Genomic DNA, 71940 nt, shown 5'->3' on the forward strand with positions numbered 1-71940 from the left:
CACTTTCGTCAGCCTTGTTTCTACATGCTTCCGACAGCTGTATGCTCTGATAACCCAATCAACGCTTTCTGCCCGACACCAACATCAACTTAAAATGTGAAAATATGTCACTGTTGTATTTACAGATTGTTGTGCTGCCCTCAGGTGGCCAAATGAGTCAATAATTGCAAGTTTACTTGTTTTATTCACTCAAGTCTTCTTCTTCTTGAATGTTATGATATTTGCACAAAGCATACTTTCATCTATTTTGTCAATTTATCCATGAAGTCTACTATAAGTGGCTTGTAATACTGAAAAAGTTTGGTTACGTAACTGTATTCAGTGAGCCTATATATAAAGTGCAGTGTACAGACGATGGGGATCTGCAGAGCTTTTCATATCTGGAGCCTCTTCTTTGCTTTCGCATGGTCCAAGTAAGAGGGATCAAAATGTAGCAGAAGTCTCTATCAGATAACAAGGCCTTAAGAGCTGAGGAGATTTCATGCACATGTGGTCTTCTCTGCAGGGTTAAAGCCTGAGGAATGGCACGACTGAAGCAAGTGGTAACCAACAGGGCGGAAAAGTGAAGCCAAGTGCCTTAAACATGCATTGTTTCTAATGGCCAGCAGAGGGCGACTATTGCTTGTAAAAAGAAGCCAAACTGTATTGAAGTCTAGGAGAAAATTACCATACTTCTCTCTTGATTAATTACTTTAGAAAATGATTATTATAACTTCTTCTTTAATACAGCATGATGATTATTTTGTAAATTATGGTTCCATTTGGAGTAAAATAGACGATAAAGTAGGCCTCCGTGTGTAGCTATCTTAGTATCAACAAGCCATAGAAGTCAAACGTGGTAGCAACTCTAAGGACTCAGCTGTTCATTTTGAATTATGGATGCACCCTGCCAATCAAGCTACAGTAGCTAGTGAACTTAAGAGTTCTCCTCCTCAGGCTCAGTGTCATGTAACTATGGTCACTTCTAGCTTCAAAAACCCAAGATTGTAATGGTCGAAATGTCAAAGTTGAGGCTTCAGAACAGTAGTCCAATAACCAATGGGTGACCTCACAGTCAGTTAGTCCACTTCTTTTATAAAGTCTCTGAGCTGAAGATAAGAATTACAGTGTCCAAGATTATTCAGCTATTCAAAGAATTTTAATTGATACAGTGTCATCTTTTTATTTAAGAAACTGGACAGCTCTTTCAGTCCCTCAAATAACTTGAACAAAATGTTCAGAAGTTGCTTCTTTGTAACTGCACTACCTTTCTCACTACTGTCTTCTCTGCATATGCACAACTGCAGGTCAGCACGTGTTAAGCACGTGTAAATAGCTCATGGGTTTTTGGGAATCAATCAAATCAGCAGAAGTTTCTCCATAATATGCGATTATATTTAAGATGCAATCTCACCACTACCTTACAAAAACACAAACCTACTTATAAGTCTGAGCTGTTCTCTGTCCACATGCTAATGTCTAATTGAGATGACATTGGAGAAAACAGCAGAACACGTTTGAGGTGGCAGGAAAAACACAGCAGGATGCCACGGAACTGTATATCCTATACTCTGTTGGTTTAGGTTTGGTGGGAGAATAAATGTTGAAGTCAGATTTAAAAATGAGTCTTGTGCACCTCTTTTCTCTGGAGCTTACATAAAGAGATGGTGACCACAACATCCCTCCCTTTCTCTCTACAGCTGTAGGACTCTCTCCCTCTCAGCCACAGCGCTCCAGCCTCACTACATCTCGAATGACTGCTGTCAGCATGGTCATTAAGTCTTTCAGTCTGGGTCTGTTTAAACAAGCTCCTCCGGCGGCCGGTGGCCACACAAAACCAATTCCCAGCCGCGGGACGATTTGCTTCTCTCTGCCCAAATTCATGCCTTGGTCCATTTAATGGGTGGTCAAACATACTTATTGTTAGGTAGAACAAACACTCCAAGACATGTTTTTGTTAGCTTCCCTGGTTGCTTGCAATGAAAGGGTACAAAAACTGCAACCACCTGTTTCTGTAGTCACCTAAGAGGAATGCAATATGCTGTCAATATGCGGCAGTTGTTTTTGTGAATTCAATCAGAAATTCAAACCCTTATATCTTTCCTCATTTAAATGAAAGGTCTGTAAGGCTGTACAGTGCTTAAAGTTAAATGCTAGCATCAGCATGCAGACAATACTAACAGGTAGCAGGTATAATGTTTGTCATGGAGTGTTAGCATGCAAACATTTGCTAATAAGCACAAATCAAGGTGTAGTCAAGGCAACCTGTTCCCTCCTTATTCCCTCTCTTATTCCCAATTAGTCACATATGGATGCATTGTTTAATACACTTTGTAGTCTCACACGTCTAATTAGTCACAGATTTAAACACCTCATATCGTTAACATTACAAATTCAACCAAATTACTTTGTTATGAAAAAGATCATGGTTTGGGTTAAATTAAGTGTATTTCTTATGTCAATTAACATATCCTATGTAAGCTAAGTAGGCAACAAAAATAATGTAAACAACATTAATTTTTGGATTCATACAACAAATGAACATCTGTCTTCTGAGTGATTGAGTTTGACCCATGCGTCCACCCTGTCCTGCTTTCATGCGTGGACTCTCTTGCTCTTTATACTACTTCCCCTGAATTCCAAAGAGCACCTGCTTTAAGTGTCTAATATTGGACGGGTTGCAAACAGATGGCTGTTACAGAGTGCTGGTATTTGATGACCTGGGAATGAGAATAGTCCGGCCAAGGCAGATAGGAAAGCCATTTATTTTGTTTTTTAGCTATTAAGACAGAAAATAAAATACTAGACAAATAAAAATTCTCACCTGATGGCGGGAAAAGTCAAGGGGTCACCAAAGTCAGAATGCGCCATCTCCTGAGGACCAAACAGTCATGATAATACATCTGATATTTGCTGAGATATCTCAGTCTTAACAAAGGTAGTAGACTTTGCCATCCCTAGTGCCATGCTGCTACTATGGCTAAAAACAGTTGAACACATTTTTTTTATATTTCTGAACTGCAGACTGAAATTAAGGCTATTTTTGCATCAAAAACATTGCAATGTCTTGTTCCTTGGCCACATTAAAAGTTATCCATGCCACCAAGTCTAGTGTTTAAATCAAGCCAGATTAATGTGGATGGTCCAGTTATAGAGACTTAAAGTATCCTCATAGGTCTAGACGGGACATACCTGTCTGTCTGAGTTCAAACGTATCACGTCATCAGGCCAAAGACATCAATGTCCTCTAATGACAAAACCGCCTGCCACTGCTAGACAGATTCTCTGAATACTTTCTATTTTGTGATTTGAGACATCTGTGTTTTTGTAGCTAGCCAGTCGCTCTGTTCCCATCCAACAGGCTGGTGAAGAGAAGAGGGTTTTTTTTCAAGGTACCGGAGATCTACATTGCCCATTCATTTGGATCTCTCCGTAAACACTGAAAACCGCTTTACCATCAGTAAGACGGTCTAGTTTGATCACACTCTTTCAAAAACAACACTGGATACCGTCTCCCTGCGATGATTACCTTTACAGCCTGAAATGTGGCTTTGAGGACAGAGACAGCTTTCAATGCTGCCTGTCATCTCTTTCTATTTCACCCCATGCTCAGTTACACGCACCCCTCTCCTCAAAGCCACACTTATGTTCTTGACCCCTTTTTTGGCCAAAACCAGGGCCACATAGAGCACCCCTCAGTGTTTTTGTGTTCACTGCTGCTCTCCAAACCCACATGAACTTGAGTTGAAAGGACAGTCTTAAATGCCAGATATATCTCAGGTGGATAACAAAAAAAGCAGATTTGACATTGCTGTTTTTGCTGAGTGCTGAAAGATCCATCCGTGTTCGCCACCCCCCCAGTAGCCCTGTGGATACCACTGTGGTTCCTAAAGTAACATCCTGCATCAAGAACCCTGTGGGAAATAAGGTGTTGAAATATCGTCTTATGTCTTGAGTCAGGTTATGCCCTTGTCATAACACTCTTACTGAGCTAAATGATTTCCTTTGGGCACTGCTGGGATTGCTACTGGGTGATTGTCGTGTCAAAAAGTAGCAGCAGGCATGTGTTTAAAATGCTCAAAAGGGCTTGCGGTTTCCACCCCTCTATTTATTTCCAAATGTGAGGAGTGTGAAGTACGGCCTCTACACGTGCCTCGAGGGTTGAGAACACTCAAAGAGTCCTCAGGCTCTCTTTGTGACATTTTAAGGGGGTATGAGTTTAAAGTTTTGAGTGCAAAATCCATTATGACGGTTAATCACCTCATTCCTATCTAAATGGTTTTAAAACCAGAGCTTTAAAGTAGGTCTTGTGTTACCATTCCCGCAAAACACTGGACATGTAAACCACCCATTGACCTGACTTTGCCAGAGCTCAGATCTCAAGGGCTGATAGTGGGATGGCTTTGTACCCGAAAACGACAAGGGTGGGCTATTCACCTCAACACAGCCTGTGCTCTACAGTAACGTGGATCTGACGCCGGACAAGGATCAGCGAGAACATTACTATGTAAGCAAAAGTTCCAACAATGTCAGGCCTCGCTGATATTTGAAGCAATGTGTGAGAAAACAGTAACCAAAGTTAAAGCAGACAGACTGCCTGGCATGCGCAACATTTAGGACACAGGATAGGCATAATGAGTCTGGCATTGTTTTCACCAGCATGCTGCATTCTGGGAGAGCATTGGGTCAGCAGTGCCAGTCTGTGAGAAAAGACAGCTCTGCTTTGCAATTTGTCTTAACCAAGCAGGCATGACAGAGCATGTGCAGTAGTTAAATGAGTTGGATCCATGTGGCCTGGACTTAGAGGACAGGGGTGAATGTCTTCAGCTTCAACAATAGGCTAGGTGTGATCACAAAACAGGTTGATGTTGTGACAGCTACGTGATAACGAAGCCCACAACACGACAGAGTTTCCGTGACAAAAGCAGATCCCTTTGGAAAGTCCATGAATGCTTGCCACAATGCATAATCTTGCTCATTTCAGCATGGCAGGGCTTTCTTCACAGTCAGCCACTGGCAAGAAGTCCCACGTCATATTGTCGACAGATGAGGCTTAGCGAATTTAGCTTCCCCACACTAAGCAGGTTGCTGAAAGAGAATTGTTTTTGGACTTAACAGACCCGAACGCGAACTTCTTGAACCGAGTGACACGGCCCAGCTCTGCCTGCCAACAGCAGCCAGTGTGGTAGTCTACCCCTGTTGTCGTTCGGCTCTCAAGGCCCCTCAAGTGTTGAGGCTCAAAGTTAATGAGTTGAATCTCTGCCCCCTGGCACAAGGCTAGCACTTCCTGCAGACTGAGAGGAGTCTCAGATTGGCCTGCCGTAGCTTTCAAGAACAAACTTGTTTGTATGCAGAACAACATGACCTATGTACCGGATGCTATTCTGCTCTCTGGGGAAGACTGATGCATGAAAATGAGATGATAGGAGAACACAAAAATTAGGGGCCAAGTCTTTCGCTGTTAAATTGCAGCATGATGATGATTTGATTGAGTTTTCTTGCTTGACTTAAACTAATGTCTTCCTGATAAATTGCAGCATTACTAATCAGGATGGATGACTGCAGAAGCACTGCCACTGATGCTTGAGATGCTTGTTAATGTGCTTGTGGTCAGAACTGCATGGAAACTTTCCCATCTGTAAATAATCTTACACTGTGCATTATATTTGTTGGATGAAGGTTGAATCACTCCATATAGACCCCTCACATCAGTAGTTCCCAGCAATCTTAGACTGGAGTGCTTTTACACCCCCTGCAAATTAGCTCAGGTAACCCTCAATAATTTAAATCAGTGAAGCTACTTTCTAAGTATGGCTGTACCATGTCTACCGAATCGGCATAGGAAACATCCCAATGAACAATGTTATCATCCACCATTATCAATAAAAGGATTTTCGTCATATTATCAATAGTGGCGTTCTTTCAGAAATGAGTGCATTCATAAAAGTTTGAACTAGTTCAGACACATTCTTTTTTGTTTTGGATTCATTCAAATTTGATTTTGGGGAAAGCCCTAGTGTGCACCTTCATTTACATTTGCAAAGGCAATTTGTGTACCTTTGATAGATAAGAATTGAATTAAGCGTAAAATTAATGCCACAACAAAAAATAAAGTGTCGACAGGGAGGGGAGGCTTCTGAATCACGATGTTGGGCTCAGTGGTTGATAACTGTCAGCCATCAGCTGAACCCTAATTCCAAATACTGCGGAGAACCCCTGGGGTCCTGGTTGGGAATCATTGATTTCTTATCAGCTTAAGCTAAAGGTTAACGCCTCAGTGTAGGATTCAGTACACAAGGTAACTTAACAGCATTCTCCTATATTGGGTCCTACTTACTTGCAGATTTTGGACATATATACACGTGTCTCCTCACTGTGTGAGGACAGGACATGTGCTGTTTGACCCCTGACGGTGGTTTATCGTGAGGATTCTTAGTCTTCATTTTTTAGTGTTATTTCGACCCACGCAGCCTGCCTCACATATCCCCAGATATATTATGATGCTTTCATCAAACGCCCAGTCTTATCTTTTTTGTTTTCCTAATAAAGAAAATGTGTTTTGTATTTACCCTTAACACACTTTGTGCAAGTATAAAAACAAAACCTTGCTTCAGTGTGGGCGCGATGATGTTTACCTCAGATTTACTGCTGCAATACAGTGTGTTCACTGCACACATGCTGTGCTCCTGTTGATGCCATATTGTGAAGCCCTGTAAGTCACTGTGGTGTTGATGTTGAGAGTGGAATTATGGTAAGAATGTGCAGTGATGTGCCTAAGCAGACTGTACTTGGCTGTACCGTCCTGGTGGTGGTCTGAGGCTGCTTAATAGTGGCGCTTTGGTTCTGGAAGAACACTGAGCTTGTGGATTGATGAAATATCCCGAAGATCCAGCATCTGAGGGCCTTGAATTCATTACACATGTCCCCTGTCTCCACAGTTTAACCCTGTGATCAAGTGCCGCCCCTTGATCACCCGTGGAGAGAAATACCACACAGAAGCCCTCTACCGTCTCCTGAGGGAGTTTTTTGTTGAGTGTGAGAGCTACAAGAGACACTTGAAAATAGATAAATTTAGCTAAAGGGAATTGTGAGGGGTCTGAGAGAGAGGCATCACGGCTGTTTGGAGCAGAGACAGAGACATCTGCTTCCCAATCTCGCCTGTGGTCTTTAGAGTTCATTACTGTTTGGGTTTAGTAAGCCAATAGATTGAGAAGGGATAAATAGATGTTGATTTGTCATTAGAAATGAGCCTGCTGTGATAAATTAACTGAAGTGGGATTGGTTATGTGGTCATGTCAAGGTCTCAGAAAGTTTACTAGTCTCACCAGACAGCAGGGCCTGATTTATTAGGACATCAGCAGTTAATGTTAAATTAACCCGATGAGGACTAAAAGGGTAGATTCCAGTAAATGTAGCACATTTAAGTCACAGGAGAATAAGTGCACCTGAAGACACCACCGTCTTTGTATGGCAAGCCCTTTTAACACCAATAAGTAAGGCTGACTAGTAGTAATTAATTTATTGATAGTAGAAATTAAATTGTAACTAGTCAAAATATGATTTGACCAGATAAAATGTTAACTTAAGATACCTGTTACACAATTTTAGCATGCTACAAATATATTATAACATGTAAAAATTACTTTTGACAAATGCTGATATACAGATATCTTGAATTTAAACACAGATATAAGTAATATAGCGTTAGTTATAGTAATATTAATAATATATCTTTTTGACCAAGAAAAATGAAGGATATTTCTACAATTGAATTTCTACAATAGGATTGTGACTAGTGGAAATGAATATCCCATTCAAATATCAACAATTGCATTTCCAATCAACAAACCCGCCTGGATCTGTGGGCATCACGTCATTAAAACTTTTAAATGACCATATTCATTTAGGATAAACATGTATATCATTGCAGATATATTCAATGTCCTTTTGACTACTGGAAAAAAAGGAATGGAATGTAGATATCTAAAATATAATTATTACTGGTATGAATATTGTTTTTATATTTGTATTTTAGATACCTGAAATGCAATGTAGATACAAACCAATCAGATATTTTTGACCATAAGAATTCAATTTTAGATTTTAAGAATTCTAATTATGATATATGTAATGTAAGAACAATCGTTCATATCTACAACAAGCAGTGCTGTTGGAAAAAATGGAATCATTGATATGAAAAGTTACTATTGTCACTAGACATGATTTGGTTAGTTGCAACCTGTCAAAATGACATTATGAATATGTTGACTTGGAATAACAAACACATCAAAATCTAATTATAAATATCTGGAATTGAGTTTAAATGGAAGTCAATGGTAAACATTAACTAGTTGTAATTAAGTTACAGCCATCTACACTTCTACTAGAAAAAAAATTAATTGTTGATATCAATAATTGACATTTTTACTAGTGAGAACTGGGTTTCTAGATAGATTTAATTAGACTTGCTACTAGTCAGACTTCAAACTAGAATTCAAACTAGTGAAAAATCAACTGTTGATATGTACAGTTGTTATTAAATGTTAGAAGTGCTTGCCACACTCTCTGACCTCCACTGGTTACACTGTAAGTGAGAAGCAAGCTATTGTGAGTTGTGACCTGTCAAAGCCCCTGGTTAAAGGAGAAATAAATTGCCTGACTCTGAGATCATGAGGAAGTTAGAAATGTGTTGCCCCATTAAAGGCAATAATCAATCCCTGTCAACAAAACCCATTCACCACAGCACCACAAACCTGCTGTTCCTCTATCATAGCCGGTAATAAGCACATCATATTTCAGCAACAGGCATGCGATCTGAAGTGACATGTTATTTTCTCTTTGCTCTTTTTTCCTGGATTGCAATCAATGTTTTTTTTCTGGATTTTGAAGAAATCACATGAACTAAACGATGAGGAACGTGCACGCCATGTGACACGCTCGTTACTTGAGCCAAGAACTTTCCATCCGTCCGTTTATGCAACATACGTTGTACATAGATGACTAACTGGAAAACAACCAACTTTTATTGCACTATAAATGTGGTCACCAACAATTGTAAATAATTACAATGATTCAATGAATGCAACAGTCTGGCAGCACATAATCTGCTCCCCGGACCCCCCGCTGGTTTCTGCAGTCTGCATTTAGCAGCGCTTCATCCTTGTGTTTCTCACTCAGTGGGAGACATCAATATACAGAGTTTAACATGAGAAGGTCAAGGGTTAGGAACTCAGTGGTGCGGGGCCTTCTCCAAAGATACTGTTAAAATAATAAGGCTGTGAGTGAGTGGCAGTTAGCAGTGGGAAAGCATACCAAGAGCATGTGAGTGCGAGGTGCGATCACTGTACGCTTGTGTCTCCTTCGTCTGCCAGACACCGCTGCACGACGGGGTACCGACATCAGAGAGAAGTTCAACAAATCCTCGGTTAGATTTACAGACATGCTACTGACGCCTAACCATTTCTGTGCTTTCTACAAGAATTCACAGCTTTTTTTGGCTAACTTGTTTTGACACATCTTGACCAAGTGTCCTTTTTGTTTCTTCCTCATTTGGGTTAAAAAAAAAAAAAAAAAAGCATATTCCCGGCAGTGTTTCCAGTAGTGATTAACATGTAACATCTCATAACAGTGCATGTGTTTTAGATAGAAACTGCCAAATAACTGCATGTACCGTATGTCAACTCATGTGTGTAGCGTTAACGAGTTATTGATTTTGTATATGTGGAGTATGTTGTGTCAACAGAATTATGCAGAGACGTGATTAAGCTCTGGCGCTAACAGACAGCTTGACAAGTCAAAACACAGATGGATGCAGATCTGCGCTGGTTGACTGCCAGCATTCATCAGAGACAGCATGCTGTTATAAGGAATTAATACCAACATAGCGGTGAGATTCATGGCGTGAGTAACAGTCTTTTGGGAAAAGTGCCTTCTCTCACTCTGCATGTGCCCAAGCCACAAGCATCCCTGAGTTACATAACGGTGCTTTTGTGTGGGCGTAGACTTCCATGTGTCTTTTTGCCTCAGGTCCTGATGGCCACACAGATGGACAATGAAATGAGGTTCCAATATCCTGATAGGATTAGCCAAGAGAGAATCAGTCATCTTCATAGGCTGATAGAGGGGAGACTTGATCTGTGTAAGTTCATTTCCAGGTTTTTGAAATGAAAAATGTGCTCTGAAGGGACTGTGGTCCAATGTCTGCCAGAGTCATGCTGTCTGTGTCTGATGCACAGAGATTATTCAGGCAGCGATGATGAGACTTACATCTACCAGCCAATGACAAACTAAAAAAATAGCTAGGAGTGTTAAATGGCCCATTTGTGTGACATCATGTTGTGAACTTTACCCACCCAGTGTAGCACAATTAAATTGTAAAATTGACTTATATAGCACTTTTCTAGTCTTTGCAACCGCTCAAATCGCTTTAGACTACAGACTGCGCTAATCAACCATTTACAAACACGTTCATTCACTAGTGGCCGAAGCTCTCCTAAACAGCGCCTCCTGCCACCATCAGGAATTCGTTCACACACAGATCAGGTGCAGTTTAGTATGTTGCCCAAGGATACTTCAACACCTTCAGATGAGTGGGCGACCGCTCACAGCCGCCCAAGCAGACTTTAGGGTTGCAACAGAATGAGAAGTGCGATAACAGTCTCAGAACACATAATGGTTTCAGAGTATCATGGTAAACGGCATGACATGGAAATGTTTTTTTCTTTACGCTCATAGTTTTTAAAATCTTCTTTTTATTTATTTCTATTTATCTATTTATTGTATATATTTGAGGAAAATGTTGGTTATGGGTGAAGTTTTGTAATTATATATGGCAGGATGCATAGGTGGTGGTGAAGGGAGTTCTTTTTCTGATGGAAGTGATGAGGGGCATCACTGTGAATGTTTTTTGTACAATGAGTTGGAGCAATAAGTTGACATGAATATTGTGGATCTCTTTAATCTCCTAAATAAATGAAGAAAAAATCAACAGATCTGTGAGTAAAGCTTTGATTCATTTCATATTGTGGAACAGTGGACACGTGTCCTGATACTTAAGTTTAAAAACTTTCTAGGAAATTTCCACTGCAACCTGATTCCATACAGAGACGGTTATGGGAAAAGGACCATTCAGAGATCCATTAAAATAAGCAGAATTTATTAAAAAGGTATGCTACATTATATACATTCACAGTACATGATCATCATGAAGTGGTCTTCTAATTAATCTGAAACCAAATCTTAATTTGAAAAGCTGAATGAACAGGAATGAAAAATGTCATCATGATTGGTGTGACGCAGCAAAAAAAGTGCTTGTTTAAAGTTCAAAGTGCATTTCCTGAGTAGTTTTTTTAGAATCGTGGCCACGAGTCTTCAGGACCAGGCGGAGAACCCGTGCCTTTCCTTCACCACCCATATGCTGTCAATCACCTTCCCATACTGGAACACACAGAAAAGTCTTTGTTATGACTCAGTGCAACACTCTTTGACCTTTAAATGTCTCTGACACCTTTGATGTGCTTGTGTGCTTCCATGTGTGCTCACCTGATCATCGGAGATCTGCTCCAGGTAAAGGTGGCTGCTGTTCACCACCTGCATGCGGGTGTAGCCGTAGTCTGTGCTGCGGAAAGCGCTCCACTCTTTGGGATTTGGATTAAACGTGTCGGTCCTCTCCCTGCAGCCCTGCAGAGGAATCAACAGTGATTGAACTGACGCTGTGGGTGATGAGCCTTTCTCCGCCGAGCCCTGTGTGACATTTACAACTGTGGCTGTGCCTCGGTGTGAGTCTGGCCACATTTTGATACGCCGATGACTAATCCCTCTGCGGTTGGATGACGAAGCATGCCCTGCACCGCTCACCACCACATCAGAAAACACTTAACCAGAGCAACAGCTGGTACTAAACTCATGTGGCATGCCAACTGCTGCACAGGAAGGACTGTGAACAATACATAACATTGTTTTTGTTGATGCCGCTGTCAATTTATGCATTGATCTGTGTGGAAAAATGTTAACAGTTGTGTGAAAGTACTTACAGCTGAGCCTGTGATGATGTGTACCGGAGCTTTTGGGTTCACATAAGGTTGCGCTTTGCTGCCATTGAACACCTAAAAAAAAATCTCTTTAACTGATCCAAAACAAAGACTTCAGATGTAAAAATGTGGTGAAATAAGAATGCAGGCGCTGACCTTGTCACCGTAGACGGGCCAAAGCCTCTCATATGTGTGCTCGTGTGCCCACAACTCCACATCCACTCCTTTGAAAGATATTTGATGATAGTCAGCAAACATCCATAGAAAAAAAAAGTCCAAAAAGCTCATTTTAACATATTTTTGCTGTGTGATCTAACAGTTCTCAGATCCTCTGCCCATTTAATTTTGAAATTTCTGAACAATCAACAAAAGCTTAAAAAAATCTGAGCAACAAAAATTTTCACCACAAGTTAAATAATCAAATGCAACAAACAAAAGTCTGAGAAATGTAATGCGGGGAAAATATTTTCAAATGGGCTTTGGGATGTCGGCCAAACCAAAGGCCTGCTTTTTTAATAAAGGATGTTTGGACGGCTCTGCTCTGCAACTGTTGGGACGTTAGTCTGTCTGAGCGTGCAAATTTGTGATCTTAAACACCCATTAGCAGCGCACAGCTGGTTGTCAAATATAGTCCATACCATAGCGGTAAAACAGATCCTCTAGACCGGGAGCTGGCGGTTTGGTGTCATTCCGTCCCAGTCGGACCTGAGATATAACAGAAAGGAATAATGTCAGCATGGCCGAAACACTACCTGCTACCTGAAACACTACCTGGTAGAGTCGTATCACGCTCGTGCCAGCCTCTACTCCATATATTGCCAAGTGCTGAGGGAAGTACGTCTAAGTGGAAACTATTTTGTCCAAATTACAGTGATTATGACAGCATACTCTATGTGCTTATGGGCTGCGATGTGGACTGGCCAGCCTGCAACACATGTGACAAGTCTGCTACCAGTGTTTAGGGGTAACACAGCAGAAAATTTATCCTACAAATACCTTTATGGTGAAATAATAAAACCATGAACAATACAGATGTGCTGCTGTCTAAAGAACACACTGTAAAATAAACCAAGAGTGCTTTGCAGACAGTTTACAAAGTGTTTTAAGGTAATGATATAATTCATTTTGCTTGGCCAAATCAAATAAAAATTAAGTTAGGTACATAGTCTTATTACCAAAACGTTTATAATTGTGCTTTACTAATGAAATGTCTGCCATCAGGAATGCAGCTAAGCCATTACAACGGGAGTTTTCACACTTGAGACCAAGCAGGAGTGTGAGTGCCTTTAACTTTACGTTGTAAAAAGTGAGATTTCCATGTCTTTTTTTCATCATAAAGCAGGTTTAGGGGCTATATAGGTACTGTGAAAGTATCATGGAGGAATGCACACAGCATGTCAGGACTTCTTAATGATGTCACAGCTGTACTATCTATAGGTAGAAAGAGCCATAACAGTCATTTCTTGACTGCAGAAGAACTGATAGCGGACTCAAAGATGGCAAAAATTCAGTCCTATGAGAACTGCTCACCTGGCATATACCGGTAAAACGTTTTTTGGCTTATGCGTTAACTTTTGCACTATATAGCCACTGTAAAGTATTCCCTAAAAAAGAGCATAATGACTTTTGTTCCATGTAGATGCTTCATGTAAAACTACACATCAGTGAAAGTTTGTTCACAAGAAATCTTTACAACAATACTTTTTATGGCAGCGTGAAGAAGTTTGCAGTATACATTTGAAAAGTGCATGAATAAATAGAGAGGATTCTTTGGTTTACTTACATAGGAGTCGAACTTGGTGCAGTCGTCCTGGTCGTCATCGGAGCAGTACATGGGCCTGTGTCCCATGGTGATGATCCATGGACGCACTGCTCGGTTCTCTGGCTTGTTGGCTTCCTAGGTTAGGAGAAGGACGTGGTGAAGACATGAATAGTAAATGTGTGCCAGATTGAGATATGAAGACAGTTTTACTGGAAGAGAATGATAAATCAGTAGATTTTAATAGAGGAAAAGAGAATGGACTTACAAATACACTAAAATGGAAAAAGAGAGTCAGGGAGCAGGTTTGAGAACAAAGAGAAGCACTTAGCCATCATCAACACACGTCACTAACCTCCAGGTCTTTCTTCAGCCACTCGTACTGCCTGAAGAGGAGCTCCTGGCCGAATTCAAGATAGAAATAAACCTCGGTTGAGAGCGAGATGATGTGCGCTGACCCCAGGTTCCAGCTGCGGACACACATCGTTAAAATGATACACAGCCTTGACCCAGTGCAGGAAGCATGCTGAAAGTCGGTGGATAAGTGAGAACAGGCCTCACTTTGAATGCCAGATAAGTGTGAAAAACACTCAACAAATCCAGGCAACGTTTTGTCTCTGACATTTTGCTGCCGAATGTTGTGCCAGGTCCACTTAAAACTCCCTGCTGTAATGTGAGTGCTTACGCACTCGTGCTGCAGCAGGGTTAATGGAAAAGCATGTGTTCTGTACATTTGTGCTGTATGTTATGGACTGAACAGTTTCCAGTAGCAGTCGTGGGATTTCAGATAGCCTCCCCTTGTTCCTAACCGGCTCTCAGCCAGCAGTTCCAGGGACTGATCAGTGGGCAGCTGGCCTGTGGTCGAGCAAGGTATTATCTTACTGTGTGAGAAAGGGAGGTCTGTCGTGGGCTATGAGTCACCTAGTTAGATGTATAGCTCCTTTGTGTAGTCCCTATATCCCTAAGATAGGAGAGGGCTCCTCTGCTGCCAATTCTTCTGGGCCGCCTTAAGGCTCATTAATTAATACTTAGTGAAATACAGTAGGAGGTTTGGTAAACCTTCACATGATACTTCACATGAGGCCAGTGTTGGAAAATATATGATTCCTTCTATCTGAGCTCTGTCTGTGCAGCGAGCCTCCACTTTCTATTACTGATCGCAACTGCTTATGGTTGAGCATGCCGAGGTCCATCACTGTCTGAACCAGACAACCCGCTGGCATGTTTTCTTTAAAAAGTTACCAATATTAGACTACTTGTCTATTTTGTTTTTCTGTAAAAACAGAAATTATGGTCAAATTTTCAAATTTCCAGCAGTCCCTGGAAGAATCTTGTGTTGTGAATGCTTCTGTCAGGAAATGTCAAGCTTAAAATAGCGTTATTTCTCCAAAATACCTTTATTCGACATGTCTTATTTATAACTGTGCCAAAAATAAACCGTTTGCAGGAGACAAATCTTGTAAAAATAACTATAAATTTTGCGCAACTCAGGAAAGCCATGAATGATTCAGCTGACACCAAGAATCATTAGACAAAAATTCTGTGAAACTTGGAGTGAACTGCAGGCTGTTTACACAGAGCAGAAAGGAGATGACAATAGAGGATGTAAGTGGAGGTTGCAAAAATGTGAATAGTTCAATATGTATAGCATGTGGATATTGTATATAGAGATTTGAGTTTACTCAATTTTTTATGTTAAATGAACTCCTTTGTGTGTTTTCCATTTATGATTTATGCCATCATACCTATGTTAAACTGCACAAAAGATGTTTTCCCTATTTCTAACCACGATTGTAATGTTTTCAAAGAGTTGCAGGACCTATACACTGCTGTGAAAATAGAATCCTGAGCGACTAAAATGTCACAGGAGCAGTACCACCCTGAAACAGCTTGTGGTTCAGAAGGTTAACTTAAGCAACTTAAGTCAAATATTGTATTATTCCATGAAGCTGACATATTCTCTTCACCCTTACCTGTACCACAGGCTCTCAGTCTGGCCTGGCATGCTGAAGCGATTCCTGTAGTTGGAGAAGTTACTGTGAACAAACAAGATAAGAAAAAAGTTACACTGACGCATTGATCATACAATCTGCGTTCTTTGGATTTCTAAGAAACAGTAATTAAGACCACAGACTCCTGCTGTCTCTTATTTTGTGGTGCCTACACAATACACTGAAGATAACTCTCAGCTATGATATATAATGGAGCAGCAGTAAAATAACTGCCCACTTTTGGTGCAATCCTTTTGTTTTTTGTCACTTTTCATTTCAACCTTGGACAAAACTCCAGGTGGTATATCATCAGATAAAGATGACCATCATACTGCGGTGGTGACATCTGCTTCAAGCTTGAAAAAAAAATGAGCTAGTTTTAGATATTCTGAGAAACCGTACAGTTTGCTGTCGCCAGGGTATCAGTGGCTGCCTCTCTAAATTAAAGGCTGCAGAAAAACATGGACGTAGCTTTTGTGACCTCACCCTATAGGTTTCTGATGGGGAGGTTTTGAAGCTTAGGATCATGGTCAGATAATCAAAATTTGGGCAACATGGGGGAGCCCGGGTGGAGCCGAGATGCTACAATCAAGAAGGAGCCACCATGGCTGAGCACTACACCTGTCAATCAAGAAAACAAGCCTCTAAATATACCCCTCTTGAAACCATGACATCTTTAAAGAGCAGTATAATTTGGGATCCAATGGCCATTAGAGGAATCACATGTTAAGTGGTTTCAGCTCTTAGCTGTGGTGGTTCCTTTTTGATCCAGATATAGTCAGATGCGTGCAGTTATCTATCACTGCTACCACAATCATTCACTTCTAGACTATTTGCATTGCACAAGACGACAGATTCATTAACACTTTAAGACGAGAAATGATCAGAAACACCAACCACGTACGCACCATTATCTGAGTTAAACTCTTCGAATATTACAATAGGTGCACCATGCAAAAGGGGAAAACTCTTTTCATGGAAAGCTCTTCCTGACGCCAACCCGCCAGTCTCTTTTCACGGTTTTTAATTTCAGCATGGGAGCAGGAGCCAATCTTCTCAACGGGCCATTAACTAAGCGAGGTGATGGGAACGATTGTTTTCTTATCTTACATAAGGGAGAAGGGAAAAAAGGCAGAATTCTGCAGCCAGGTCAGGGTGGGACAGTTCTGATCCCTGTACTGCCAGGGTTAATGTAGGGTTAGGGGTAACTAGAGACAAGTGGGGTCAGAGGCCAAAGGCAAGGAACAGGGACACAAAAGGAGGATCACAGAATATGTCTTAAAGCTAATGAGACATAGAGGTCAGGATTAAGAGGCCAGTTTGTGATCTGTGATCTTTCAGCACAAATGTTGGACTCAGCATCTCTTTATGCCCATCTTGAAACTTTTTTAAGGTATCTGTCATACTATTATTATCAACATAATTCTTCCAAATAAGTAGCTTAACTTCACATTCCCCGTAAAATGACCATTTCTATATCAATTGTGTATCTACTGTGCAAGACCTGACGAGTACAAGCCTGTGCAAGTGTGAGATTTAGGTAAAAATGCATGTATTTGAGAAGTAGTGAGCATTCGACTGGATAAATTTAACTTTGATTATATTGGACAAGTTGTGTGAGAGTCTGTTAAGGGATTTTTGGATAAAGTTTTGATGTTTAATACTGCTGGGTTTTTTTTTATTTCAAGGATTCCAGGTGAATAACTTATTAGGATAATACTTGAAACAACAATGCATCGACTGACATTAACAGTATATTCTAATTCAATCCCACGAGAAATGTAAGATATAATAGAGCTCCAGACTGAGAAATGGTCCTGTGTGTATGAATTATGATCTGAAATTCTCAGTCATGGCATTGAACCAGGAAAAGTCATAAAACGGTTTCATACTGCCACCTTGTGGCCAATTAGTGTACCAGCAACCGTGGGGGGATCTGGGAAGGCAGTTAGTAGAAATAAACAATCAATTTTGATTCTGTAAAATAATACACATACACTCCGTGGATCCAAACAGAGTGATGTAACCAAGCATGTTCTGAGGCAAAGGATCAGCCTGTAGAAATAAAGTTAACTGCAGGCTTTAAAGTCGCTCATTTTGTGGCTTGGCGGTGGAAAATCAGATACAAATATGATAAGCTTATATTTGTTTCATTAATCTGCACATGGGGAGTCGAACCTCACATGTGACTCATCCTCTGTAACCCAACGCACGCTTGTTTCCATGTGTGTTTGCTTTTCCATTAAAAGAAGATCGAGATAAAAATCTGGTGGCTGTCAGAGTCAATGTGAACAAACTGACTCTTAAACTGACCCAACAAGATTTTCCCCCACTCGTCAAATCTTCCCTTTCATCATCTGATGAGCTTAATCCAAACCATTAGAGAAATTTAAGGCATCAGTGGTGTAGAGTAAGCACGTCCCATCACAGGACAGCAACGGTCATTTCCCTGTCCCCGATGAACCATATTGTACTCGGTGAACAAAGACGGTCTTGATTAGGGCCTTAGCATCTTCTGTGGATCCACTGTTCTCATCCTGCTGGAATGCTGACTGAAAACTTTTGTGGTCAGCCATGTTTCAATTGCCTTTTACCCATTAGGTTTTGAGGTTGGAAAGAGAGATGAACAGAGAAGTATAGAGAGGGATAGAGCACAGCAGACAGCAAGGGAAGAAGAAACAGGGGCCAGCTGCTGGGAATATTTGGATTCTTAACAACACCACAAAGCAAAACACACATTTAGGATATAAGAGAGGAGAAGAGAGGAGCTGGGTTTCTGGTTATGTAATGCAGCGAGCTGTTGCTTGATATCGGGTTCTTATGTCAGGATGTAGTGCCAAGAAAAAGAGACTACTGTTAGCAGCTCCTTAATAAAGACCAGGCAGTAGTCACATTACACATGGCAAGGCCAGGCGAGGACCGAGTAAATATTATGGTGCAGGATCAGGCACCTCTAGACGTTCAAAATGTACGAACACACACAACTGAGTCTGGCAGATGTGCTTGGAATTTAGCAAGACATTAGCTGTTAATTCTCTGGATGAGAAGCATCTGAGGCTGCTGAAGGCTTTGTTGTTTCTGCATTTTACACTTCTTACTCATCTTGTATGATCTTCAATAAACAAACAGGCATTGCTGTTCTACAGCTGCCTCGTTTGTTAAGTTTGTCCGTGGTATTGTGTGACACTGGTCAATCTGAACTAATCCTTGAAAAACACCAAAGTCACACAATAGCACTAACAAACTAACCAAACTCTTATGTTCTGCGAGGTAAAATTACTGTTTTTGTCAATGGAGTCTGGCTGCTTTGTTGAGAGCAGAGAACGGCTTTAGTTACACTCGGTTAAACTGTGTGATGGCAAGGAATAGCGGGAGGAAATATTCAAAATACAGCCTCCACTTAGACTGATTATGATGTTTTTAGGTGAACTGTTTTTTAGGTGGCTACAGCGTTGCATTTATTTGCTTCCGTACTGGTACTGAGGACTGCTTCCCCAAACTGGAGGCGTGCCAACCACTATCAAACTACCTCACATAACCCCGCTTAAACGAACCGACTAACCCTTTTTAGGTTGCTGCATCGTTCTCTCCTCACTGTCCTGTCTCCAAGTCCGGATATTTTCCCAGACATTAAAAGTGAACAACGCATTCATTGAAGATGAGTCAAAACGCAGACCGAGTTCCCACCACGGGCCGTCTCTGGGAACTGAAAAACAGATAGTGAGCTGATGATCCCCAGTCAGAGAAATGTTTGTTTTGGAGCGTGTTCCCTTGTTTAGATGTTGGTGGTTCCTGATGCTGCTCCAGCGTTTAGAGACCAAAATAGCTCCCATCTGTTCGTACGGTACAGCGAGGAGTTTTCAGCAGACCAGAGTGTGTTCTTTATAGTGGAAAAAACTGCGGCTCACCAGAAAGGTTGTTTTTCGGGGGCTCACTATCCCCTCAAAAAACACATGCACGCACACACTTAACATTCACAGTAGCCAGTTCTGAATGCAATTTGTCATGAGGTGTCTGGCAGGCCTCTCACCAATATGGATGTTCTGCTATTTTTTTGCCAGAAACCCATTTATCATAGTTTTGCCCTGAAGCGAAAAATGTAAACAATTCCTCACTAAATATCCATTTAGTAAAACACAGAAATTAACTTCCACTTACTATGTAGATTCGTGGTTGCCTGGACAAGTCATGTATGGCACGTAGGCGGCTATGGACTGGATCTGCCTCATGAACTCATCTCCGATTCTGGCGTTGTCCTGAAACAGTGAAAATCTGCCGTTAAAACATGACGCAAAAGACCTTCCCGTTAGACAACAATGTCTTATTTTTCTCCATTCACCTTTTATTCAGCCAAATTAGTTTAGGTATTATGTAAGTAAATTTCGCAGACATCTTTAGGAATGTATAGCCAGCAAACAAACCTCAGCATATTTTCTTACATATGCTAATACTGGCAATGTAGCTTTTAAAAACACACTGCGGTTTGTGGCTGTACTGATGGCTTTTACCTGCCACAAACATTAATGACCTTTCAAAAAATATTCCCTTTCTCTCTGCTTTTCTATTTATAATATCAGTGATGCCACAGGATGTACTTGCACATTACAAAAACACAGCTTGGATGACTTATGGGTATTCATTTTTGCAGTAGTCTGCTGATTACATTGAGCATTTCTCCATATTTATATAAAGAAACGGCATGAATAATGCAGGAAGTCTTTACAGGAATAACTATATCAGCATCCAACACGAGGTTATGCTAAATATCAAAGATGACAGTTCAGATGAGCAGATATGTTATTGAGGCTTAAGATTCAGGGTTTTAAGTGGCGCTAATTTTATTCAAGAAATACTTGGGCGACATGACCCTGACTCTCATCTTTCACCGCAGGATTATGGCATTTCAGAGAAATGCTAATCATAAACTGTGTGTCTCAACCACAGCTGAGAGCCTTCATATACACTGATAATAAATAGTGGTGAGTTCTGGGACGGGGCAGAGCAGAAAGGTAAAGTGGCTTATCTCATCTGTCACTATGGAATTAGTGGAATATCAGAGTGGCTTTAAGAATATAGGCTATTGGTGAAAGAAATTTGCTATCAGTCAACTTAACAAGTGTGATCAGAGTTCATGATATTAGAAAGACAGAAGAGTAAAGTACCTCATGCATATCGTAGGCAAAATCCCCTGCAAAACAAAAAATACACAGATTAGAATGAATCTTTAAGGGTTTCCACAGTGCAGGGTAACACTTTAAAAGGTACTGAAGAATTAATCCAGTATCTACTAGCATGGAAGATTTTCTATTCAAACGAGATTATGTACCCAAAATCAGACTATTTATGGTTTTGCTCCCAACCAATCAGTATTCAATTTAATCCAATGTATGATTGGCCTAATACTGCAGCAGCACCACCAGTTCAGCCAGCAGAGATGCCATCAGAACATTCAAAGGTTCGTCTATGTGGCGTCTGATTAAAATAAACGTGGTATTTGTGGCATTTTATGCAACTGAATGCTTCCAGTGGCATGTTGGATATCAAATAAAGAAGGGAAAAAAAGTATTAAATGAGGTTTTCACTTTGAGGGTACTGGTATTGGTGCTGGTATCATCATTTAAACAATACCCGGACCTTGTACAACATTATAGAACATGTTGTACCGTATATGTTTGGTGCACTGTGCCAAAAAGTCGTGTTTGCTTCTATATTATAGGGTTAATGCACCTAGTTCAAGATTTGGGGAAATGTGCTTAATTCCTTTTCTTGCAAAAATTGATTCCACTCTCATATCTGTGTGTTAAATATGGATGTAGAGCCAGCAGGGAGTCTAATTAATTAATTTTATTAAGCATAAAGACTGGGGAAAACTGATACCTTGGCTTGGTCCAAGAGTTAATAAATCTGCCACCCAGCATCTCTAAAGCTCACTCATTAACAAATTATATCTTTTAATTACAAAAACCTAAATGCAACAACGACAATTTGTGGTTTTACAGGGAGTTACAAGGCAGAAATCATCATTTCGTGAGCTTTAGAGATGCTGGCGGCTTCTTCCTTGATACCAAGTTAAGTTAATCAGCTACTGGCTCTAGCTCCAGCATATTTTGCACAGAGTTATGAGAGTTGTATAAATCTTCTCATCTATACCTTAAATAAATGACTTGTGGACAATAAAAGTTTGATTTCACCTTCTGTGGCAATCAAACAATTATATTCTCTTTAAACTTGTAAAGAGACTGTAAAATAGTGTATAACTTGGTGTTTTATTTGAAAAGCCCACAAAAGGCAAAGATAAATGAAATTGTTCTGTTAGTATTCTGGCATGAAATAGAGACAGGGGACAACAGATGGGGAGCCAAAGATTCAGACAGATTTCCGTGAACACATTTTGGCACAACACAGATCAGTATTCTGTTACTATTTCCCACATTTCTATCCGTGAAGTGATGCAAGATAGTGATCAGCATCCAAGCCATGTTGTTCAAAAGCAAAACAACAAAAATGACAAATAGGTATTATTATGCTGATTACAGTCATTACCATCATGATATATTACCTATTACCCTCATTACATATTTCTGTTGGAATGGCTCAGTCAGTTTACTGGATTTGATTTATGTTAATATAATGTGTTTCAAGCTGTGCCAGGTATCTCTGGATGACTAATGCCTGAGAAAACAGCTGATAAAACTTAATACCTCTTCTCCGCTTCCACAGTGCAAAATGTTGTCAGTGGTCGCATTTCCATCAACAAATTTCTCAGGATTTTGAAGATTCTTATGAGAAAAACTTGATGGAAATACCAACATTTGATAAAACTATGCGTAAAAGATAAGATATGATTTTATTTATCCCACAGTGGGACATTTAGTCATCACAGTAGCTCAAGAAACAGACACACAGATATAAAAACAGAATAAAGAATAAAAAAAAATAAGACATATAGATAAATTCTATACACCTTATATACATAAATTACTTATATGGGGCTCCTTTTTGGCAATTATTATTAACAAATATTTTTTGTGTTTGTTTTCCTGAGAGTGCCTTTTTTTCACAGATATTGCACATTAGAGGGAATATATTTTAGCATGTTAAAAAAAGTTATTACACTCTCTTTAGGTGATTTGACTTGATTGGTAATGCACTAAACACAAGATAGAAACACTTTTTTCTAATAAATTCTGACATATCAAACATTTAACTCAAGTGACTGATCAGCTGTTTCCAAGACAAGACACGCTGACACAAAAGAGCAATTATAAATTGTAAAATTGAATGCCAGTCCTGAAGACTTCTCTCCATTTTCTCTCGTGGGTGGCCAAAGTTGTCCGATAAGCAACCTCTTTTTTTGTTGTTGTTTTTTCTCTCCTGCACAATCTCTACTTCTTCTCCTGTTTACTGACGGATTAGTGCATTCATGCAGCTTTGTTCATTCGCTCTAGTTGACGGAAACGTTTCTAATACGCATTTTCTTTGATGTGACATTTCACTTCAAAATTTGACTTTCATGGAAACACAGCACGTCGGGTGAAGCTCACCAATGTGCAGGATGACATCGTACATGCCGAGCTGCGTCTCCTTCTGCAGCCGAGCGAGAGACTGAGGGTTCTCATTGCCCAGATCACCATACAGAGCGAACCTGGGACTGAAGCTAGTGCTGTCATTCAGAGCAGTGAAGGAGAACACATCGCTCCAGCCCTCATCACTCCCACAGTGGTAGACTGCAATCACACAGGAGAAGAAAAGCACTTCAGCATGAGTTATGTCAGGAGTGGGAGTCAGTAATATCAAAACCTGCACCAACCATAACTCGCAGCAGCTTTGAGGCCTGTGAGTGTGACTCTGTGGATGAACATCTTTCTGTTCTCTTCTCCGGAGTCCACAAACACAGCAGCTTCACCTTTGGCGCTCATGTCAAACAGACGACCTCCCAGAAGGCCGTACTCCACCTTGCTCTCTGTCTTATTGAAGGTGGTCCAGGTCACCACCATAGAGCCTGGCACTCCTGTGAAGAAAAGCCCAATTATTGGCATCATGATGTAGATTGATCTGACAGAACAACTGGATTCACTTACTGGTGCATTTATAGAAGCCAAGAGATGCTTATGAAAAAGGCTGACTTTGCGCAAGAGTAGAGCTTTTGATCTTGCCGCTGGCGAGATATTAGCATCAGAAAGCTGAGATCAGCTGACGACTGGCCAGGTACTCACTTTATCAAGACATCAACGCATTTAATGACTACCACGTTTCACCTTCATGAGGAAAGAACATTTATGCTGCACAGACTTTGTGTGAACCAAGGGTAACAGCAGCTATGTGTATGGCAGTTCAGGCAATTATCTGGTCTTTAACCTAAATGACTTACAGAGAGGGCACAGAGGAACAGGATGTAAGTTTTCCACATTAAAAAAAAATAAAAAAAATGTAAACTTAAGAATAGACCTATGTTATATTAAGATTAAGATTCCCTTATTAGTCCCACAATGGGGAAATTCAAACTCTGCATTTAACTCATCCTTTTGAACAGGAGCAGTGGGCAGCACATTTCTTGAGTTGAATTTTAATCAAGGTTTTACAATTCGACTGGTTGTCTGTCAATGGCATCATATCCCCAGTCATAAACTGAATTTTTATCTAGTTTTAAGCTTATTACAATATATTTTGAGATCTTAGGTTTTTTTTTAACCCATATAGCTTAATTGGAGGAAGGATTTGAGTCATCAGACATCTGGATCTTAAGTTTTCAGAAAAATAAGCAGAACAAAGGATAGTGTTCAACGTTACAGAAATACTGGTTTATTTAGTGTTTTACTGGTTTAAATAACCCAATCTGTTCTCCTCATGAATGTCCGAATCTTCCTCTTTTTTTTAGAAATAAGCTGAGCAAACCTTAGCGGCCAGCTTGGTTCCAGTGCCTCACGGATGTGTCTACCAAACAGCACGAGAGAAACTGTGATTTTTAACATAAAACAGCTTTATTCCATGTTTTTACCAGATTGAATCGCCTGATCCTTTTGTTCTGGAGATGAAGCGACCTCTGGGGTTAATTAAACCTCCTGAATCATGAACACTGAAGGAATCCTAACTGGGAGAAGCTGACTGAAATGATGTCAATGGTTGTGATTGAGGACAACACATATCAACACATCAATATATTAGCTGCATTACATGAAACACAAACTTTTTGAATCAAGATCACTGAAGGTCAATCTGAACTTTAGTGAACTTGAGCTGCAAAGCAGTAACAAAACATTCAACTACCCATATGTACCAGTGCTTTCAGATATTATATCACTGAGTGATTTGTATAAAACATCTGTAAATCTGCAATCCACATGACCTGGATACTGGTTTCTATTACTAAGTGGAAAATTGTATCCCTACATAAAAACACATGAGGTTGGTGGAAACAGTTCAAACACTTACCTGGGTAAGAGAGGTGCACCTGCTCTGGCTGGGTCCAAATGGGAGGAACACCAAGCACCAACAGGGGCACAAGGCCCAACAAAGCACAGGCAGCATGAACAGGCACCATTTCAACACTGGAGACTGGAGGAACAACAACACGGTTAAAGCAGAAACACACCCAGGAAATAAAACAATGCGGCCACTGTAATCACATGATGTTAAAAGCTTTCATGCCAGACATCACATGACACTGAGCCTATTGATTTAAAACAAAATACATCAATGTGCCTGTGTTTGAAATGATAAGCAGCACAGTCTTAAAATAACCCACCTGACCTCTGTGCCCGTTTACATAGCAGCCAGTGGCAGCGACACAGCAAACACACCAGTCCCCGATGAGGACCTCTGCATGAGTCAAATGATTAAACTGCAGAATCAAAACGGCAGACTCAGCGAGAATAGCACGGGAAAGAGATGATGTGTCAATAAAAGCAGCTGATGTTGTTTTTCATTGTGCATTCAGGGAAGTCAAAGTGAGCTCAAGTACAGCAGAGATTAAGCCTACAGGCCACAGCTTGCCCCAGATCAATGCAGTACTAAGGAAAACAGCTGATATGCCTCACTGATCAGAGTAAAGGCACGGTCAGGGTTGAGCCAAAACACTATCACAGCTGTGTTTGAAATTTGCTCCATGTGTCCAGTGCATATACTGTAAGTGCCATCCAGAAGCACTCTGGTTCCTCTCCCTATATTTTGCTATCTCTAACCAACATGTAAATACACTTCCAGGAAGCTTCAAACACCTTCTCTTGTAACTTCCCTTTCATTGGTTGCTTCTCTCTTTGGTCTTTTTCCTTTTCTCCTAATTTGGTTTTCAAAAATTGGAAGTTGTCTTATGCTAAAACTAGCCAGTGCTTGGGAACCCACATGTTAAGTTGGTTTGTAAAGTCTTTACCATAACTGGTGATCATGTACTGGATATTAGGATAAGTTAAATCAAGTGGATTGTCATTCTCGCTTCAAAAGAATCAAGTTTAAAAAACTTGGAAACCTCGCTAATGTCCTTTAGGAATTTTTTGAAGGTGCACTGGTTTGTAAAGATTTTGTGTGTTGAAAATAACTTTTTATTGTTGTTGTTTAAATAACATGCATAAATAAATGCATGATGAATGAATGATCTTTATTTTTGGCTATATAATCTTGATAATCAAATTTAACACAATTTTCTCCATACTTAAAAACCAAAAAAAGGAAAAGGCTGAAGCACAATAATTCTAAAACTAATTCATAATCCTTGATTGTCATGCATGTAAATCAATTTATATTATATTAATGAATTATATTTCATTTTAAAGTTCTTCCAAACTCCAACAGAGAGCTAGATGATTTCAACACATCATTAAGTCCATTCCACAGTTTGAGCCCCAAAACTGACACACTTCAGCCTCATTTACTCTGTATTTTATAATCCTTCTCACTTTACATGTTTCATAAACAACCGTCTTAAATTATAATTAACTTCCCCCAATTAAAGAAATGTCTCTATACAAACAGGAAGGATAATTGTTTAAAAAAAAAAAAAAAGTTTTATTGTTGTTGCAGCTATTCACTTACTATATCATCACACTGTTAAAATAATCGCCTAAGTAATTTTTTGTCAAAATTGTTTTTTTTCCTAAATCATCTCCTCATGACGCCGGCCACCTATAGTAAAATCGCCTATATCCTCAGTTGATCAGATCATGTGATTTTACCTCTTTAAGATCATCACTTCTTTGACAATTTGCCACATTCATAGGCATCAGATAAGAACCCAGCAAAGAAGAGCTAGAGGGAGATTGTTTAGTTATCAGTTTAGTTTATCAGTGTTTTATTGTTGATACTAATATTGGTCACACTTTACTCTAAGGTGTCTACATAAGAGTGACATGAGCGTGTGATAAATATGACATGGGATGTCATGAACATTAATGACACTTTGAAGTAACATTATTGCTCATGATACTTGTCATGTCATGTTTCTGACAGGCTTGTGGGACTCTTATGTAGACACCTTCAAAATAAAGTGTTACCAAATCTTGCTCAAGTCACAAAGGCATGTTCAAAAAATTGCCTAAGTCATTTATTTCTCTAAAGTTACATAAGTTACAGTGTTATTACTATGCCATCCTTTGTTATATCCTTTTTGAGTGAAATGATCAATAAATGTCATATGTTTCACTTTCGGTGAAGTTTTTTTATGGCGATTATTTTAACAGGGTGACGATATGAGATATTTCACTGTAGGTCCAATTCATCAGTTATGGTAACTTCAGCTGAATTTCCTTCACTTGAGATCAGCTGACTGAGATGACCTAAGCACAAATCTAGACCCTTGGCTCTAATTAAATGTTTGGTTTGAAATTTGAATAGTCGCTAGAGGGTGCACACTGCACAGACAGACGGCATTATGAATAGGATGCATTATTCTCCGATACTGGGCGGTGTTAGCCGTTGAAATTGGATGTTGGCTAGTTGGCAGTCGGCTTAAAGCATCAAAGTGGAAGTTAAACTCAATTGTCCCTGCTTAGGAATGGAAAACAAGGTAAGTAACAGTTAGACCCTTCAGGATGACTTTGTTTCACGTAATGTAACGCAGTTATGATTTGCTGACCTATTTGCTAGACCGCTGTAGGTAACGTTTAACCGTGCTAAACAGCTATTTCATGTTTAGCTAACAGTAAACTTCGAATTCTCAACCGTTATTAACTTACGTTACCGTCAGTCACTGCTACGTTACAAACAATTGAAAGCCTTTATCTTTTGTCCTTGACCACGTACACTTCAAATATACTGGATACGACCCCTTAATAAACTCAGACACTGTCCGATCCGAATAAATCAGCTAAATGTTTAATTAGTTTCTAAAATCACTCACAAAACACAACTCACTTGTTTGAGACGCTGGGAGCAGTTCCTGACTACGTCATTGCACAACAATGCCCACGTGGATTGTGGGAAATTGTGTTTATGCCGTTTTACCCTGAAGAACCTATAATGCTGGAGGATCACATTTTTTAACCCATAAGAACCCAGACCTATTTATCCTTGAAGGAAAATTATGGGGGATACATCAGAGACCAAGTTGACCACATAGAACACATTTATGATGGGTTTTAAAAAAAATACTACCCCTAAATGTCAAAGATCTGTGATGTGACATATGCGTTACATTGGGCGTCTATGGAATTTATGTTTATGATATTTCTTATTTTAAAATAAATAAACAATAAATAAACACCTTTTGTGCTTACAGAAACACAAATTTGCCTTTTTCTTTGCATCTCCACGACATATATCAAAATTGTGACAGGACATAATAGAATTATTTTTTTGTTTATATTTGGTCAAATGTACTTTAAATTGAAAAGCAGAGCATATATTAATTGAAAATAATTTAAACAGTGAAAATAATTGATTGGATTACTACCATTTTTGTCAGGTTTTCCGATTTTTAGGTTAAAAGCCCGATGTGACGTATACGTCACAGCAATATTTTTGTTAGTTGTTTTATATTAATTTGTTCAGGAAATATGGTCAAAACAGGTTAAATACAAAAAGGACATTAACAGATTAGAATTGTTAAATGGGTTTAAAGTTAGCTTAGTAACCAAAAAATAAGCTTTTTGAAAATAACTACTTTTTCACATTTCTGTTTCCAGTCACACACACATTTTGGAGAAGTCACTTCTTGTCACAGTCAAACAGTCGTGTTAAGGGACTTAATGAGTTATGGTGAAGCATAAAGTATAAAGCTGTATATGGGAGATTTTAGAACAAGTGTTTGTTACACACGTGTTACCATGGGTTCTTATGGGTTAAAATAACTTAAGACATAACACAATTCAGCATGAATGCTGTATAAATTATACTTTATTTATTATGATTATAATAAATATAAGTTAAATAATGTATTTAGAGACACAGTGCTTATCTTATATAAACTTTTAGTCCCACGCTGGGGAAAATGCACCGTGTCAGCATCAACATAATATAAGGGTAGGTAGTGTAAAAATAGCATGCATTTAAAATAAATATCAAATAAACAGGGGGGGGGGGGGATTATAGAACAATGGCAACAATATAACATTAAATAAAATAAATAAAAATAAAAATAAATATATATATATATACCTACACAATGTGACAAGATGTAACTTAGGTGAGCATTACCATAATGGAACATATTGCACAGTAGTCTGAGATAATAATGCACCAGTGTTAATATTGCATAAGAAAATTGCACATTGGTTGCATTAATATCCAAGTGATTATGATCTAGTACCTCATACTCTACTATTGTAGTATAATAGTCTACGGGTATTTCTTTCAGCTTTGTGCTGCATGGCTTATGTGTTATGTTGTGTCATATTAGCAAGATATCCACCATCATTGTTGTATTCTATAAAACACAAGAGGCTTTATTGGCTTTGTTTTGATGCTTTGTGTTACTTGCATGGCTAAATGTACTGAATATATGTAATGGTAATAGCTGAATATTTTGTAGCTTCCTATTGCTATACATGGGTTTTACAGTGCACTGTCTTGAGAATTGTTTTTTCTGTCTTTATAGCATCTTATTGTCATGTGTCTTTAAATGTTAATAATCACTTCACTGATTTTAGTGCAGTTGAAATATACAGGTAGTTTACAAAAAGTCGATTTATGTGTGTTGTTCTTATAAATAAACAAATTAAATTAAATTGAACTTTCTTTCTCTAGGTATAATGGACTCCAACAGTGAAGACGGAGAGTACCAAAATGATCATGGCTTACAGCAGGATGCAGCCCAGTACAGAGTGACCTATCCTCATGGGGCAAACACAAAAGATGTGAGATGGGTGACACATTATAATACACACATGTACCATATCTCTGTATGCTGGACCTCTTTGCTGTTTATAATTTAACACCATGCAAAATGTATTTTTATATGCAGGTGGATGACAATAAAAATGAGGAGTTTAACAAAAAGAGGTAGGTCATTGCATGTTTTGTGTTTATATCATAGCAAGTATGATGTGCTTTTGTTTTCAACAGAATGCTTGTACATTTCACCATTTCCAGGTACCCAGTGAGCCGCTCTGGCAACAACCCCAGCAGGGTGAAGCGTGTGGTGTCGTGTAAGAGAAAGACGCATCATCTGACAGTGACTCGGAGGAAGCAGCTCGGGACTGGGAAGACTTATGATGCTGCAAACAAGGAGAATGAGATGAACTGTGTGCAGGATGTGCAACAAGAAATATTTGACATGGACCCCTGGGAGTTTCCACTAAATGTCAATACAAACCACAAGGCTGGTAAAACTGGTTCTGAACAAGCAGACTGCTGTACACTCACTGAGGTCAGAAATACTGTCACAGCTCAGACTATATTTCTGTTTCTTCTACTGTGTTACCAATATGCAGTTAAAACGATCTGAATCCAACAATGTTTTTCAGCTCACAAAGGATCACAGCACAATGACTGATGTGCTCTTTGGAAGAAATCTGAGGCTGAAAGTATCTTTAACACTGTGGCAGAGAAATGTTGGAGAGCTGTTGACGTACTTTCTGAGGTACATTGTGTGTAGTCTGTGTATGAAAATGTGTAGAACAGTGTGCTTGCTGGAATTAAAAAAAAAAAATCTTTACTGTCTTTGTGCAGAATTCAAGACATTGGTGTGTTTGTTGATTTTCTCCCCCTGATAAGCAAAAGGTGAGTGAATTGAACTTTGCAAAAGTGAGCAACACTGACTACAAGTTGAGTTAATCTTGAATGACTTTTCTCTGCAGCATTGAGCAGGCTTCTCCAAGGATCACCATTGGCTGTTGTGTTGACCTCTTTCCTTTAGTTAGGAAGGTTCTCACCAAATCGTATGAAGAGTGAGTATTCCTGCAGCAATCAAGTATCTTCTGCAATCCAGTTGAATTATTAGATATTTGACCCTTTGGAGTTTTGATCTATTTTGGCCATTTTTGGATCATTTTCATTCTGCATGTATGTACCACATAAGAGTTGTTTACCATGTCATGTTGGTATCAACCTTTTCAGCACAGCCTCACCTATATATGACCTGATAATTACGTTTTCACTTTGACTTACTGGATCAGCATTTTAAAGCACAAAAACACACACAAAAAAAATGAAAATTTAATTTGGAAAATTATTGTTTTTTACTATAAAATACAATCATGCTCATTGAAGAATTTTAAATGTTGCAAATGTGAAAACAGGTTGCAGATATAACGTATAAGATGTCAAATGTAGGTAAGATCTAATTCTATATTTTTATACTGAATATTATCATCAAACGAAAACTGGCATGGAGTTTCAAGCCAGTACTTAGAGGGGTTAATTACAAGTAAACAAATATATTAATGCAGTGTTTTATTGTCACAGGTATCTTATAGTTGGTTTAAAATGGATCAATTCTGTTTTGAAAAACTGGTGGGAGGAACTAAGAGCAAGTGGCTATAGTGGATCAACTAAACTTACAACGGACAAGTAAGTATTGTTGTTTGTATGAGCTGTAAGATACTTTAATGTACCACAATTAGCCAAATGTGTAGATGACAATACACAACCATTGTGGTGAAGTATGTATTTACCTTTTGTTACAGAAATTTCCAGGCCTTTAATCAGCAGTTATTGGAGTTATGGTATCAGGAACCTTTGCTGAAATCTGTTCCAGGACCTGCTGGAGACATGGCAAAGGTTGGTGCTGCATGAATGAATAAGTAAATCATCTTCACTGTCACCACCTGCTTTGAATTCTTTTAATCCCAAAAAAAAGTCTGATGTCATCATCTTCCTCCCTCAGGTCATTGACTCCTTCCTTTCTCAACTTACCTGATGACATCAGAGAAACAGTAAAACCCTTAGATTGGAGCTGCTATTGTTTCCTTTTAGCGTGTACTGTACCCGTCCTGCAGAGATATCTGTAGAGAGATGTGTATTTATTAGCTGGCAGACAGGGTTGGGTAGTTATGGATTATATGTAACCGGGATTATGTCAATCAGAATACATGCTATATATTATTTTATTTTTTTTGTCAACCCAGATTACATTTGACGAAATGTGCAATTAGATTATAGTTACATTGTCATGGATGACAACTTTAAACATCCCAGTTGTTATATATATTTTTTTCATGATAGCCAATGCTTTTAACTCATGTAATGCACACCTGAAATGTTTTTTTTTTTGTTTCTTTTTATTGATTATTTATGGATAATGAAGTTTTTATCCCTTGTTATTTCCTTTGAAAATGTTTTGAGATGTTTGAATAAATGTTAAAGGTGCAATATTTTCAACGTTTGACACCCCACCATGTAGTTTGTAATCTGACCCAACCCTGCTGCAGATAAACTTGAATAATTGAAATACTGAGAATGTATAATACAATTTTAATTGTGTGGCAAATTTGACTTGATTGTCGTTCAACGAACCAAGTAGGAATTGTATTATTGTGCATTTTCAGTTATGTTTCATGCATGTGTCTTTTCTCTTATATTGCATTATCGATGATGAATAAAGTTTGTTTTTTTATTTTAAACTTTGTGGTTGTTATTGATAACAACCAGAACAAAGGGTGTGATCCGCCTCTTCTGTAGAACTGTACGTGCCGTACTCTAACTCAACACTGCACTTCACCTCAGGTTAAAGTACAGCTAGAAAATAAAACACCCAGATCACCAGCAGCAAATGTCCCTACAATCCAGTCCCATCCTCTGGACTTCAGCCTCATTCACTCTTGAAGTGATTTAAGTTGGACAGAGATATGGGTTTACAAAGCTCATATCTCTCCATTGTGCATGTGGATTTATCTCACTTGACACAGATAAGTGGAGGGCTGGTGTCCGTCATTGTGATGCGAACCTGAGGCTGAAGTCCAGTTGTGACTGGGCAGGAGAAGGCTGTGTAAAATTCAGTGAACTCTGCAGTCGACAGCCTTATTTGCATTGTGGTGCTTTTCATTTAGTAAGTGTACTAATACAGTAGGAGGAAAGAGAACTACTTATCTCTACACTGTGGCCTCTTCGCTGAAGGTAAGACTTTCTTTAGTGCTGCTTTGTAGTAATTTTTACATGAATTTCACTGAATTCAATACATTATTGTACCATTAACTAAACACTCTTGGTCTGACGGCAATATAAAAGGTGAAGGATGAAGTGTAGATGCTGGCTGCCAGCCCTGCTGCTGCTTAGTGTAGCTGGAGTTGACATGGAGCATCTCCAAGCTGAAAACCTGAATCTCCTTCCCCCAGATGAGCACAACCTGGTACTGAACCGTGGAATGAGAGGTATTTATATTTAGACTTTTCTTTTTGCTGTTTGAACTCAATAACTTTTTTTGCAGCTGTTGGGTTTTTTGAAATGCCAGTAACCTGTGAAGCAGTTCAGTGATTGCTTTTGAATGTTGAATTACCTTTATCTCAGATTATCTGCATGGATTCCCCTGCTGCAGTGGGTCAAATTCCAGCCTGTAGATGAAAACATTGACAAATAGTGTCAGTGTGCTGTTGCCATCAATATAATGATTATTTCCTGGTGTGCTGTTTACCAGTGAAGCTTTGACACTACCACTGGGAGTGCTAAAGCTGAATTTGAAATTGTACCAAGTGGTTGCAAATGAGTTCATAGTCATTTTAAGAATACATTTATTCTGTTTCTTGCCGAAATGATTAGATTCATACTTTGATAGTGAATATGAAGCTAGACCCAGCAGCCAGTTAGCAAACAATAGCTTAGCATAAAGACTGGACACAAGTGGAACAGATCTCTCTGAAGGAAATTGGCTTTAGAGATGTTGGTGGGATGATTTGGTTACCTTTGAATAGAATCAGGTAAACTGTTTCCTTATTTCCTGTCTTTATGCTAAGCTAAGCAGCTAGTGAATGAAGCTAAAGTTAGCAGCTTGCTAAAAAGCAAATAAGCATATTTAAAAAAAAAATATCGGATTTATACTTTGATAGTTAATATGAAGCAGAAGCCAGCAGCCAGTTAGCAACAGTAGTTTAGCACAAAGACTGGACTGAAGGGAGAAACAATTAGCCTACTCTAGATCTTTCTGAAGGAGACAAAATTAGCTTTAGAGGTGTTAGTGGGCTGATTTTGTTACCTTTGGATAGAATCAGGTGAACTGTTTATTTCCTTTATGCTAAGTTAAGCTAAGCAGCTAGTGAATATGAAGCTAAAGGTAGCAGCTTGCTAGCTTAGCTTAGCACAAAGAGTGGCAAAAAGGTATCAATATTCATAAGCCCTTAAACTAACTCTTTGCAAGAAAGCAAATGAGCAAATTTCCCATAATGTTAAGCCTTAACTATTAATTTGAATAAGAGAAATGTAGTTGCAAATAATTACGTGGAAATATCTGTAAATATGTTTTGTCTGCATAATGAAACAAGACAACAAGACCTTTAGCATTAAATGTCTTCTGATTTAAAGCAGTATCTCTTAAGACTGATAAATTCATTTCCCCAACAGTGCTGCCCAGAGACTGCCATGAAATGCTGATGACCTCTTTGGGCCAGGCCAGAGACGGAGTGTACCTGATCAAACCAGGAGACTCCCCCATTGTGGCCTACTGTGCCATGCAGGAGGGAGGCTGGACCGTAGTGCAGCACATCACCGTCAATAGCAGTGTGAATTTTGATCGTACCTGGGCTGAATACAAGCACGGCTTTGGGGCTGTATCTGGTGATCACTGGCTTGGGAATGAGTACCTTCATCAGCTCACAAACGGCCCTGGGCGCTACACACTGGGAGTAAAACTAGTGGACCCAGATGCCCTCACTAAGACGGGGGAGTATGATCCATTCCTGGTGGAGGGTGAATCATCAGCATACAGGCTGAGGCTTGGGTTGTTCCAGGGCACGGCTGTAGATGCTCTCACCCTGGACACGGAGAACTACCTGCACGACAACCAGAGATTCACCACTAAAGACAGAGACAATGACAACTACTTCCAAAATTGTGCTAAGCTGGAGTTTCAGGGGGTACCGGGAGGAGGTTGGTGGTACGACGCCTGTGCTGGTGCCAACCTCAATCGCAGGAATGTCATCTACTGGCAGAAAGACTGCAACAAGGAGCGTCTGTGCAAGTATGCATGGATGATGGTGAGACCTTCAGAAACTGTCAAACTGATTCAAAGTGGAGACTGCAAGAAGGATGAGCTATAAGGACACAGCGTTAGGCAATGATTGAGGTTCAAGTTTTTTTTACAAGGAACATGATAGAACGCTACATAACTCTTTTTCTACTTACAGCCACACTTCAATTTAACACATTTTATTCAGAAATGCATAGACATGATCACAAAAAATACTGAAAAGAAAAAATAAATCACAAACTTGGAACACAGTATAAAAATGCAGTACAGTTTCAGCACGAGCTTTGTTTCCATTGATCACCATGTCAACACATGAAGCAAAGCATCTTATCATTCCCCAAATTGCAAGTGCAGATTTGTGGTTTACCACAGTTACAAAAAGTGTTTCATGACATTATAGCTTATGACATACGTAAAATTTCTTTTTTTTTCCTTTTTTTTTTGCATGTCATGTCCCATCCAATGCTTACACAAAGGAACATTTCACAAACAAGCATTTTTATTTGCCACAGCACATTTACACGTTTGCCAGAAGTACAATGAAGATATAATGACATTGATTTAGTTACAGTAATTCAAAGAAAACAAATACTGTATTTTAATGTTTAAAGAAGAAGAAAATATCCTGAGGATGAACAGTAATAAACAAATTATGATAAACAATGTGTACTCTTAAACCCCCCTCCGCACTGTTCCCATGGTAAACACTGACATTGTTTAGCAAGGTTGTCATGTAGTTTAAGCAAAATAAGTATTTTATTTTGAAGAGGTTGTAGGGTAGACCGGTAGGGTTTAGTTTGGGGTTATTTATACATTTTTGGGGTTTAATTTATGGGACCATTACTTTTTATTTTAGGCAGGACAGAAATGCAGAACATGTAATGTGTCAAAAACGAAGCTGAATATATATTTAATCATCTGACAAATGACAATGGCACGTGTGAAAAGGCTTTAATTATCATCAAGTTACAATCTTGACTTTGCAAGCAGGTTCTGACATCAGGACGACACATTTCAGCCCTTTAAAATAAAAATAGCAATTCCAAAATGTGCATCCTCAATACAAACACAATAGCTACGAAATAAAATGGCATGTGTTATTATGAGATCTGGGGTGTGTTTTTTAATACTTTTAAACCAATAAACTGTAAATTATTAGATTGGAGCAGTTTTATCATGCTCCAGATATCAAATTGTGCGTCTTGAGTACAAATACAGTACAATATGAAAAATCTGAGTGTTAATCTGGGACATATCCAGCATAAAAGCTTTAATTTTGGGGAAAAATACTGTTTATATCTATATATCTTAGAATCTATTTTTATATCCATTTTTATAATGTTTGTCCATTTCCAAAGTTCGAGCAGTAGTTAACATACACTATAGCAGACCTACTGAATAATGAGCATTTTAAACTGTACCAGCTCCTTGTAATAGTTGTAGAATTCAAGTTCATGAAGCCAAGATTATTAATACAAACATGTAATTTACAGCCATCATCATACACCAACTTTAAAAAAGATAAAAGTTCATGTCAGTTTGGAGCTGACCACAGGGTTTTGTCCATACCAGTAGAGTTTCTCCTCAATCCTTTTCTTCTTCCACTGGCAGAGTAAGAGCATACGGAAGGTCTTTTGGAAAGTCTTGTTACAAAGGGCGTAGCACATGGGATTGACGGTGCTGTTGACGTAGCACAGCCAGTAGCCCAGGTGCCAGAGTGAGAGGGGAATGCAGTCCGAGCAGAAGGTGGAAATAAGCACCATGATGTTATAAGGCGTCCATGTTAGGATGAAGGCCAGCAAGATGGCGCTGAGAGTCTGAGCTGCCTTCCTCTCCTTAATCAGCACCATCCTCTTCCTCTTGGTGATCTGGTTCTTCAGCGTGGCGTCTATGGGCTTAGCTGTCGAGGAGGTGGACGGGACGCTCATGGACTCAGCTGAGGAGAATGTCGACGACGCCATTTTGGTGTCTCCGTTTTTGCTGTTGTGCTCCACGTGAGCGTCCTTGGCCACTGGCTTGAATTTGTAGGACACACACTTGCTGCTCTTCTGAGAGTTGCTTTTGGGCGGTGTCTGGAAAAAGCTATCCTCTTCATAGCTGCTGAGCTGCTCGCTCTCGCTGCCCACTCCACTCTTAATGGTCTCACAGGCCTGGTTCCTGAAGGAGGGCTGGAAGCCCCCTGGAGACACAGGCCTGTCCTCATCCTCAGACGAGGCATAACTGTTGAAGGTTGTTAGCTGACCAGCTTTGGACCACTCATCATTGGTGGTGGCTGCCGATTTGGCCGCATTACTTCTGCTGGAGGAGGACCAAGAGGCTTGATTCCTATCATGAGAAGCCGACCTTAGTTTACAGCTAAAACAGGATCTGATGATGGTCTTCTGAGGCTGGGGGACCCCAGGATCTGTGGGATAGTTAATCCCCTGCAGCTCCGCCAGATCTTTGGTCCTCTTCTCTGTCTCCTTGTAGATCCGACAGTATAGGATAGTCATGACAGATACGGGGATATAAAAAGCAGCTATTGCTGTCCCAAAGGTTATCACAGGCTCAGAGAAAAACTGGATCTGGCATTGCTTCTCCTTGACAGTCCTTTTTCCAACAAAGTATTGCCAGCAGAGAATGGGTGGGGCCCACAGAATAAGCGACACCAGCCAGGCCAAACCAATCATGATCCCAGCTCGTTTGGGAGTCCGCTTGGCCCTGTAGGTCAGAGGTCTGGTGATGGAAAAATATCTGTCAAAACTGATCACCAACAGGTTCATGACTGAGGCATTACTGGCTACATAGTCCAGTGCCAACCACAGATCACAGGCGAGGTTCCCTAAGGCCCAGTAACCCATCAGTATATAGGAGGTATACAGATTCATGGAGAAAACACCAATGATGAGGTCAGCAGCTGCCAGACTCAGCAGGTAGTAATTATTCACTGTCTTCAGCTGGCTGTTGACCTTAAAGGAGAGCATCACCAGAACATTCCCCACAATAGTGATAAGGCTGACGATAGCCGACACAGTCGCAATGGTGATCACCTCCCAGAGACTGTGAGTGACCAGGTGGATATCCATTGAACTGGTATTTACAGTCGAGTTCAGAGTGCTCTCTCCTTCCATTGTCTTCTGGTGTTTATTAGCATCCAACCATGACAAGAGGGTTTGAGCTACTCATTTTCAGAATTCAAGCTCTCCTGGTGAGAAAAGAAAAAAGATGTTATTCTTTAGCCCTTAAAAAAAGTTCCACTCATAGCCACTAGATGGCATGAATTCAGCATGTTGAGCATCACAAAGTCACACCTGGGTTTACACTAAGGAGGAGAAAATACAAGCTTAAGATGAGACACTACTGTCAAAAACATCATTATGGTCATGCACTGGTCAGTTTTCACATTTTATGATATATGGACTGATAAAAGAAAGTGATAAAAATAGATTTCCTCTGTAAAAAAATATTTTTCAATTTTCGAGGCTTCAAGTGTTATGTAAATTTACACAAACCAGCACATAAGATGCTTTTCACACAAAATATAATTGTCTGTATGTAAGTACTCAAAAGTGATATCTAATATAGATATAATTATTCTTCGTCATACATCCTTAACAGATGGTAACAATCACTTTAATTAATTTTATACATTTGGTAATGAAGGCATTGTTTTCTCTATTATTTGTCGCTGGCATCTACTGAAAACTTAATATTAGGCTATTGTTACTTCATGCACTTCACACAATTATCAAGCTCTTGTGAGTGTACCCATATGGTGTGTGTTAGGCAATCCCTGCAAACATCTGTGGCACATCTCAAAAATCCAGGTCATTACATAATTTTATTCCTTGCTCTAAATCTGTGCAGTTTTATTAATAGTGCATAAACTCAATTTATAGTTCATTAGGATGGGTGTTACTCAGTGGAAATATGGCACATCACTCTGCCGCCAACAGACAAATGATGATGGCAGTTTGGGTTATTATGGTAAGTAAATCCTTGTCTCCTTAAAAATTTAGAACCAAGGAAATTGTGGTGTTTCTATAATACACTGTAGAAAGTAGAATAAATACATCAATAATAAACAAATAAGTCAAACCATTTATTTAGAATGTGTGTAAATGCAACAGTGAAATACTGCAGAAAGAAATCCAGACATGATATGTGTATAAAACAACTTTGGTGCACTCTGAGGGAGCTAATTCTGTATATGTTCAGCCATGAAATTTGTTGAAAGTGTAAAATGACAGATGCAGTCCGTGCACAGCTTTGAGGTTAATGAATCATACAAAACTGCCTACATTTCAAACTCACTGCTCGCCAGTTCCTTAGCCATGCAGCGGATTTCTATGTCTACAATGTATAATTTCAGAAGAATGATATAGCACGAAAAACACCAAATAAGCAAATATTTGCTTTGAGGAGATCCTGTGAAACTTCCTAGTTCTGTAATATAATCCCTTCTCCGCAGCACTTTAGTCTTTAGAAATAAGCATTTTCAGTAAGCAGAGGTGCCTGTTCCCTCTTGAAAAACAACCAACTTTCTCTCTCTAAAGGCAACCACAGAAGCAGACATACAACTCAGTACAACAGGTACCTTTTCTTTCTATGGATAATCAAGTCATATCCATGCTTATTGATCCCTCACTTAAGTAAAAGTACTAATACCGCACTGTGAAATTACTCCACTACAAGTAAAAACCCTGCATTCAAAACTTACTGAAGTAAAAAGTATCAAAAGTACAAGAGAACAAGTAAGAGTACAAAAGTATCAGCATCAAAATGTACTTAAAGTATCAAAAGTACTAATTATGCATTGATATTGATGAATTTACATGGGTGCCCATAAAGATGGAATCAAATATGTTTTACTTCTTTCCATGAAATGATTGTGAGAACGTGTATATCTTCTCAAAATGTTTTAACTTTTTTTTCACTAATTATCAATTTCTTCCAAACATATCACAATTAAAGTGAACTACTTTAAAAAATGTCTAATCACTTAAATTGATCATGTTTTTTATGTTAAATCTGGACCTGAAATGAAACTAAAGCTCTCAGCTAAATGTAGTGGAGTAAAAAATGCAATATTTGCCATAAAAATTTAATATATAGAAGTATAAAGTTACATAAAATGAAAATACTCAAGTAAAGTAAAGTACCTCAAAGTTGTACTTACGTACAGTACTTGAGTAAATGTACTTACAGTTACATTCTGCCACTGATTGCAATTGTGCAGTTTCTAAAGTGTGATACTATCAAAGAGGTACAGCACTCACAGGTAACTACACACCGTGCACCAGTAGGGGGCAGCAGACCACCTGCACATATGGAAACTCCCAGCACACATGGTCCTCCTCACTATCAAATTAGAGCGGTGGTGTGCATGCACATTTCATCAATCAATAGTGGCGGAGGGGCTTTCCACGCCAACGTGGACTCGCGTGTTTGAAACAAGCCCATGGGACATTTCTATGGTATGACGCCGTGTCTTTCATGCCCGACAGTGCCATGTGGTCTCGCTCTTGCCTTGAGGGTTTATATGTTGAAGCAGCATTAAATCTCCTGGGATTGAGTTCATTTCTATTTACGAATGATTATATTCTGCTGGGAGATCACAAATTTGTGCCCATTCAGACAACACAGTGTTCGAGTGTGAGGCACCATCAGCTGAGATAATAACTTCTTGCTGCTCTCTCAGGAAACAGCCTACCTCAGCCAACCGGGCATTACGGCATTGGTATTTTCTCTCTCTCTGCTCTGCCGAAAATTGGGGAATTTCAGTGCCATGTCACAGCCCAGCATCTGTGTTCTGTGAATCACCTCCCAAGATTTCCTCAGTTCTACAATAACTGTCTATTAAACAGGACCAGTAGACAAACAGTGGCAAAACCACCATCAAGGAGGAAGAGAGTGTTTGAGGCTCTCAGTGTGGTGTGTAGGGAAGATCTGTTCCCTCAGAGAAAACCCTCCATGTGGTTTGTTGCAATTGAACCTTTGGGCTGACAAGACAGAGCTGAAAAATGGGTGTTCTGACACATGTGTGGGCAGAGAAACAGCTTTACATGCCGCCTCCCGCCTCCCAGTCAGTCTAATCCATCAAAACATGCACATAGAAAGGCAAGGCAGGCAGCCAACACATTTATAAGCACCATGTTGGGGGATGCACAGGCTCTCAAAGGTACAGTAATTCAGATCCTAACTCACCAGTCCTGGCCACTCCTTTGAGTGTAGAAGCGCTCTCATCGGACTGCAAATTAGACATTGGGGTGTCTATCAGGATGGTACAGATCAGAAAATTGGGTGCCATTACAAAAATATGGCAACACATTCTCTGTAAGGTTTGACATACCAAAAAGAGAACTTTAGGTTACTAAATGTAACTCTGGTTCTGTTATAAGCTGATTCATTTCATCCTGCTGTTTCTCCATAGTATTGGGCATGAAACAAAGATGGTGATAGAGCTGGATGAACATTAAACAGTTACTTTCTCCAATCCCAAACTGCTAGGTTGTCACATATTCACCCCATGCTGCCTAACTTATGAGTATTCAGCTCCTTTCTTTCACATATTCTCTGTCTCATATATATCTTAATCTGCTCTCTCTAGTGGTGAGCTAAAATGTAACACAATTTCCGCCCACAGTGCATTGCTTTGGATGTAATCACTACCTGATATTTGAGAAATAACTTCCTCACTTATTGGCATTCGTTTGACAGTGCCAGGTTAGCAGGACTGCCAGTGGCAGCCTGAGGCCCACACAAATAACATTCCAGTCACTGAGGGGGTCCTCCTGCAGGATTTGGATTGTCCCTCATCTTGTTGTAGAATGGCATTTTATATCACATCACTCAAATCCCCACATCATTACACTGTGTGGTGTAGGAGAGGCCATGAATCTGTTGACAGAATTATCTGCAGTTTCCTGGCATGCACAAACTGTTGTTTGGTTCTGTTTGTTGCCAGAGTAATGAGGTAAAATAGCACTTTGGTTTGGTTGGTCACATCTGTCCTTTTTCTACTCAGTGGGAGAGTGAGGTCAAAGCCTTTATTACATTTTCAGCATTGCTAGTGTCCACCACTTTGGTCTCCAATATATGAACTAGTGGATGGATTTCCATGGAATTTGGCACATTTATTAATTTGTACCACTCAGAATGAATTGTAATAACTTTTGTCACGTTATCGATTGATCTTGATCCATCATCTGGTCAAAGTTTTAATTTGTCAAAAAACTCATGACCAAATACCTGTACTCATGACATTCCCATTTCGTAATCTGCAATCATGACATTCCCATTACCCTGAGATATACTGTCTACTGTCTTTAGTGTCCATTAGCCAATGTCAGCATGGCATTACATTTTCAGCATTACCAGCTTTCTTGGTCAGTGTCCACTACTGGTCTGCAATATATTAACAACTTGTGGATAGATTTCCATTAAATTTGGTACATTTATTATCTTTGTACCACTCAGAATGAATTGTAATAACTTTGGTGATCCATTGATCTTGAACCATTATCCGATCAAAGTTTAAAATACAGTTCATGACCAACACAATATTTCCGTTAGCGGGAGATATACTGAATTTAGTAATAATAGTATTTAGTAAATTAGCCAATGATAGTATGCTAACAGTACACTAAGATAGTTAAAATAGTAAAGATCAGCATGTTAGCATTGTCATGATCATGGTTAGTACGGTGCTTTGAACTTAATGCTTTAGGTACAAGTTCAAGCTGCTTACATGGTTTAAGGGTGGACATGTGCCGGGTCTTATCACCTTGAAAATGGGTGGTCGGGTTCTGGGTGTCTATTCTTATTCCCATTTTCTAGGGTGCGGATGCAGGTTGCCCCACGCCAACTATTTTTGTATTTATCTATGGCTGTGGCTCAGTTGGTTGAGCGTCCAGTAACCGGAAGGTTGGTGGTCCGATCCCCAACCATGGTAGCTGCATGTCAAAGTATCCTTGGGCAAGATACTGAACCCCAAATTGCTCCTGATGCTGCGTTCATCGGTGTGTGAATGAATTCCCAATGGTGGCAGGTGGCACCAGTGTGCCTTGGTAGCCCCTAACACCAGTATGAATGTGTGTGTGAATGGGTGAATGAGCGCAGTGTGTAGTGTAAAGCGATTTGGATAAAAGCGCTATATAAGTGCATCCCATTTACCATTTACCATTTACCATCTACATTGACAGCAGAACTGATTGACAACAGATTCTAGGGTTATTTTTTCATTCTTTAGTGTGTTAATTAATTATTAGGTGAAGATGGTAAACATGACACCATATATAAACCTACATAAGAACCTCAGCAGTATTGCTGTGAGCACATTTAGCGTGCTGATGTTAGCATATAGCTTGAACAACAAGAACAGCCTCACAGAGCCATTACTTTAATCTTATTTACAGTGAAACTCCTATTTCATGGTGTTCTTTAACTAATTTTAAACTGTAAAGACACACACTGGTGACGTAGGAATTCAACCTGCTGGTAGACTATAAAGCAGCATTTTTCTTTTTTCTTTTTCAGAACAAACTGGCTAAACCATCAGGGATTATGTGTGATGACACACACAAAATAATGAATTAATGATGAAGGACAGACATTTAAGAAATGAGTATTTCCCTGACTCACTGATGACTGTTGTGTTGCTTAGCCTTCACACACACACACACACACACACACACACACACACACACACACACACACACACACAATAGACGAGTTCTAGCCTACTTCTTGACCTCAACAGGTAAAGCAAGTCAAGCTTGCTAATAGCTTCTAAATCGAAGCAGGAAGCGCCTTAATGGTACACTCAGAACTCAGAGTGGGGGGTAAACATGGCCTCTGCATCACTATAAATAGTGAATCCGGTCTGTTGTGGCCTCTTTCTGGACTTTTTATGGATGCAGTTCAGTATCAAACGTGACGCATGTTGGGGAAAAGCTTTGTGACGTTGTCTCATCAAACAAAAAGGAGGGGGGTTTGAGAAACAAAGACAATGCTGCAGAATGTCTGATAGCATCACCTATAGTGTGACGGTGTATGAGAATAAGAATATATACCTAGAGGTCATTACAATAATTCAGTGCCAAATAGTAGTGCTTCTTGCTTTCACTCTTGCCAAGAAAACAAAATTGTCCTCATTACATATACATCCTAAGAGTATTAGACTGCCTCCTGAAATATCGTGTTAGCTCTGTATGCATAAGTAATGGTCATTGATCCAGTGATTAACATTGCCCAGTCTGTGTGCGAGGACGAACTAGGTTGCAAAAATCTGCCCAGAGCCTCCATACTGGGTGCAGAGGCGGACATGTTGGATGGTGGCTTCCTGCAGGTCCTCTGGCACCTGGCCATCAGTGCTCCTGTGCAGTGGCTCCATATACTGGCCCCGACCAGGCCTCCAAGTCATACATAACCTTTTTCTACACTCTACCTCTGCTGCAGCATAGCAGAAACATGAAAGCAAATTGCGTGTGTATGTGTCTGTGTGGCTGTGTGTGTTTGTGGCATTTGCCAAAGAAAGGGAAAGAAGATGAGAGAGACCAGAAGAAGAAGGAGGAGAGAGCAGAAGAGAGGCGAGTCAAAGCAAAAGGAGGCAAAGGACACCGTGTGTCTCTGCGTGGTGAGTATGTATGATATGCAAATCAGCCCAGAGCTTTTTGGCACAATAGTTTGTGTATCCTGTAGTCAGCCCACTGACCCATGGCTCCTGCATATGTGGCATCCTAGATGAGGACATCAGAAGTGCTTGAATCATTCTGTGTATCGGGCATTGGAGGAGAAAGAAAGAGGATTATAAATGTTCACATGTAAGATGAAACATGCAAATGTGAAATATTTATTATTGTGTCCGTGTTGGGGGCAAATAAAAGATAATGCTGCCTTTTGGTTATTCAGTGCCTTAATGTTTTCTTCCTTGTGAGTTTAAAACAATCTCTTCTCTCAAACATATCTTCTCCAGTGAGAAATGTTGATCATTAGATGAATATTACAATCTGCTTTGGGACACCCCAGTGATTTTTGGCAGCTGCTGAAGGGAATAAAACGATAACGCTTAATGCCTCGAGAGTTCTTTTTTATGAGCGTCAACAACATTTCATTAATGCTCCATCATTTGGATAATGATCTGACTCATTTGTGTTATTGTGTGAAGAATTTTTTTTATAAATATGAGTATCTGTTGCTGGTGGAGCCTCTGGTTGTTTGATCCCACCTCATAAAACGCCCAGTTTTCTCTGCAAAAACAAAGTTAATGGTTTGAATAACCTTCATGCTGTTCAAATATTCATTTTCAGTTAATGGTGGAAGTTACACACTTATGCTCAATTGAGGGTCCACCAAAAACATGTGGACATTAAGCTACTATCACAGTATGTTATTAGAAAAAAATGTGATTTAAGGTTCTAGTGGTCTACAATCTGGTCGCGATTTTTCCTCACCCATCAAACCATTACTGTTTTATGCCAACTATTTCCATGGTTTTGTTTTTTTGTGCAGCAGCACCTTTGTACATTTGTTGCAGCACCTCACAAGATCTGTGGGGACTGGATGGACTCGTTAAAATCACGCTTCACTGCTTAATCCTTCCGTGTTTTGTCATTTCCACTTAATCAAAGAGAGGAGTGAGGAAGGAGGTGAGAGCCTTGTGATTTAGTTTTTGAAGAAAAGTATTGATTGTTTTTTGGAGGGGAGGGGTGGGGGAATAAATAAAAAGACAGGGATTTTACATTTTTGAACAATGCAATTGAAATGACGATATTTCCAGATATTTCAGAGACAAGGGAGGGTAGGATTGTGTATAGAATTGAGCGTCCTCCTGACAGGCTGAGAGAAAGTATGAAATAGAAATTGTGGAAGATGGATGAGTGTATAAAATAAATATGCTGCTATGTGAAGAGGCAATTAACTAACTTGCAATCTGTAGACACACACATTTACTCAAGGTATTTATACATAACTAGAAGCAAAATAAATGCTTATCCAGTGTAATGTATGGCACTTCCTCTTTCAGAAGAACACACGCACACACATCTCTCCTCTGTTGCCTTCATTAAGGTAAAAGGCTACATTAAAAATACATGCTGAGACCTCTCAGACATGCACTTGTGCACACATGACGCTGTTTCCCCTTAAATCCAGGTCATGCCTTTGCGCATTAATCAAAAAGTGCATATCCAATCACTCATGATTCTCTGGAGACTGTGAAATAAGTCACTGATGTAAAAGGGGAATGAGAGAAAAAGAAGAAATATACTCACGGTTTCATCAGATCTCACAGTGTTGTGTTTAACGGCAGGCTGTGTCTCCTGGTGAGAGCAAAGTTCATATTTTAATCCCTTTGTTTTGCCTGGAAAGCCTTCGGGTCAAGTGTGGCACTGAGGAACAGGATCACAACACAGTTGGAGAGAGGATTGAGGTGGATGGGGAAAATCCTGCTGACTTGACCCTCGCATGCCAGAGAGGTCCGAGGGGGAAAAAAGTGTGAGGCAGAGGAGAAAGAGGACAAAGAGTATCGGAGGAGGGTGGACACCAGGGGGCTTCGGTCATCCCCGCTCAAGATGCAGCATCAACATCCTCAGCCATCCGACGCAGCTGCTGTGATGAAAAAAGTATCCTCAAGTTGCAGAGCATCCTTCCTCAATCATTTATACATTTGCAGAATGTGCTCAGGAGCCAAAAAAGAGGACAGGAGAGAACTTTTCCTGCCAGTCTGAGCTGAGCTGGATAAAGTGCCTCTCAGCCAAGTTGGAGCAGAATGTCACTGAGAGGCTGCCTGACGCCTGAGCCAAGTCACTGCTAGTGCCACACTGCTGCTGCTGCTGCTGCTGCTGCTGCTGCTGCTGCTGCCGCTGCATCTACTCTGCCTGACAGACACAGATGTAGCTGACGTTAGCTAGCTGGGAGGAGAAATTCCCATAGGGCTGAATGGTTCATCATGTTTCGGGACAGTGAGCATGCAGCTCAGACCACAGAGTGTGAGAGGGAGGAAGGAGAGAGGGGAGAAAAGGAGGTGGCTGGATGGCTTCTAGGGGGTTGTTTTGGAAGGTGTGGAGGTGGGAGAGAGTGTGTGTGTGTGTGTGTGTGTGTGTGTGTGTGTGTGTGTGTGTGTGTGTGTGTGTGTGTGTGTGTGTGTGTGTGTGTGTGTGTGTGTGTGTGTGTGTGTGCGTGTGTGTGTGTGTGTGTGTGTGTGTGTGTGGAGGAGGTGGTGGAGCAGTCAAGCCAAACCCTGTTTTTTGTGTGGTTGTACCACATAAACCATTAATTATATCCAATGGCATGTCTTTTGTGTGCAGAAAAGCTAGAAGAGACAGTGTTTGAACAGTGTAGTTATCAGCAAACTCATCTGCAGAGCATAAAACACCACTGCTGCCTTTGTGCTCACACGGGAGAGAGCTGACATGGCTGGGCCAGATAAGCAGACTACTGAAGTGACAGATGTTTTTCATTTGGACATTTGTATGTGTGAGCGTGTGAGCGTGCATGTGAATACACACTAGCATGTCATTGTGCTGATTGGGGAATTATTCGCCTAGCATTAGGAGACTGTCCCGGATTGGTGTAAAGTCCTCATATGTTTTAATCCAGATGATGGTAGCTGATCTGTCTCATGAGCTCCCATCAAATCACCAGAGAGGCAGACTAATAACCAATATATTACTCTGAACCGCAGAATATACTGTAGGTATTTCCCCTCATTTCATTTACGGTGCTGGCTCATATTCACAAGGTCACTGGATAAAATTGGCTCTTGATCTGACACTCATTCACTATCAAATTACTCTCAATTTCTGAGCTCTGGATAAACAGTAATGCTATTACATCGTAATAAAGTTTTTTCCAGCTCAGTTGTGAACGGATTAACAAACTGAAAAACTGAAAATTCTTCCAAAGAAGAAGCACTTCCGCAGCAGTGAATTTGACGTTACTGTTAAATAAACAACACAAACGGCACATTTAATATTCTCATATATGAATATAACAATCTTATCTAATTTTGATAATGTCACATATTCTCAATACTTTGGTTTACATTTGGAATATATGAAAATTGTCCTGCAGAGTTCATTTGTCTGGGTTTTTTTTTATTTCTGAGCCAAAAGCATATTCCTGCTAGCGTAATCTGACAAAATAAAACAATAACTAACTACAATGGCACTCAGAGGGCGTCGATCTTTACCAAGGCCACACCTTTTCTGGCAATTTCTAAAATGTAGTGGGTTCCTCCTTGGCTCATGCTACACCCTTACACAAAGTTTCATGAATATCTGGGCAGTAGTTTTTCTGTAATCCTGCTGACAAATAGACAAACAAAGGAACGAACAAACTGAAACGAAAACATAACCTATTTTCAAAGACAGTAACAGTTAGTATAATGGAATACAGTTAGTTATATTTTATATTTTAAATAATTCGACCCCTTTTTATTGAAAATTGGAGGTTGTGGGCAGTGGATTTTAGGGGGGGATAGCAGGTCAACAATAAATGTCACATAGAAGTCGTGTACATCATCTGAAACTTGAAGATTATTATAGATGCCACTTAGCACTGTGTGTCAAGTTGTTCTGGTCATAAATCTCTAATAAAAATGGCTTAATTAACCAATTAGGTAAACCTATTAAGGTGTATAGTTGTGGTTCAGAACATTAATGCATGGCTTTATGAAGTCCATTTTCATGCTCAAATATGTTCCATAAGTGTTGATACCATTTGTTACACAAATTTGGTGTTGAGTTAATTTTTTTGGCAGGGGGTTAGTTACGTAATAAGTATTCTGTTGCTTCCCAACCCTGAATACAATGAAAATAGAAGCAATATGCTAATAATAATAGTTGAATGTGCTGAAAAGACCTCTGTGTTGTTGGAGCTGCACTTTGCCCCGTGGAGCACAGGAAGCTGTTTTGCAGTCTATAGATAGATGACACTCCCTCCTATACTTCATATTGACATTTGTCATAATGCAGCTCTTAAGCTGAAATGATTTTGCGACTCGGTCAGAGCTATATGTCAATGACATGATTGATGTGTTTCATGAAAATCCTGCCACGTCTGTCTCACAGAGCACCCTATATCCCCTCCACCCTGCCTGACAGTCTCATCTAATGCTATTTCCAGGCAGCTGGCCAAAGGACAGACACCTGGCTCATCATTATTGTTAAATTGCTGACCGACACAAAGTTGAGAGCGTAGTCATGTTTTTTATGTGATACATCCACACATTAACACGCACACAAAAGTGCAGGTGTGCACACCACCGTGCTATTGCCTTACAAGCTCCTTGTTATTGATTAAAAATCTGGGATGTGTCTTATTGATTGAATCAAGACGCATGTCAAGCTCATGCATTATTAACTTTCTCATTTAAAACTGATACTAGATCAGTGACAGAAATAAAGTATATGACCTTTAACACTTAAAGCCAAAAAATAATGGTTTTCCCATACTCCTCACTGAACCTAAAAGTGCCTCTTCTCCCAGATAGCTTTTATGATTCCAATCATCCTCGCCTCATCCTCTCTGGAAAACAATATTCACAAGGCTTTTTTTTATGATAGCAGATGTCAGGGAACCACTGCTATTCAGGCTTCTCTGCTCATCTGCATCCTGAAGGCATGGCTGCTTTTCCACAGGTCACTGTCTGATCGCTGTATGCCTGTGAGAGAGACAAGATGGTGGAGGACATCAACACAGCCAGAGACGGATTGCATCTGTCCACGGTCCACAGGGGCTTGCTTATCTCCTGACCCAATTGTGCACCCATATGCTGGCAAAAAAAGATCAGCCTCTACATGGTGCAATTCTGATATTTTTTTTTCTATTTTTTCCCCCTGTAAAAGTGTTTGAGCTTGGAGTGTAGGGCTGTTCCTGATTTTTTTTCTTGACTTGTTATTTGCCAGATTAGAGATTACCTTCCATCACTATAAATGCCGACAAAGATCCAGCAGAATAACCTGAAACAATCAATAGCTCACTTTGGAGCTTCCTTTAATCTAGTTGATCCCCAGCATACATGTCTCTCCGCCCTGGCTGAAAGAATCGACTCTTGTGTTGTCCTTTTCTCTGCGAGGCTTTGATGTGCAACAAATGTTTATCTGCAGTCGTGCTGTCTCCCTCTGGCCCCAAGCAACAACTCCTTTTTGACATAATGATTTGCCAATACCTTGTGTTTCAGTGAATTTATAAGTCCCCCCACTGTGGAGCTGGCTTTCATCCCTCAGTATTGTTTCTGAGATGTTAACATACACACTTTGAAAAACACTGTTTCACGCAATTTTCTGCACAAAAAACAATCTGACATTTGATCAAAGCAATGTTTAGGGTTACTAATGCACAAGTGCTTGCTAAAATTAGAATCAAGAAGCAGTATCCATGTCACCGACGAACAGTTAATGAGCAAACCACCAGCACTGTATACAATCAGCTGGAGCTGGGTGGCACATGAGCTCTCCCTCTCTACAATGCAACTTTAATGTTGCCTTGACAGAGGAGATTAGGTGGAAGGCTTCTTTGATTGAGCTGTTATTGTGGACCTGTGGTTTGCACTCCTTTGAGGACATTCAACACCGACTCTTCAGACACTCCTGCGTCAATAACAATGACCTTGTCTGGATGAGACCTGGGATAACCTGTGCACGTGTGAGCGTCCATGTAGGAGTAAGCTGTCTGTAAGCCTTATTAGTAAAGCTTTAGATCACAGCCCCCGATAGTGTGATTATTAAGTCACATCGTCACATCAGCACAGATAAGAAGCCACATATGTACACTTAAAACAAACTTAATTAAGGTTTAGTGGACAATAAACATCATGTAAAGTAAGCTATTCATTAGCAAAAAAAATGGGAAAGGGTAGAACTTCTTGAATTTCTTTTCAAGTCAAAATAGCAGGAATGCTCAGAGTGGCGGCCATTTTTCGTCTTGCAAAGAGCTGTGACAGGTGTGAGGGGCTAACACACATATGAGGTGAGGCTTTGCAGTAACGCAAAAACGACAGTGGAGTGATATGAAGCATGCACAGACAGCAGCTAAACGACTACACAAGGTGGTGTAGTAGTCAGCACTTTCACCAAACAGCAAGAGGGTCGCGGGTTTGAAGGTGAAACATCACAGAGCCGTAAATATCGCGGCTTGAAAAAGCAGTGTAAAAGGGGCTTATGTGTCTGCCCTGTGATCGTTCGGAGACCTGTCCAGGGTGCAGCCCGTCTCTCGCCCAATGACAGCTTGGATTGTCTCCAGCCCCCTGCGGCCCGAGATTGGATAAGTTGTTTAGGATGATGAATGAATGAATGCTGTCCACGCAATGAAGTGTGGATATAAACAGCAAGTCACTGACGTGATTTTTTGCAGTAAAGAAAAACAACAGTTAAGTAGTATGAAGCATGGAGAGAATGAGTAATATTTAACAACTAATGCTTCATCGCGGCTTCTTGCCGTGTAGGAAAGCATTATTATCACCAGATGAGTGACAACTTTCTAATAAATTGGTAAAATGGTAAAAAAAAAAAAAAAGACAATTCACCCATTCACACACACATTCATACTGGTGGCCGAGGCTACCCTACAACGGTGCCACCTGCCACCATTGGGAATTCATTCACACACCGTTGAACGCAGCATCAATCAGTGGGGCATTTTGGGGTTCAGTATCTTGCCCAAGGATACTTCGGCATGTAGGCTGCCATGGTCAGCGATTGAACCACCGACCCTCCAATCAACTGAGCCACAGCCGCCCATAATTTAAAAATCAATTTGCTAGAAGAGCTGTGAAGAATTTAATAAAGGAAAGAGGAAATAAAGAATTTCCACACTCATAAACAATGGCATATTTGCATGCAGAAAATATTAACTAACACAGCTGGATTAGAGTTGATCTCTTAATGACATCACAGAGTGGCCATTGTCCTTGTGTATGCAGGTGTGTAATGTTCATACTCGCTGATCTGCATACTGACGCAGATCCTGTTGAGGACACTGTGTACAAGATGTCCAGACTCCCTCCCTATCAGGTCGTCCAGTCACCATCCGTCTGAATTACTGGTCGCCAAAAAGGGAGTCAAGGCTTCAAATGAGCTCGGCCAATGCCGCGGAGAATGTTATCAGCAGCAGCAGCCAAATTTCCACTGTGTGAAGAGAAGAAAAAAAATGAAACACCTTTTCAACAAAGCTTGCCATGGCTTAACCCCGTGGAGACAAAGTAAGAGAGAAATGAGACAGAAAAGAATTGATAAAGGGTGTTCAATATCTGATCTCTCTCTGTCTGCTGGCCGCTTCCTTGCTCTCACGTTGGGCTGGCTTTGCAGGGCTGTCTGTGTCTTTTTAATTACTGTAATTCAGGACCCCCACTGAATGCTTCCATCTGCCCCTCTCTGAGGTGAGAGATTGAAAAATCCTCTCTAAGAGCAGGAGTATGACATCCCACCTTCAGTGAAATTAGTCCATCCATCATGTTCATAATCATCCTCCGCCGATAAGTAGAAGTCTAATACTCTTGAATCTTCATTTTCATGCTGATCCTCAAAAACAAGACTGTTTATTCTTAACAGAAACATTTATACTCACAGTTCATCCCAGGACCTCCAAGATTACAAGGCCTGTTTCTTTCACCCCTGGTGAGATGAATTCTTGTGTCCATCCCCAGGACATTGTTCTAATCTGCTTTATTCACATGCTATGCTCTAATAGGGAGGCCCCGTTTCTCATGCAATATCCCGAGGTATAGTATGTTTCAGTGGATCCACTATATCTCAATGTGGAAAATCTTTAAGCCATCAGCCACAGTTTATGCTCATGAGATATGACGGTTTTCTCCATGAGGGGAGGTTTTGCAATCATGTCTGTTTGGTCAGTGGTGAATAAAAATATGTATAATTTACTCCATTTAGGGGAACTGAATGTAGATAGTTATCAATAATTGTGTAAAATTGTATTGTTCCATGTCCAAATTTGATTTATTCAGTACTGTTCATGGTCAGATTGCGCTTTTAAAACTACAACCACAACTGTGATTTGTTTGTTTATTGGCATAATAATCATGCATTTGTATTGATCGTGGTATGTGGTTCGGAAGGGTTGAGCCTCAATTTAAAAACTGTCCTTTGTTTGTCTTCTTCTCTGGTGTGGTAGTCAGTATAGCACGGCAAGAGACTCACAGAGAACAGCCACAAACAAGTCAGATAGTCTGGTTTTTAAACATTTTTATTGGATGCATAAAAGGGCTGTGCAGCAAAAATGTGTAAAGATGGATAAAGTGCAAAAGTTTCAGTTGTGTTGGACTTTCTTCATTGCATAAACTAAACTGTGATATAATGAAAAACTGTATTATATTATATCTGCATGTCGACACATAAACTATTTCAGATCAGCATTACACACCCGTAAACACATTCCTGTTTATAGCATACCTCTACACTGTATGTAAACCTAGTCTTGTGTTTTTAGTTATAAAAATGCTGTCATTCATTCATTTCATTCTTATTTTATTATCATCATGTTCCTCTTTGGGTGTCCTTATGTTGTCAGTTTTATGAATGTGACTAAGCTCTTGCAACACTACAATTTCCCTTTACCAATAAAGTACTCTATCTTCATCTATTAAAGATTGAGATTATTTGTTTGTAATAATAACTTATTCGTTTTTGTTTTGACTTTTTTATGAGAGTAAGATGAGAAGATTGATACTACTCTCAATGTTGTCAATTTTATTATGAAGCCAGAATATATCTAGCAGCAGGGGGGGAAAACCTTGCCACACTCTCTCTGTAAATCCAGGATTTGCACTGACAGTCTAGAACTGCAACCTATGACAATATAAACACATGTGTATATATATATATATATATATATATATATATATATATATATATACATATTCTTTGTAGGTGATGGTGAGGACTTTGATTCTTAGCGAAACATCTATCGTTCATCTGCATCTGTTATTTTTTCTCCTCTGTCAAAGAAACACCTTTGATAGTGTAAATGATTATTCTATGTGACCTGCAACTGCTATTTCTTACCCTAACAACTTTAACAATCCGTCAATCATACAATATTTCACCATCTCTGGTCTCACAACTGCATTAACAGTATATCTTCTAAGCCACATGCAAACACTAGTTTTTGTTCCTGTCTTGGAGATGCAAGCTTGTTTAAGTCAATTTTATCCTCCTGAATGTTACACGTCTAGTTCAAAAAAGAAGATGCACTCAGAACAAACGCAAATGGTCCACCAATGTTTTTGCTTGAAATTATATAAATTGCTGCTTCAAAGAAAGAACACATGCTAGCTCTGAAGTAAGAGGACACACATCACATCAAAGAGAGTCTACATTTGCGACTCTTTACTAATTTAAATACTTCTGTTCAACTGAACTTCTCAGGCAACAGTATCTGCTTTCTTGTAAATAAAACTTTTTTAATTTGGACATTCACTCTCAAAATTGTGTATGTGGCCCGAATGACACTATGACACTATCCTGCTACTAAAAACAGCATGACCCAGTTTAGAATGTGGGTTTGAACAACTGACACTGATTTTTCTGCTTCCAACAATGAGAACGCCTGCTGACCCTCAGACCTTATTCAGTATAAAGAGACTTTGATGCTTCTACAAAGTCATTCATGAGAAAAAATCTGCTAATATTACCATCCGGTACATGTGCTATAATGTTTTGTGTTTCCTGGTGTTATGTTTCTTGTGAGAATCAAAGAGAAAAGGAAATAATTTTGCTATTCACAGGTGAGTGGTGTCACTCCATTGACCTGATTAGACACCACAGATCTGACATAAAAGAGCGATGCTTGTGGAGATCCATCTCTTACCTGTTACCTGTCGGCTGACAGACAACTGCGCTGCATTTATAATGATGAGTCAGATGAAGGGCAGACAGGAAGTGCATGACAAACAGATGTCCCGCTGACACCTGAATGTGAAGTTGAGAATTAAAAGTCAAAATATAACTGAGCAGGATGTGCCACAAACTATGGGCTGCAGTGGAGGCTGGATGCATGTAGGTGCTGTCTATCATTATTTAAATATCTTTTTATCAGAGAATCCTCCCACATTTCTGTTTGAATGCTCCTAAAAGCCTCACACTGTTCTCAAATCTGAATGAGAGATTGTTCGTACCATGTATTTAGGGGCATGATTAATGACACTTCATCACTGTTGTCCTTCTCATTTGGGTCCACCCACCACCTACTGGCACTTGCATTGGGACTGTCCTTCTTACAAAAACACTGACACAGCGCTGCACATCACTCTCACACACCCACACACACACACACACACACACACACACACACACACACACACACACTATAATGTAAAAAAATAATTTTTTTTTTTTTTTTTTTGATAGTGAGAGATAGAAAGGGGGTGATAGAGGGGAAGACATGCGGCAAAGGGAGCTCAGGCCAGACTCGAACCCGGCTCCGCCGCAGCACACGGCATACATGGTTAGCGCTCTACCGGTGTGAGCCACCGGGACGCCCCGTAAAAAAATATTTTTTCCTAAAAACTACTGCAAATACCATAAAAAGGTAAATTGTTTTTATTAAAAATATTAACCATAAAATGGACATTAAAATCTGTAAATTCCAGATTTTTTTGGATTATTTAATTGCTTAATGCTCTTAAATTACAGTTAATTCTATGTTTTAAAAAAAGAAGAAGAAGCAAACCTGGTCATGTCTTAGAATAATTGGATAGCACATAAAACTTTTACTAGCTGCAACAAATGCCACAGCCAGTAACAGTGTAACGAGTGAAGCAACAAGCAGAAGAAATATAATGACAAAGCAAAGAAGTATCTCATTATCTTGATTTAATGTGATTGGGAAGTGTTTAAATGTGATTGGTAATCAAAGAGTCAGCTGATAGTGATCTGTACTGCAGCAGTGAGTGTGATTCTTCATTCCTCATGTGTCGTTTTAATCAGTGATAATGAATAGTGTCTCCATGTGGAGGCATGAGATCAACTATTTAGGGAGACAAGATAACCCTCTCACAGGTCAGAGCACTTGCATGGATCCTTTGCAGTTGCTTCAGAGTTCGTTCTGGCACATTTGTATCCCATCCATTAGCACCGTGACTCACAGCAAACATCCCATAATAAGGAGGAGCGCAGGACAGCCAGCTGCGTGAAGCCATTTAAAATGGAATACCTTTCTGAGGAAATGCATCTTTGTAAACAAGTTCCGCTTCAAATCCCTGTCGTGGATTTGAGCCAGGATTGCTTTTTCCTGAGAGTCGAGCATTCAGGGAGTTCCAATTGTTTCAAATGGACTGCCAGATCATTTTAATAAGAGGCGGCTTTGCAGTGAAATATTTTTCACTCTAAGCAAATGCATATCGATCAATGGAGAAGAATGTCCATTTGCTTAGATCGCTGTGTTGCCACTCTGCGTACTGACTTTAAACACTCTTTAAATTGATATTTTATGCTAGATCCAAATACTTACTTTAGATAAAGTCTGCTGGCTCTTATTCTTCTTTTATCCATTATCTTATTGCTGTAATGCTTTAAGCTATGCTTCTAATTTCTGCTTCAACTCTTCACTCATTTTCGCTTTCCCCATTCAGCTTAGCCTCCATGTTTGTGCTTGAACTAAAATGCTCAAACAAGGATTCAGCTAACTTAGTTTTGACTAAATAATAATAAGAAAAAACAAACTGAGGAACAGACACTTCACTCGGTATGGAGCTGCTGAGGCAAAGGCTTACTATTAAAGGCTCAGATCCACCTTCAGGCAATGCCTTTCTCCTCACAGCTGAGCATCATTATTAACCAGCAAACCTGCCTAGACAACACAACAGTGAACGGGGAGAATAAAGCAGAAAAAGTAAATGTTTGGAGGATTGTTCTTATTGTTTTATCCCCAAAAAGTGATAACTGGAGAAATATGACAAATTTTGAGATTATGGTTTGACGACTGAGTAAAAACCTTAAGAGATTTGTGTGACACTGTATTATTGCTGTGTGGAGCTAGAATAGCTTGGCTTTGTTTGTTTTACTAAGTTGTCAAAAACAGCCAAAAAAAGAGAGAGAATGACGAACTTTGGGAAATTCTGAACATTATGCGCTGTGAAAGATTCCCTTCATTTACCAGTATGAAGGAGTGTAGTGCTGCTGGTGAGCCAGAAAAGACCCAAGAGCACAAGGTTGATGCCAACCCCTGCCGTGGAGGTGGATATTGAGCTGCAGCAGCAGTCGTTGGAAAATGCTGCCATGCTTGAGCTGAGTGCCCAAATCACAAGCCATAAGGAGGCTTTACTACTGCTGCCCTGAGGGCTCCGGTCACACTCGCTACTCTCAGCCTCTCGGGCGTAGACATTTTGCAGGGGGGTAGAGATACAGCCAAGGTCCGGATTAATCTTTGCAAATTAAAGTCCAAAGTGGCTTCATACAGGACAAGATGTGACCTGTTTTAGGGCAAATGCCACACATCATATGACAATATGACAAAAGGAAAGAAAAAGAAAAAGTATCCATTGTGACTCATCTCCACGAGAACAAAAAGAATGTGTTTCGTGTTCTGCTTGGTGACTCATTCACTTTTTCCGCCTCCTCTTCTTCGTTCTGTCACTTTCATTCTCTATCTTTCTCCCTCTCTCTGTATCTCTGTCCACATTCCCTGGAAAGCATTTCATGCCTGAGCAAAGTGCATCTGCTTATCTGCATCCATACCCCATTGCCCTCCGTATGGCCTGAGGTCCACAAGCTTTGGATTTTTCCGGTGACAGACACAGGCTTACCTCGGTCCACGAGGATGCACCTGGGGAGCCGTGTGTCGGCAGAAACACTCTTAAAGCACCTGCAGTGTAAAAAGAAATATTGTAAAAATAAATTAAATAAACGGTAAAAAGTCTGGTAGACAAAAGTTGCCAGACATCAACTTTCATTTGACGGTTAATATTTGTAATAAATGTACTTCTTTATGTCATTTGCACTGTAGAAAATCCCATAAAACAGTACAGTAGGACACTAACCTGAAGGTGAACATGTTACTGACATAGTTAAATATGTAAACCTCTGTCAGAACCATTGGCAGATTCAAGCACACTCTCAAAACCATAAAACACAGCCCAGACTCATCTGTACATATGCTGTCTGGCTCCTGACAGTTGTTGTCCAGCAGTTGTGGAGAGGAGCTGTCAGAGCGCATCTCATCTGCTTCCTGTCACACTCACACAACATCAATCCCCCTCCGTGACTCAATACAGCTCCGTGGCAAAATGCCTGCAGAGGAGGGACAAGAGGAGTAGGCTAATTCTATAATGGCTCAGTCAATGGCAGTGAGAACACAGAGCAGAGGAATGTTCCGTATAGTTGATTTGATTCAGCGTCCCCGACTCCTAAACCACAGCATACATTTCATGTTTTCTAGTGCTGGTGGTGATTTTGCATCTCCTAATCCATCATTCAGTGCAACCCGTGTTTAAACAATGTAAAAGATCCTGTAATCTTAAATGTCATTCCACACATCGAAGATGATCTCTGTGTTTTGTTTTCCAGCACAGGGTGTCCACCATGGATCTCCACCTGACTGTCTTCTGTGCAATGGTCTTTGCTTTGTGCCAAGAGGTCCCATTCTTATTAAGCTCATTGAGTGTTTTGGGTCTTCCTGGCTTCCTTCTTCCTTGTCGGTTGTAATCCAGAGCCTGTTTTGTCATGTTAGTTAGTTCTTATGTGGCTGATCCATGTCCTATTTCTTCTTGTGATTTGAATGTTATTTGCTCCTGGTTTGTCTGTTTCCACAGGTCTATATTTGATATTTCGGGCCACCATTTCCTCAGTAGGTATCAGAGGCAGTAGTTAATAAAGACTTGAAATTTATTGGTTGTTTTCCAGTTTTCACAAGCCGTGTTTCCATTACATTTCTAATTGAGTTTTGAAGCGTAATTTTAAAATGTTGCATTAAAAAAATGTGAATTAGCGACATTTCCATCAACTGGTTTAGAGCAAATAAACTTAGAAGTAGAAAAGAGTAGAAAAAACAACAAAAAAGATGTTTCTAATTGGACAACTTTGGCCACACAAGACAAAATGAAGAGATGTCCTTAGGAATTGGATTCAACTGGGCAACTTATAATTGTTCTTCTAATCGAAGAGTTTTATCGAATTATGATGTTTACATCAATCGTTTCTCATGAGAATCTTCAAAATGCAAAGAGAAATTTGTTGATGGAAACACTATGACAGACAGAAAAGACCTGATTTTAAATGACGGTCAAAGTGTCCTTAAGGCATGTCTTGTTTTGCTGATGTGCTCCACATCCTTATCAGGTAGATAAACTCAGTCTTATATTCCAGGGGATGACCCTCGACGTTTATTGTTTGTTCAGAATAAATGTTGACCGTCATGACCTTGGTCTTTCCAGCGTTGATAATGAGGCCAATTTGTTTGCTGTGTTCATGTTCATGTGTTCCTGAGGTCAGTGCTGGGACATCTGCAAAAACACTCACTGTTGGAAAGATGTCCACTGTAACCTGGTCCTTTGTCCATCCACTGAATTTCCAAGCTGCTGTTAAGAAATAAGCTCTACAGCCATGTTCTGTCACAAGCTGTGTCACAGTGGTGCTTTAAGCTAAATGCTAAAAGCTAGCTAACATGGTTGCAGTAGCCAGGTTTTCGTCTAAAACTAGCACACATTTTAACAGAATTTTCAGAAAATTTGCAAAATTAAAACAACATCAATGTGTGCTTTCCCTGCACAACCATTACGCAAAGATTAGAAGATGACTTGTTGAGATAAACGTGCTTATTTTCCAATCAGGCACCATTAAACCACTGCAGGAGAAGAGTTTACAATGAGGTGACGTACTTAAAGGAGGATCAGTCAAGTAGAAAACTTGCTTTCATTAGAGAGACATTATCTGTGTTGCCAGATATGCGATGGTTATTATATTTATAGTGTTTACCTTCTTTGTCTGCCTGGAGAAAAATTGCACATTTTTGCCCATCCATTTTTGCTAGCAATTAATTGAAATTAATTGAAGTGTACTTATTCTGAACATGACTTTTTGGTCTTTCTTGTTTAATACAGTCTCCCTGACATGCATGACTTGCACCTGCATCCCCCACCAGGAATTTTTGTAGGACTTTATGTTCTGCCACCTCTACCACACAGACCGACGAGCCCATTTCTGTTCTTTTATAGTTTTCTTCAATTTTTTTCTTGAAAAAAAAAAAATGAAAGAATGATTAATTATTTCCAGCAGGAAAACTCACAGCTGCCTTTAGCTGCCAGACAACAGCAAAAAAGAGTGGGTGCAGTAGCGGAGAGGTCTTTTGTGTGACTTTAATATTGTGGCATTAGTGTTGTGGTCGAAAGCATGTGTGCAGAGGCAAACTAAAGGCAGCATGGAGGCTTTTGATGTCAGGTTCTTTTGTGTGCAAGCCTCATGGCTTTTAATGAGGCAACCTGCCTCATTATCGGAGCTCTCCAAGGCCCTGACACAGCCACATGGTGGGACTGCCTCTACTCACTGTTCTGAAGCCACAAATTACAGCAGCTTAGCCCCTCACTGGGACTAGAGGCCAACCTAGTCGCCCTTTCTAATGGCACCCGAGGGACACAGAGTTGTACATACACATGTTTGGTCAAAACTAGCTTCATAGGCGAGTCCTTTGTCAGTCCCATTAGAGTGAAAGTTTGAGATGCGAGACGAAGATTTGGGATGTTGTCCCTATCGATTGAGTGGAAATATTCCGTGACACAAAAGGCAGCCGTCTCTATGGTCAGCACAGCCTCTGTTGTGACTTTTCTCTTATTTTGTTTGGCAGTAATTTGCCGACACAGTTAGCTGGAAATAAAGGTTTCTCTAGTCATGCCAAGTCTGTGGCCGAACTTTAATTTCACCTGGGGACAGCTTAAAAACAGCACAGCCCAGCAGGGATGGAAATATCATCCGCAGAATCAAATTAATATGCTTCACAGTCTGTTAAATTCAGATTAAGAATATTTCATTACCTGTTCTGCAGCTTTCCCTGCAGTGGCTTTAATTGAACTTTTTAGACGTGGATGAAGTTTTAATATGTAAATATCAGTTTGTTCTTTAAACCATAATGATTTCTCCTCACACTCTTTACACTGACACCTTAATTAACCTTGCCTTTATTTTATTAAGCAAGAATTAATTCAGTTGGAATAACATTTTCAAAACAAAAGCTTATAATGAAAGAGTTGTGCTTTTTCTCCTCACTTATGTGTTCCTTTTTCATTTTCTATCTCCCTTTTTGTTATGAACACTCTTTGTGTTAACACTGACTTTTAATTTATTAAATAACATGAGAATAAAAGTTGAATTTAATGAGGGAAGAAAATGATTAAATAACTTCAATGTTTGGGGATGTCCAAAAGGAAAAGGTGGAGGTGATTGTGGAGGATATTTGTGAACAATATAAACAGAGCCGTGGTTGTTAGAGCAAATATGTTTGTACTACTGATGCCTCTTCCTACTTTCCCCTGCCCTCATCACAGCACAGATATTTGAAGAATTTCTATTTGATCTGATCAGTAACATTGATTGATAACATTGCATAGAAAGTTTTACTGACTTAAGGCTTAAAACATTTAGAGAGGCAATTTATCACAGAAATGAGTTTTATGAATTTTAGTGAAAGTTCTGTTATCATCTCATGGTAATGCAGTGCAGCTAGGGACTGATGAATACTAATGAACTTACCGATACCCTGTACAGAGACTATCGTCAGGTCAAACATCATTTGGGAGTCTGCAGAACAAAGCATTTTCATTCTTTTTTTTTCAAGAGTGACAATGAAGTGATAATGGAAGGGTGAGACAAAGGGGAAGACCTTTGGTCGGATTTATCCTTAACCGCTTATCCCGCTTGGGTCGCTGGAAGCTGGAGCCGATCCCGGATGACATTGGGCGAGAGACGAAGTACACCCTGGACAGAACACCAGACTATCACGGGACTGACATATAGAGACAGACAACCATTCACGTTCTCTTTCACTCCTACAGGAAATTTAGAGTCACCAATTAAACCTAATAACATGTTTTTGGACTGTGGGAGGAAGCCGGAGGACCTGGAGAGAACCCACACTGACACAGCGAGAACATGCAACTTCAGTGTAAGCCGGATTCAAACTCGTGACGCTCTTGCTGTGAGGCGAAAGTGAAAGTGAGTGAGGGGGTTTATCAGAGCTTTTTTGCTAAAAACAAACAAACAAACAATAAAACAAAACAGCTGAGTGAACCAAAACAGTAGAGTTGCAGTGAAACTTACCTTTACTAAGGACTCGACAACAGGACTTGGGACTTGCTTGTGACTTGCACCAAATGACTTAAGTCCCATGTCTGCAACATGTGACGTGCTTTGGAAGACAACATGCAGTATGGAGATGAGGCACAATGCATCATACTCTAAAAACTGTGCAAAGGAAAGCTAATATTAGCTATGTGCTACAACGTGTAAAAAACTGTATAACTTTCTGATTTATCAACGTTCACTCTAACACAAGTTGCATCCATGTCAGAATGCTTTAGCTTAACCTACAGAGATATAGTTCGCTTTTCACTGACATTAAGATATCTGACTAAGTGACAGAATGCTTGCAGCACACCGTATGTTACATACTGAGTGTCAGAATCCCAAGGGATTCACATTCCTCCTGCTGATGGCTCACTTCTGTGTATCCACTTTCTGCCTTCTTAAAGACTCGGTTTGTCAGCTTAAAAAAACTAAGTTATGGGTTATTTTTTTTCCTGCTGGTAGTGCATCCCACAACACAGCAACTTTTAAGAAAGACACACCTGACAAGGAGGTGACTTCACACAACTCAAAGTCAGTGGATTGTTTTCCTCTCTGGTGGGGGCGGGGCTTAAATGCACTCTGTCTTTATAACAGTAAAATAATATGCACAACACGCATAAACAGCAGCCATAAAAATCCTCAGCAGGCCAGGAAAAAAAATGCTTTAATTTGAACCATTTTATACAACTTTGTATCTGTAGCCCTAAACAGGTTTTTACCCTGCGTGGGCGCCACCACAAGACATTTTTTCGTGACTCCATTGCTTCAATACAGGGAGTTAATCCAAGCAAAGTCCTGTGATTGGAAGAAGCTGGACTGGTGCCAGGCACGCCTGATGAGACCCGTCCTTGACACTGTGGTGCAGGCCACTGCAAAGCCTCTCCAACTCTTAAAAACACTTTCAGATGGCTCTTAAAGAGACTTTTGATTGAATCCATCCTGGAGACCATCGTTAATCAAGTGAATTGGAGAACAGAAAACACCATTTGTCTTGTGCATATTCAAAACCAGACTCTCATTCAGCCTCCTTTTATTGATAATTAGGGGTTGTGGGCAATGGATTTTTGGGGGAGATAGCAGGTCAACAAAAAAGGCCACATAGAGGTTGTGGAAATCATTTGAAATCTGGGAAAACAGTTATAAAATAAATAAATAAATAAAATTGGGCTCATTGAATCCTATGAGTCTCAGCTTTTCAGTGATACCCAATTTATGCAAATCACAGACTGTTTAGTGACCCAAGTATGCAGAAATATTCATATGACAATAATAAATTCTGAAGGCCCGTCAGAATGTATTTCACCCCTTTCCCAACATGATACCATCATCATTCCTTAGATCTTCTAGTTTCATATATCAGTAGCTTCTCTATAGCTCTCATTGAACTGAGCCCTCTGCAGCCTTTGAAAGACAAAAAATGGCAAAGAAATGTTCCACCAGCAGATCATTGGGAAAGATAATGGGTTAATGAGGGTCAACCAAAGTCTCTCATGCTGAGTGTATGAGGGCATTCCTTGACTTGCTGAACTTCATTCTATATTACAGTCACCCTGCTTGTTCTTGATGATTGTGCCACATTAAAATAGCATTAGTTGCCCAGAGCTGTAGGCAAGGTGCTGAATGCTAATTGGGTGAGATGTCTGTCAGGAGTCCTCAGTAGGCTGATGTCTAGGGGCCATTTATCCAGCAACGCCCCAACTCTCCAAAAAGGGTGTTTATTTTGGGCGTACAGCCAGTTCCCATCATGTGGTCCCTCATCCTACACACAGACATCCCACCATACACCAGCAGAAACACACTTTATTTAAATCACACAAGCCCTGCTGAAGTCCCTGTTTGGGTGAACCATGCTGTGTTTTGCCTGAAGAAAGAATCCATATTGGGTATGCTATGTGTAGATAGAGTCAGGAGTGTTGGTGCTTGACTTTGCTGGGAATGTTTACTGGCATGCAAGCAATTTTTGAAAAATGTATTTATTTAACCAGGTAAGTCCCATTGAGATCTAATTTTCAATGGAGACCTGTACAAGTCAGCAGAATAAAAGTTACAGGCAAAACAACAATAAAACAAGTAAACATAGAGATTTAAAGTTTCAAAATGATTAAAAAATCTACAAACAGCAACAAGTACCAACTGAATCATTCACCACTGTACTTATAAGGTCTTTACAATCAGGCAGAGAGACCAATTCCCTCAATTTTCTTCTCAAGTCCTTCTGAAGGAACAGACAACAAATCCACTTCTTGTGATCTTAGACCATAACTACAGTCTGTTCATACACGGCAAGAAATGCATTTTACCCTTTTATGGAGATGTCAGATGTAGACTTCTTAAGCCAAATCTCTAAAAAAAAACAATAACGTCAGTGTCAGTCGAATCATCCAAGATACAGATAAAAATGTAATTTTGATAAAAGACACAAGGGAATAAAGCCCAACCCAGACCTTGACTTAAAGTCAGCCGGTGTATCAACCTGGCTACATTTGTTTGGACCGGGACTTGGCTGCACATTACCTGATAACAAAAACAACAATAACAACAACAACAACAACAGAAAAAAGGCATCTTCTCTTAGTTAAAGAACAAAAAAACACCTGTTACGTGTAAAAAAACAAAACAAATAAAAAGCAGAGTTCAAAAAAGAGTTTGAGAAGTAGTCCTGTAGAATCATAATATAAGGAAATTGCACAAAGCAAATATAGTTAGGGCTGACAGGCTAGGATATCAGAATAAATATTATAATATAATATGATAATATCAGACACACTCGATCCTTTACATGGTTATGTTCACTGTGGATGAAAAGCCGGTCTCTAGTTCACCATGCAGCAGGCACACAACAAACTTTGGTCACTCCGTACGTGACAGCCCTCCCGATCAAAATCCAGCTAGTGCACAAAAGTTTAGTGTATGGATATATACCACAAAAACTAGGAATCCACAGATAGTAAAGGCTTGTGGAGACCAGGAATAAATCCAGTAATCAGTGGCCAAAAGCAGTACAGACGGAGATAAGATGCATAACAGCTTTCAGTTGTGTGAAAAGTTTACAAAACTTCGGACATGACATAGACAGATAGACGGTTCTATATAAATATAAATCAGTAAGTACAGTATATGAGATTCCGTGTTGTTCAACACTGAGATCCGCCCCATTTCAATATCCATAAATAATTAATTGAAATATGTAACGAAAAGTGTATCCTTGATGAAGAGAGAGATGAGAGAGCCACTCTTAATGGAAAATAAACACAGATGGCCTTCCCCTACTGCTGGGAAGTCCTGACGCATTGGCTGTCAGAAGCCTTATACAGCCGGGGCAATTGAGCAAATATTAAAAGTGACATCCCTTCACAAAGTTTGAGGATGAATCAAGGCTAATTCATAAAGTGCACTTTGATGGTTTGAAGTGCCACACTTGTCTTTTTAGGAGTCTTCCTCAAGCATGAATCTTTAATTTCCATCCTAAATAATGTACCATGGTTTATTGATGAGAGCCTGTGGTGCTGTGTGCTAATTGGTCAAAGTTGCACTAAGCTCCTGCATTGAGTCAGAACAGAATAAAGCCGAGGCAGCTACTCTGTATAACTTACACAGGTTGTACTTTTGAAGGTCTTGTACCGTGTTGTAAGTGCAGAAAGCTTTGTCAGACTTCTTAAGAAATAGTTCAAAGCAAACTGTCACTCACACATTATGCTTATATGAGTGGCACATGCAATCTATAAATAACCTTTAGTGTTTTTTTCTTTTCTTTTTCTATTTCCTGAACTTCGCGTGGAATAATGTAAGGGCACTCCAGTCTGCATGCCATAAATCCTTTCATCTGCGGTCATGGGGACTGTGTGGCAGGCATTAAGTACGGCTACTGTATATAGAAAAAGCAGATTTTCTCGCTGGTGGTCTCGTTTGCTTATGTAGGTCATATACAGTAGAAGCATCAGTATTGAACTGAGACTGTTAAAACTCCTGCTGTTGCATTAAATGCAAAGCATTTCATTCTGAAGTCAGGGATTCACCTGGAGCAGATGCCAAATACAGTAAATGCTAATAATTTATTTATTTTTTTATTAGAAAATAGTTGGTCATTAATAGATAAATCTCCAGGGATGAAGAAGAAGAAAACAAAAATATGTATTTTTGCTGCTCAGAGGACGAGTCAAAGGATACAATCTAATAATGAATAAAACATAATAATGTATTACACCTATAAAAGGCCCTTAAGCTTTATGAAATCTGAAGATACATTCAATGAAAATGGAACAAGCTATCTAAAATAGCATTTTATTTTTATTACACTAAGTGTATGTTTAAAATCTACAAGAAATTAATATTTCAGCAAGGCTACTTGGTGTTTGTATGCAATTTTGTATAGTAATATTAACTAAACTGATGCATTGAATGCACAACCTAACAAAAGAGACCAAAAGGCATTTTTTGTTGTATATTTTGTTATTTATATTTTAGTGATGTTTTATGTTGTTAACATTGTCAGAGAGGAGGAAAAAAGCAGTTACAAATAACACTGCAATTCTTAGACACGTGCAAATTTGCTGCATATGCACGTGTAAGTATCATATTATAAGTATTTTTATGATATATTTATGATAGGACATTGGGGATGGTGTAAAAATGTCTATATGCAGAGTAATGAGACCTGTAATAACAAACAGGTAAACACATGAGTAATGGAGGTCAGAAATGGCCAGCTGTTTGTTTTCTACCGATATGGATGAAAGGACTCTCCTGGCACCTCTTGTCTCTCTGTGTGTACCGGTCGAGGAGAGGTGAGGTCAGAATCAAAAGCAGCAGCTGCAGCAGACCCAGAATAGCAGGTTATTACGAGCTAAATCACTGCTGCGTTTATCGGCTGCAGAGATGTAGTAGCTGGCAATCACCAGCCCCCATTTCGTACAATGATTGCTGTCATATTACATTCCCAGCAATTCATCTGCAGTCAGAAATAACAAAATTAAAAGATTCACAAGGTGGATAATGCAGCCCCGATTGTATCTTTAATCAATAACTTATTGTTCCATTTATCTCGGTGCAAGATAACTGTGGCAACATAAAACCCATTTCAGATAACGACAAACTTTAATACTGGCTTTGGACTCTGGTGACAACTGCCTGCCTTGTTTTTATGTGCACAATAACCTAAAGCTGTCTAAGCTAACAGCCAAGTCCTGGGGCACAAAATTTAATAAAGCTGAGTGAAAAACAACAGTAAATTGCCTTTATAAGCTTGTGTCATGTGGAAATTACCTGTGGAACACACTTGAGGCTTCCACACAGGATAAAATGACAATATTGTATCTGTTTTCCCTTTTCAGTGCTGTCTAGAGCAAAATTATGTAATCATACGTCTCTTTATTAACCTCAGGGCAGCCAAGAGATATGGAGGTGCTTGTGCCATGTGCCGTTTCTGCTCCACTCCTTGTTTAGGATGCCAGATACTGCCTCTCTTCAGACATCACTCACTGGTTGTGCCTCGGGTAATATCACAACTGTAGCTCCTTTATAAAATCAATTTTTGCGATTGTTCGAAATCAGTAAAGGATTTTACACTTAAGGTGAACAGCAACATCTGTATTTTATATGTTGAATTGTGGCAGCAGGGTACAACCCTCCACTCTGCACCTACAGTATCATCTCATTATGCAGGTAAACAGAGCAGGTTGTTGCAGAAATGGTTCCCAATATGACTTAATTATTTTGGAAATATTGTGAGCCAACATCATAAATAAGTAGTTTATTGTCCCAGAACAGAGAAGACGGTTTCTGTTGTCTGTGTTTCTTGTCCCCCTTAAGACGACAGACATGTACTTTGTGTTAAATGGCAATTAACAAATGTTGACACGCTAAAACACTAAACTAGGATGCTGCTGTTTGCATTCAGCTCAAATCTCACAGAACTGTGGTATGTCTGTAGACTCTTAGGGTCCTATCTTAGTCGCAGTGTAAAGCATAAAGTTGCATTCAGGCCAAGCAGAAATTTCTAGGCCTACAAAGTGAGGGCAATGCAGAAGTGCCTTAAGCCTGCATTTTGCTTAATGGCCAGCAGGGGGCGACTACAATGGCTGCAAAAACTGTAAAAACAAGCATTATCGTTGGAATTTGAAGTTGACTGATCATTGGTTAAGAAAGTTTCTGTTTCCAAAATTCTACATGCGTCATTTAAAACAGCGCAAAAAAATAAAGCATTTGGAATAAATAGATCCATAAATCAGATTCTGCTCCCCGGTGACACAGTGAAGCCATGATTGATTCTGCTGAGACGAACGGTCACGTGGCAAATATTCACTGAAAATCTGTTTACACAGAGCAGAGAGGAGAGGGCAGGAGAGGTTGTAAAAGTGTAACTAGTATAATATGTATAGCATGTGGAGACCCAGTTTTGTTTAGTTTTTTTCGATATTAATGACACTTGGGCACTTGGAAAAGTTTTGTATTTATAAATTTAATCTAATTAAGTAATTTTTCAGAAAAATTAAACTGATCTGATTTCATTAAAATAAAAAACAAAAACATGAAACATTTTTTAATTGTTCCCACTTCTAGCCATGATTGTACTGATTTGCTCATATGCAATCAAATGAGTTTAGACAAGACGGAGGATTGGGAGACTAATGTAATCTCTTAATTAATCATAAGTGGATCATTTTCAGTCATTTTTGGTTACTCTTTGTCCCTTGTGTCCAGATTATGTGCCGTTCAACTAGTAAAGTTGGAGTTTGATGTGCCCTTAAATGCACTTGCACCATGCACATTGGACCATGTGCTAAAGATCATAATATTCAAGTCTGTGTGTGGATTATTCATAAGCTTAGTCTACAACTTCCAAACTTTCTCTGATCTCTCCATGACCCGCACCACCATTATAAGAACAAGCATTCAAAGGGCAGATAGTTTTATGCACTGCTTTGCACAGGCCTGCAGCCAAAGACAGACGGTCCACTGGGACTTCCATTTCCCTTACTCAATACACCCACCGCTCCGACGCTCCCAACGACACAAGCTGATTCTGGCCAACATCCAAGGAAGAGTAAATGGACCGTGAAGTGGAAATTCAAGACTCAGAAGAATAGAGGGAGATCTTTTGAGAGACTTACCTCTGTGTCCTTCCTTGACTCACATTAGTCAGCATCAGTGTCAGCCCCATTCATACTCTACGTTGATAATAACATGTATTATTCATACATAGGAGGAGCAAGCAAGAATAAATTATACAATCACTGTCTTCTTCGTCAGCATCAATCATCTGTTTCTGCTTATGTCTAGCTTTATTTGCAAATTTACTTTCCAGGTTTTTTATTGCGATATGAATCACATGGTGCGATCGAAGCCTAATTATCTCTCACCTTAGTGAAGAGGTGGCATCCTGCTTTGAAAAACTATATTCAGGAAGCTTGTGGCACTTTGAATGACAACCTGGTGATTGGAAACAAAAGGATAATTACTATACACATTTGTACGCATCTTCTTCAACCTCCAGCACGATTACCTTGATTAGAGCCATCCATTTGTTCCTGTGCCAGGCTGCTTTCTTCTGGCGTAGTGAATCATCTGGAGCAAAACTTTTTGCATTGCTTCCTGTGTAGCAGAAATATTCTTTGATGGGAAACAGCAGGTGGTGTGAGCTGAGATTGAAGGTAAAATGGTAATATCCCTGACATGTCTCAACTAGTGTTATCTGTTTCCTATGTTGTGTCTGATCCTCTGTGTGATGCTCTCATCTTCCTCTCTGCATCTGCAGGCTCAGGCCCTATCTGTGGATCATATCTGAGAAAAACCTAAGCGTGATCAGGATCAGGTTTTTGGAGTATAAAAGTATATATTTTTTAATGTAAAATGTTATGTATCAAAAGAAAAGTTTGACATTTTGTGGAATAAACTAGAATCTGTCCATTAAATATGAAGCCAGCAGCTGGTTGGCTTAGCACAAAGACTGAGAAAGAGAGAAAGAAAGAGAATACACTGTAAAAAAAAAAAAAAAATCTGTTTAATTTACGATGAAATACCGGCAGCTGTGGTTGCCAGAATTCCACCGTAAAGAATACAGGGAGTTTTCTACTGTAAATTTGAATGTAAAAATCAGCAAAAACTGTAATTTAGACTGAATAGTGCCTTTATTTTCAGGGTGATTGTGTCCTTGTGACATTATGGTATTTCTCCATTCATTTTACATGAGAAAAATGTATGTTTTCTACAGTTTAAAAGTTTTGCACTATTCCTTGATTTATGGTAATTACAAGCATCTACTACAGTTATATTACATTTTTAGTTTTACGCCCTATTTGTGATGCAATTCGACAGTGTTTTACTGTCATTTTTACAAACTTTTTTACAGTGTAACCGCAATTTAACGTTTATACATTTCAGTTTTATGTGCTAGTGGGCAGATTTCCAGTTGAAAAAGACATTTTATAATGAAAACCTGATCCCTGATTGTATTATATAAGTCTAAAAGGTCCCATTTGCAGACTGCTCTTATTTCTAATTCGTCCTCTCAGGTATGTTTGGCTGGGTGTCAGAGCTGGATCTGCACTTGACTTGTCCCTTGCCGTATCAGCGCAATAGAACACCCGTAGAGTCTGAAGCAGCCTGTTCAGCTCACTTCAACCCTCGCTCAGCACCGCTCACCTCACATCACTGTCCGTCTGCACTGCTGGCCCTGCAGCATTCAGGTACTCAGCAGCCGCGGGGCTAAAGTGCCTCCGGCTGACCTTGGACATGTAACGGATCCCCCCCGGACGAGAACCTGAGACCTGGTTCTCTGCAAAAATCCAAGGACAGGAACCATTAAAGCAGAGATGATGTCCTGGTACTTGTTAGGTGATAAAAGTAGAAACGGGTTGTTAAATCTATCAGGACTCTAATACAACAAGAAGGTTTCGTTTTCATGTCGAACATTGTTTTGGGGGCAGGCACGTTCAAAGTGATGTGCAGTCACATAAAACACATTAAATCTTGTAGGGGGGTCTGTCTCAATCTGTCTCAGGATGATTAATTAAATAGGAGTTGACAGAAGAAGCTAAGACAATAGTGAGTAAAGAGTTTCTAAACCAAAAAAAAAGTTTTAAAAGTGCCTCAGTCCAGCATGCATGTCCCATAAAAACAGCACAAGAACCCTCCTTTGGCACAGCCCCACAGTGAGGTGTTTCTGAACCCTTTTCATGTCTAAGGGCCTGATGAAACTAAATGTTTAAGTGATCTATATATATATATATATATATATATATATATACATATACATATATATACACACACACATATATATATATATATATATATATATATATATATATATATATATATATTGATATGCTTTTGACCCATTTAAACTATTAATCGTTTTCCAACATTAAAA

General features: G+C 39.7%; 4 protein-coding genes across 8 annotated transcripts; 2 read left to right on the plus strand and 2 right to left on the minus strand.

The window, feature by feature from the left end:
* Positions 1 to 11113: 11113 nt before the first annotated feature.
* acp7 (acid phosphatase 7, tartrate resistant (putative)) lies at positions 11114 to 28149 on the minus strand. Of its 4 annotated transcripts, none has more exons than XM_059352865.1 (15): positions 28104 to 28149; positions 25504 to 25577; positions 25191 to 25313; positions 23569 to 23769; positions 23303 to 23485; positions 20921 to 20946; positions 19917 to 20014; positions 15741 to 15803; positions 14123 to 14237; positions 13792 to 13905; positions 12647 to 12713; positions 12165 to 12232; positions 12012 to 12083; positions 11521 to 11658; positions 11114 to 11415 (listed from the first exon to the last, which is right to left on the minus strand). In XM_059352865.1, exons 3-15 carry the CDS (start codon positions 25297 to 25299, stop codon positions 11350 to 11352), a joined length of 1320 nt encoding a protein of 439 aa, XP_059208848.1. In that variant the 5' UTR covers positions 25300 to 25313; positions 25504 to 25577; positions 28104 to 28149; the 3' UTR covers positions 11114 to 11349. The 4 variants fall into 4 exon arrangements, with proteins under 4 accessions (XP_059208848.1, XP_059208847.1, XP_059208849.1 ...); XM_059352864.1 differs by having other exon boundaries at positions 25504 to 25599; positions 28104 to 28146; XM_059352866.1 differs by lacking the exon at positions 25504 to 25577 and having other exon boundaries at positions 28104 to 28126.
* LOC131987931 (KATNB1-like protein 1) lies at positions 27575 to 32749 on the plus strand. The gene is made up of 10 exons (XM_059352867.1): positions 27575 to 27756; positions 29934 to 30043; positions 30151 to 30188; positions 30279 to 30555; positions 30653 to 30768; positions 30858 to 30908; positions 30986 to 31075; positions 31593 to 31697; positions 31814 to 31907; positions 32014 to 32749. Exons 2-10 carry the CDS (start codon positions 29939 to 29941, stop codon positions 32044 to 32046), a joined length of 909 nt encoding a protein of 302 aa, XP_059208850.1. The 5' UTR covers positions 27575 to 27756; positions 29934 to 29938; the 3' UTR covers positions 32047 to 32749.
* Positions 32750 to 32889: 140 nt separating this feature from the next.
* Positions 32890 to 36042, plus strand: zgc:194887 (uncharacterized protein LOC571819 homolog). Of its 2 annotated transcripts, XM_059352869.1 has the most exons (3): positions 32890 to 33242; positions 33354 to 33496; positions 34680 to 36035. In XM_059352869.1, exons 2-3 carry the CDS (start codon positions 33361 to 33363, stop codon positions 35372 to 35374), a joined length of 831 nt encoding a protein of 276 aa, XP_059208852.1. In that variant the 5' UTR covers positions 32890 to 33242; positions 33354 to 33360; the 3' UTR covers positions 35375 to 36035. The 2 variants fall into 2 exon arrangements, with proteins under 2 accessions (XP_059208852.1, XP_059208853.1); XM_059352870.1 differs by lacking the exons at positions 32890 to 33242; positions 33354 to 33496 and adding an exon at positions 33946 to 34039 and having other exon boundaries at positions 34680 to 36042.
* Positions 36043 to 36100: 58 nt separating this feature from the next.
* Positions 36101 to 46926, minus strand: chrm5a (cholinergic receptor, muscarinic 5a). The gene is made up of 2 exons (XM_059352862.1): positions 46557 to 46926; positions 36101 to 38488 (listed from the first exon to the last, which is right to left on the minus strand). Exon 2 carries the CDS (start codon positions 38412 to 38414, stop codon positions 36834 to 36836), a length of 1581 nt encoding a protein of 526 aa, XP_059208845.1. The 5' UTR covers positions 38415 to 38488; positions 46557 to 46926; the 3' UTR covers positions 36101 to 36833.
* Between the last annotated feature and the right edge of the window lie 25014 nt (positions 46927 to 71940).

Source organism: Centropristis striata, chromosome 16 (assembly GCF_030273125.1).
Source record: "Centropristis striata isolate RG_2023a ecotype Rhode Island chromosome 16, C.striata_1.0, whole genome shotgun sequence".
NCBI classification, from domain to species: domain Eukaryota; kingdom Metazoa; phylum Chordata; class Actinopteri; order Perciformes; family Serranidae; genus Centropristis; species Centropristis striata.

Excerpts from the sequence above, each read along its gene's own strand:
- acp7 (XM_059352865.1), bottom strand. The coding sequence starts at position 25,299 with ATGGTGCCTGTTCATGCTGCCTGTGCTTTGTTGGGCCTTGTGCCCCTG. Across the intron at positions 20,015-20,920 it reads TTGCCTACGATATGCATGAG|GACAACGCCAGAATCGGAGA; the intron begins GTACTTTACTCT and ends TCACTGTTTCAG. Across the intron at positions 12,084-12,164 it reads GGCCCGTCTACGGTGACAAG|GTGTTCAATGGCAGCAAAGC; the intron begins GTCAGCGCCTGC and ends ATTTTTTTTTAG.
- LOC131987931 (XM_059352867.1), top strand. The coding sequence starts at position 29,939 with ATGGACTCCAACAGTGAAGACGGAGAGTACCAAAATGATCATGGCTTA. Across the intron at positions 30,189-30,278 it reads GAGGAGTTTAACAAAAAGAG|GTACCCAGTGAGCCGCTCTG; the intron begins GTAGGTCATTGC and ends CACCATTTCCAG. Across the intron at positions 31,908-32,013 it reads CTGCTGGAGACATGGCAAAG|GTCATTGACTCCTTCCTTTC; the intron begins GTTGGTGCTGCA and ends TTCCTCCCTCAG.
- zgc:194887 (XM_059352869.1), top strand. The coding sequence starts at position 33,361 with ATGAAGTGTAGATGCTGGCTGCCAGCCCTGCTGCTGCTTAGTGTAGCT. Across the intron at positions 33,497-34,679 it reads ACTGAACCGTGGAATGAGAG|TGCTGCCCAGAGACTGCCAT; the intron begins GTATTTATATTT and ends TTTCCCCAACAG.
- chrm5a (XM_059352862.1), bottom strand. The coding sequence starts at position 38,414 with ATGGAAGGAGAGAGCACTCTGAACTCGACTGTAAATACCAGTTCAATG.